The sequence below is a fragment of the Terrapene carolina genome, unplaced genomic scaffold (genome assembly GCF_002925995.2).
Source record: "Terrapene carolina triunguis isolate 2854851 unplaced genomic scaffold, T_m_triunguis-2.0 Scaffold210, whole genome shotgun sequence".
Taxonomy (NCBI): Eukaryota; Metazoa; Chordata; order Testudines; family Emydidae; genus Terrapene; species Terrapene triunguis.
In genome coordinates, this window is record NW_020664561.1 from 16163608 (window position 1) to 16235696 (window position 72089).

The 72089-nt window shown below is 41.6% G+C and overlaps 2 protein-coding genes across 3 annotated transcripts in view; one reads left to right on the plus strand and one right to left on the minus strand.

Moving 5' to 3' along the window:
• LOC113405063 (transcriptional protein SWT1-like) overlaps positions 1 to 991 on the plus strand; it is an 88107-nt gene extending 87116 nt beyond the window's left edge. The window contains exon 19 of the mRNA XM_026655556.2: positions 850 to 991. Coding sequence (XP_026511341.1) covers positions 850 to 955 — 106 coding nt within the window. The 3' untranslated portion in view covers positions 956 to 991. The remainder of the gene's footprint in view (positions 1 to 849) is intronic.
• A 2178-nt stretch (positions 992 to 3169) lies between these two features.
• LOC112103412 (influenza virus NS1A-binding protein homolog) lies at positions 3170 to 26059 on the minus strand. 2 transcript variants are annotated; one of them, XM_024195143.3, is made up of 15 exons: positions 25620 to 26059; positions 16621 to 16870; positions 14861 to 14987; positions 14354 to 14523; positions 14196 to 14271; positions 13108 to 13281; positions 12226 to 12351; positions 10641 to 10781; positions 7600 to 7729; positions 6863 to 7087; positions 6539 to 6660; positions 5541 to 5667; positions 5326 to 5457; positions 4962 to 5135; positions 3170 to 4566 (listed from the first exon to the last, which is right to left on the minus strand). In XM_024195143.3, exons 3-15 carry the CDS (start codon positions 14969 to 14971, stop codon positions 4313 to 4315), a joined length of 1962 nt encoding a protein of 653 aa, XP_024050911.1. In that variant the 5' UTR covers positions 14972 to 14987; positions 16621 to 16870; positions 25620 to 26059; the 3' UTR covers positions 3170 to 4312. The 2 variants fall into 2 exon arrangements, with proteins under 2 accessions (XP_024050911.1, XP_024050912.1); XM_024195144.3 differs by having other exon boundaries at positions 10674 to 10781; positions 25620 to 26057.
• Positions 26060 to 72089: the final 46030 nt, after the last annotated feature.

Genomic DNA, 72089 nt, shown 5'->3' on the forward strand with positions numbered 1-72089 from the left:
AGCCGCGCATGCTCTGCATGGGGGGGAAGTCCGGACATTTAGAAATTCCCCCCGGACGCTATTTTTAGCTCTAAAATCCGGATATGTCCGGGGGAATCCGGACGAATGGTAACCCTACACTGTATGCTCTTTTGCTGCAGCAGAGCATCAGGGCCATACAATGATCAACTTTCCAATGATCTCAGCTGAGGTTACCTAAGATGTTTACTGTGGGAAAACAGAAAATAGGCTCTAATTCAGCGAGGTACTGGGCCTAACTTCATGCATACAAGTAGTCTCCCTGCAGTCTGAGATTGCTCACATACTTAAGCCCTTAATTTTAAATTCCTTGTGGAAATGGGGCTGTTATGAGGCAATCTTAGGAAAAATTGGGAAAAGACAGACTCTAAAGGAAAAGGTGACTTGTGGAATTTACACAAATTTGTTTTCATTCAAAAACCGCTTCAGTGGAAAAGAGCTTTTAAAATAAAATCTGTAGTTTCAATTGTATACATTTGGCGACTTTATTCCATGTACATGACTGTCTAGGTAAACATTAATTCTATAAATATGCTGATACTGATTTTTGTTCTTGCAGCATGCAGCTGGGGATGGGAATAGTTGGCTTAGTTTGAAACTCACTAATTATCTACATATTGTCTTAATCTTTCAAGTAGTAATAAGGATGATACTTTTGGCAGATGTCAGGTGTCCTCCACTCCCACTGTTCAGAAAGATTGGGTGCACACCCTCTGAAAATACCATGTTACATCTAAAAATTAAAACCTTATAAAATGTCTATTTTTCATATTAAAAAGTTATTGTCTGCTGACAGGTTGGTTTAATATACATCTTTTCTTTTCCTTCTAGAGAGAGGTTAACAGTTGGATGTTGCCAACTGGCACAGCTGGAATACACTATTACACAATGCAATGCATCTGTCCATATGGAGGCCAAAAATAGGGGCTGGTTATGATACTACAATCAACTTCAGGTTTTGATCTACACTGTTCTCCCCCCTTGAGCTTCCCCCTCCTTAAATTGTACTTTTTTTTTTTATTAAAATGGGGAACTTTGTCAGGAGAGCAACCAAAATCTAGTCCAGTATTTCTCAGTGCTGGTTGTTTAACTTACACTTGAATCTACTTCCTGAATTTTTTCCCCCATTCAGCTAGCAACAGGAGTCCACCAGCAGCATTAATTGTTGGCATTTGCGTTAAATCTCGTCTTCCAGAGATGAACACAATCGTAGATGTTGCCACTAGGATACTTAGCATACATCTGTTTGGACCACTTTTAAAGTGCAAAAAATAAATAGCCAGTGTTTTTGTATAGAAGACCACCCTGTAAACACTTCCCTTCTATGACAACCAAAAAGCAAGAAAACAAAGTGTGGTGTAAAATTTAAGAGATTCAAGACTATCTATAAAAGCTATTGTTTTCAAACACCTTTAAGTCCAAGCTAGAGGAAAGAATTTTTTTTTGGTCTGCCTAAAAGATGACAGGTAAAAAATAGTTTAAAAGTTCTGCCCTCCTCCAGTTCAATGATCAGGTTAACCCTTTCCTGTATGTACTGGTCTGATAGGAAATTCTCAGTACCAATCCTTAACTTAAGCAAAGGTGGTGCAGGTGAGATCTTAGTGTTTCTTAAAAGGTATGTGAGTTAAACAGGTACTAACAAGTAAAACTGCCTAAAAATTGCTTCCTGTCTAAATTAACTGGTTTTATTTACACATCAGTGATTAGTAATTCTATTTGTCCTGTCCCTTACAGTAGAAATTTGGGTGGCTTTTACCTAAAGTCATCTAAAAAAACCCAAAACCAAAATACACCTACCTTTTCAACCTACCTTTATCTATAAAGGAACTTCTTTTCTACTGCAGGGCACCGTCAAATGATTTCCCTTGCTGCTGTTGGAATGTAATTATAACTTGTTTCCTGAAACTGAGTTCACAGCTATTTAATTTGTCTACAGCTATTTACAATACTTCTGGCCTTTAACCGTATCTATTTGCTTGTACAGAGACCAGACATACTTGTAAAACTGTATCACTGATTTTTTTTTAATATATTTTTGACTTTGTAAAAGCTTTATTGGAAGTGTAACTAATTGAAGTTTAATTCCTTAATAAATTGCGCTATTTTGAACAGGCCTATCTTTACTATATAGATGCAAATGTGTCAACTCACTTCAAGCAAACTCGGGGGGGAATATTTCTTTTGTTCGTGTTCCTGTATACCATTCTATGTACTGAATTCACAAATGTCTCAGAAGCTGCTACAGTACAGGCTCTCAATTGCAGAAAAATAATGGTTTTTAAAAATACCTTGCTGCCCCATTCTGATTGTTCTAATATGTACCTAGTATGCTTGGGGTAAAAAAAAACCAAACAGGATTGTTCATAACATACTGTCAATGCTGTTGTCCTCAAACACTGACAATTTCATTCTTCAAGGCAGCAGTAAAACTTGGTGACTTGTCAGGAATGCATCACAGTATATGTATGTAAAACACATGCCTTTTTTCCAGATCTACTAAAAGTTACTAAGAGCTATCTGTAATTTTCTGACCAGTTACTAAAACTAATTTTATATGGCTTAATGTCTGTCCTTAGCTAAACATTCAGCTCATGGGCATTATGACTTCTGGGTCCACCTCTCAAATACTCCAGCTTAGTTAATTCCAGAGTTCTGTAGTTGAGATGAAATGTAGCAAGCCCTATCATTGCTGTATAGAGTTGGAAAGGAGTAAGAGACTGACAAAAGCTGGTGGTGCTCACTGTGAGAACAGTAGACCTAAGCCTAGACCAGTTTTAGCTATATAGATCAGAACTTTAACCGAAGTTTTTCTAACTACATTTTACTTAATTTGAAAGTGCTATGCTTTAGAATAGTGCTAAATGAGCCACATTAAATTCAGTATTAACCAATTGTAGAAAACCTGGTCAGTCACTTTGCTGTTAGAAAAATAGTAAATGAAACAATGAACTCATTACTGTGGCTCTTTTGGGTACTGTTGATTACTAATTTGGCTGCTGAGGTCTGAGTATCACTGCTCTAATAAATCCTAAAATTTTGCTTTTAGTGGGCAGATTCACTTCCATTTGTGTTGCAGGATCATTTATCTTTTAAATAAAGACTGTCTTAGTGACCTGTGAACAAAGCCACAACTACAACTTTGATAGTAATCCTGTGGTGCAAGGATTTCCTGTAAGGTACCTTTTAATGTGTTTGCATCAGCAGCAAGCATTAAGTGCTAAGTTTGGCACCAAGAAAGTTAGATGTGCAGCACTACACATTAGACACCAAGTCATCCCAGCCAACATTTTTACATATGAATAGAGAAAATGAATCAAAACATAATACCAAGCACTTATGGAACAAATTAAGTACAAGTCATATTCTAGCACATTTGTCAGCTTGCACTATTAGAAAAATAAATACCATTTTAAGAAATGTTTTCATCACCTATTGGTAATATCCTAAAAACATGAACACTTCAGGTTTTACAAATATTAGCTCAACCTTGGTAACAAAACTGCTGTACAGAAAGCACCTTCGACAGGTGTCAAAATAGTTGGAGCTAAAATGATTTTAAATAAAAAAAATCAGTTATGTTCAGAAACTCCATTCAAATTTAATGATCAGTGTTGCATACTAAAGTACAATAGTGTAGCAGAGGCAAAAAGCTTAGACGCTCATGTACAGTGGTAAATTAAATATCCCACTCCATCTCTATGAACACCAAGACTGTCTCTGCCTCAATAACTACTATCTGCCACTTTCACTTCAACAGGTAATATTCTGCTGAGTATATAAAAAGTTATAAAAAGGCAATCATAAAAGGTTAAGTATTGGCAGGCATGTCAACTTTAATAAAAAAAAAAGCATTATGTGTTAAATAAGGCTTCTTGTTACAGAGTGTTCCAGTTACTGGGGCACGGGAGAGGGAGGGGAGCCTGAAAAACCAACTGCCTATAACCAAAAACCCTATTCTTCCTGCCCCAAACACACATTCTAAGGGGGAAAAAATGTGCAAATTGGCAAAACAAACATTGGGGGGAAGCTCTTGAAATGATATGCCCAATCAGTTCTTAGTTTCTCTTGCAATATTATCAATTTCCAAAATCTAAGTAACAAAATCCAAAAATACACAAAACACCCTTCATCTTTCCAAAAAAAAAAGTATATACAGCACATTAATAGTATGCAATATGCAAAAGCTTTGTGTTGCTGTTGGCAACTTCTATACCCTCCCAACCCTCACACATACCTCTACTAAAACACAATTACATCACTAAGCCTGTTAGTTTGCCTGGGGCACTTAAAGTGGTTAAAATTTGTAAGTTTTTGTATATGGGCTCCATTCATTTGACTCTGGGTTGTAGATTTCAACTGTATTCAGGAATTCATTGCCATCAAATCCTCCAACTGCATAAATGGTGTTTGCCACAGCTGCAATACCAGCATTGCTTCTTGGAGTAGTCATGTTTCCCATCATCTTCCATTCATTTTTAGCAGGGTCATACATCTCCACACAACTGACAGCACGAGAACCATCAAAGCCTCCACCAACAAAGAGTTTTCCTATTTAAAAGGAAATGATAAAAGTTTAACTGCTTACATTCCATAAGCCTCTACTTCATGAACTACGTGTGCACATTTGTGAAGAAATTATTAAACTAACTCAACATGAAGGGAGGTTGAAATCTAGGAAAAGGGATTTGTGTATTCCCAATACCATCAAACTACTTGTGCTCTCTTGGTTACCAAAACTGTTTTCTGTACTTATTTCAGAATTACTTCCATAACAATTTCCAATTAGTGTTCGAATGCTGTTTATCTAGATAATGTATGATATTTCACTAGATAAAACTTCCATTGTCTGAAGTCCTTTATGAAAGTCAAGCCCAGGAAGTATCTGGAATTTTTTTTTTCTCTGCCAATCCTTTGCTTAACTGGCTGAAAGACTAGAAACTTACCATCATGAACAGCCACTCCAGCTCCACGCCTAGCCACATTCATAGGTGCAATTAGAGTCCAGGTGTCATTCTCTGAATTGTAACGTTCTACACTGTTCAGACAATTCCAGGATTCTGCTCCTCCAATTATATACAAATATCCACTTAGCTCACATACTGCAGACTGATGTCTACCTACAAATCAGAAGCCATTTTGAGAAGTTATATTGAGACCCCCCCCCCCAAAAACCAAACCTATCACTCCTTAAGATTTTAGCAATACAGACTTGCTGGTGCATGGCAGCTGCCTTTTTTATTAGAAATAAAATATGCACATAGGCAGCAACATTAAAAATCTGCTTTAAAAACAGCGCAACAAACTTACGAATGTTAAGTGGAGCACAGCTTGTCCAAGATTTTGTTATAGGATCAAACACATCACAATTTTTCAGTCCCTTCCGGCCATAAGGATCTGAGCCACCAACAACGTACAGCTTACCATTCAAAGCACATACTCCTGTTTGTATATAAATAAAAGTGATTTATCATCTAATAAATGTGTAAGGAACTAAACAGCCACAGTCACAAAACAGCCATTACCTGCATTGCAACGACTGGTTCTCAGTTCTGGAACAGGAGTCCAGTCATCTATTTCTGGATCATACATTTCCCCACAACTCAAGTCATCGGAGTGACCATTTGACCCCCCTACAACATACAGCTGTCCCTAAGTGGAAGAAAAAACAACCACTGTTTCACATGTGAATTGAAATTAATTCTGTTCCAGAGCAGTTCACTGGTATTAATTACAATTACTCAACTGCTTGCAAGGGAAAATCCCGATATACAAGAACAATTAAGTTATTAGTTAAATATCATGTAGTTTACTGTGACCCTGTATGTTTCTTTTAAGGACTGACAAATCCGGTTTTTTCAAGACACAATCCCAGAGATGTAACCAAATATCAAACACTGATATATCAGCATTTATTACTGAAACTTAAGTTATATTTTAAGAAAAATGGTCTTTCTATATTGTCAGGGATCTCTGCATCTGTAATTGAAGGATATCTTTATCACTGCTGAACAACCTCCTCAAAGGCTGGAGCCACCAAGGAGGACACTGCAAATGAAGAAAAATGTGAATGCTTGACAGAACTGTTTCCAGAAGTCTCTATGGTCAGCTCTTTTCAGCACAGCATGTTTGAATGGACACAGATTAAGTCCCCTCTATTTAATTATTAGTCAAACTGAGAAAGTGTTAGACAATACTGTGCTTTCTTCACTAATTCCCATACAATCAAATAAAATCCCTCCTGGCAAACCTATAGAATTGGCTGCTTGTGAATACTGAGACACTAACTGTCCCACTTGGCAGATGGGGCATGAAATCATAATAGCCTCTGTGTAACTGCAATATTTCTTTTTGAAACATTATCCTAGAAATTCTGAATACCTTAGAGTGGATTTGTGCATATTTTAGATCTAAATCTGTTTGTCCCATCCTTACTTTCTCTCACACAATCGAAATAATCTACTAAGGCATTTATACATCACAAGAAAGTGCTTTTTTAATCTGCTCTTTACACAGCACATACCATTAGAACTGCCATCTGGAATCTGGCTCTTGGTGTTCTCATAGGTGCAATGAAAGTCCAACGGTCCTTTCGTGGATCATAGCACTCTACTGTGCGCAGACATTCCTCTCTGTTATAGCCACCTAACAGTAAGCCAAAAGAAATCACATGCAAGGAGTTTATTAGGAATCAAAATAAGTCTTAAACATTGTTTACTAGCTTCATTAAAGTTAGCATAGAATCTATGAACCTCGTTCAGATCACTTACTTATGGAAGGTACTGTATATTAGACATGGTTCAATCCAAACAAGTTTTTGCTTTAATTATTTTATTGGTATTTTTACCTGCAGCTATTAGCTTGCCATTAAGTTCTGCTGTTCCCAACCCAGATCGAGCATACTGCATTGGAGACAGGGGCTTTTCTATAAGGTCATCTGGTTGAATCTCAAAACTCCTGCTCTTCAGGAGTCGTGGAGTACTAGTTGGAGAGCTCTGAGGGCTGTTACGTCCATGAAGAAAAATCACACAGAACACACCATCCAAAACAGCAAGACACAGGTAGGTATTACCTGAAAAACAATTTTAAAAAACTTTTCTATATTTAAAATACTAACTAGTGGCTTCCAAGTTTAAGCCTATACTTAACCCTTACAGGTCTGGAGATTCCTTAATACTAATACTGTTGAGATTTACAGACTCCAAACTTCACTCCAGTTATACAGAAACACTATATTGGATGACTCAATTAAGATTCTACATAAAAAACAACCCATAAATCAATCTGAAAACCTTTTAGGAGGAAGTCCCCCCCCATGCACAAAATAACTTCCATGGTTCACTCAAATAATGCACTTGTCCACCTTCCTCACAATTCACCAAAATTTTCCATCCTCGGCCTCAAAATATCTGGGTTTTGATCTCAACTGTGCTACAGGCCTGAGTAACCGTGGGCAATTCACTTTACCTGGTTCTCTATCCCATAGGGGTATTGAAGGAAATTCATTAATGTATGTGAGGTGCTCAGATGCTATGCTTACAAGCAACAGGGAAAACCCTAAACAAAAGAAGCCTAGACACTTACTTGAAGTCTTTTCAGAAGCAACGATTTTCCATTCATGTTTAGGACTCTGTACAGTAGCATTTGGAGAAGAAAGGCTTCCAGAGGAACTGCTACTTATCTGCTTGTGATCGTTCTCACGTGGTTGCTTTTTCTGCAAAATCAAAAGGCAGCTACAGAACCCTAGCCAGAGACCACACCTTGATCTACCTTTACTTCTCTCAACTAATCCACACAATTGAGGAAAATGCTTGATCTTTTCGACCTCTGCAAAGCATCATTTATAGCACACCTAAATTTTAAACAGAATTGCTTACATAATTAAAACACTTAAGTCGATTTACTCCCATCTTAGTACTTATTTCATCTCATACCACTACCTGAGCCTCTATCATAGACTCAGCCTTAGAAATCATACGGCTCTGAACTCCTTTTTAGAAGTCAAGCATGCACTTTCACTGGACAAAGGGTTTTCAAACTTCCTGTATCTTCCAGATTTATTAAAAATTAAAAAACAAAAAAACAAAAAAACCATTCTTTGCCAGACTTAATAAAATGGAAGTATGCATTTTCAAACTCTCTCGGAATTTGGGCTAAGCCCACAATGCCCATTTCTGATTGTTTTTTAATAGATTCCTATTCCTCAGATTAGAGGCCCTTTCACGCAACACAATCAACCTGTGGAACTCATTGCCTGGGGAGGTTGTGATAGCCAAAACTATAATGAGGTTCAAAAAAGAATTAGATAAGCTAATGGAGGACAGGTTCATCAATGGTTATTAGCCAAGATGGTCAGGGACACAATCCCATGCTCTGGATGGCCATAAGCCATTGACTGCTAGATGCTGGGACTGGACGACAGGGATGGATTGCTCAATAACTGGCTTGTTCTGTTCATTCCCTCTGAAGCATCTGGCATTGGCCACTGTTGGAAGACAGGATACTGGACCAGGTGGACCATTGGTCTGACCCAATATGGCCATTCTTGTGTTCTCATCTAAAACAAGTCTTGGTGATTTGGCTTCAAGTTGTCTTTGTGATCCTGTTTAGTTATTTCTCTGATCTTACTTTTCTTATGCTCATACTTTGCATGGAAGGGTTATTTTCCTGAGTCTCATCCCTAGTATAGTTTATTCAGTATTTCACTTTATAAACTATTTATTGTGCAGACTTAACAGATACAAGGGGAAAAAAACTTATTTCAGATCACATCATTGACAATGTTTGGAGTAAAAGCCAGGTCAAGAGCAAAAGTCCAACATTTATCAATTCTATTAATTCAGTATAACAATGTTCTAAAACCCTGCAGCTGAAATTTACAACACCTGTGTGGACCCTTGAACTGTATCGTTTTTCATATTACAGAAAAGGTAGCCAGATTTGTAAAATACTAACTCCCAATCTAAGCTTATCCATCAGTTTTTCCACCAAGAATTTCCCATACTCTGCACTGAACCATATATATCACATAGCAAGGCTCTGTCGTCTGCCAAAATTATTTTACGTCTTAACAGACCAACTACCCAACAAGTTATATGTTTCTGAGGAGACCAATGTGTTTATTTTTGTATCTCAACTAAAACTGGTGTGTCTTCTTTCCCCCCACCCTCACCATGGTGAAACTATTTCAGTTTTAAGTATTAAATCCCACCCAAGCATTTTTATAGCTTTTTGTATACATGGATGTTCCTTAAATTATTTGAGAATTTTTAAAGATTGAATTAAATTCTCCAAGATAGTGTATCTAAAAAAAAAATTATTGATGTATACAATTTAAACATTTTTGCTCTAGTTTCTGCAAATATGAAGAAAAAAAATCTGAGTGAAGTTTACTTTGGTCCTTGGCTTCCAAGTATGAGAACTGCCAATAAATATTTGATCTACTGAGTCGGAACAAAATTAATCCAATGGACTCATTAAATACCACTGAGGCAAACAGGGTTTATTTACTCAACTATTCTCTTTACAGATTTATTTTCATTTTTAAAATCCATGCTCTATGCAACTATAAAGGTATTTTTAAAGTTTACTAAAAAAACCCTCTACCAAAACCAGACTGCTTCTGTCTGCAATTCTCATTGCTATGACTTCAGAAATCAAAGTAAAACTGCATTTAAACTCAATAGCAATTCAAATTTAGACACAGTAACTCTCATTTGGGTCCATCAACCCATCCATTTCTTTTTAAGTTCCTTTCTTGAACTAGATAAAAAGTTTGGAGGGTGAGAAGATAGAAGTGAGAAGATTCATGAACTTGGCATTTATAAAATCAAGGACTGACCGCAATAGCTGAAGACAAATGAACACACTTTCCTGCACAACTTTGCCAATGTATCTCTGCTCTGACTTTTAACCTCTAACTATTCCATACTTCTGCTTCTTGCTCAAACTAATAATTGTGCAAAGTTGTCTATTTTTTCAAGGACGTGAACAAGAAAGAACTAGAATTAAATCACCAAATTCAATTTAACTTGTGACTTATGCCCAAATTTAAAACCAGATAAAAGTTGAATATATATACACATCAGGATCCCCCCCCGCCAACCCATCTGACCCTACAATCAAAAGAATTTATTGCCTCCTTTGCAACTCCATGCTAGATTTTGCAGAGAAATTTCTCTATAATTCCTTTAATGCCTGGCTCTTCTTACATTCAGTCTGCACCCTCTTGTTTTTATGCCAATTACTTTTTCAGTCATGTCATCCACATTTTCTAATCCATCTGAACTGTGTAAACTAGACACTCCCACACCCTTCTCAAACTATTTATATTAAATTTGATTTTTCTAATATTTCTATTATAGACTCCCTTGTACTAGCCACCCTCTTCTGTATCTTTTCAGTTCTTTGATAACCTGGGTTTTGCTTTTAAAAAACTCACATTTAGCACTCAAATTAGTACTGTTAATAACAAGATGAAGCAAGTGAATCGCCAATACCAACACAGAAGCTGTTTCTGCAAAATGTTTTCCCATCTGCATTAATCATTAAGATACCGCTTCTTCCCTTTACTACAGTACACAAGATTTTAGGTGTGCTATAAATTGCTCTAACCAAATTTTTACCTGATGTAACCTCAGACCATGTGCAATTTGTACCTGCACAAACTGAATGTGGTCATCATCACTGCCATACACCTCAGCCTGTCCATCTAGTAGATTTCCATCAAGCAGCTTGTGATCAGCTGAGTAGTACAACGTTTGAACCTGCAAAACAGGAACAGAATACCCATGTGGCTGCTGTCTCCATAGCTACTTAACTACAGGCAGATTTACACAAACTCCTGAAGGTCCTCTCCAGCATAGCTCTTGTCATGTCATCTCATCTCAATCTAGTAATGACAAAATTAAAAGGAAGCAGACGTCACGGTGTAAGTCTTCAAATATCAGCTGAAGGATCCTTGATTTCTCAGCTTGAAAGAAATCTTCATTTTTCAAGGACTTCTATTATTTCCCAGTATAGTAACTAATATATATCACAAGTACAATGTACATTATCTTGCAGAACAAATTATACAATCCACAATCTCATGCAAGCACTCGTTATTCCCTGCAAACAAGTTTTCTGAATTGCAAATACAATGCTTTCTGTGGGCAAAAAAAAAAAAAAAAAAAAAGGGAGGGGGGAGGGGGTGAAGCCAAAGATTGGATTCTAAAAAGGAAAGGAATTGAAAGAGGGGAGCAAAAATGTAAGTTATGGAGGAAATGTTGCCCATGACTTGTACCAAATGCAATGCATTAATCAAGTGCATCTGAGTTGCAACTGGGAAAATCAGAGCATTTTAAAAATAACTATTGAAAGGGGAAACATACATGTGAGAATATATTTGACAGTATAAACATGTACTTTTGCCTATACAAAAGTGTTCTGATTATCTACGTTGCCTGTAATAACAAACTGGGAAGATTTTATGATGAGCAACAGGTTTTGTGAACTCCATTTTCCAAGCAAGTTAAAAATTTAGAATTCCACTATGTAGATATTCCATCAAATGTAGATATTTAAAAAATTGCCCACAGTCTAAGTGTAGTAGTTGTATTCATGAGTAAAGCCATTAAACAACACACAAAACATTAAAAATAAGATATCCTGTAAAGGAGTAAGTAAACACCATTAAATCATCATCATCGTTCTCTGCCCACAGCGGATTTTCTTAGGAGAACTGGGGCAGGACTGCTGCTTCATTACGTGTCAATACACTTGAGGTTTCTTCTTGGTTCTTCAGCCTTGGTATCCTAGTTTTGTTAATAAACCTATGGGGAGATAATCAATGGGGAGGAACAACCATTAGAAGCTTTTACCTACTTCTCGTTAACAAGCAAAAACCTGTGGAAGAAAACATTTAAGAATCTACAGCAAGTTTCAGTGCCACCTCCCCATTTCCAAAGCAAAGTTAAATGCACTTTGAAGTTGTTAAACAGCACACAGTGAGAAAACAAAAACAAAAAAGGAAAGCAAAAGACCAGACTGAACAGTTCATTCAGCTCACCTGGACACCCCCCCCGTTTCTCAGCTTATGGGTACCTATAGTAAAATTTAAATTCTTCAGGGTCATGGTTAAAAATAAAAGAAAAAAAGGGATCATCCTTCATATCACAGAAGTTTAATTTTTTTTAAAAACTATTTAATCTCATTTTCTTAAAGACTAACCTCTTCCATTAGATCTTCCAGACTGTCTCCATTTTCCCAGATGCTGCGCTGCACCCAGTTGATTACCTTTGTGTATAATTTGCCATTGCTAGGCAAGCCAACGTTGTCTTCAAGCATTACTTCAAGCTTGAGTTAAAAATAAGAGTAAGTTAGCATCCAGCTTACACTACTGCATAAAAGTTATACATTTACAGCATGTCAGTATTTTACTGAAGTTAATTATTCCTAAAGAAATTAAAACAGGACAGAATTTTCTAGCTCTGCATACTGAAAATGAATGAGTATACTACTCTACTATTACAGCAATGAAGATCAGCCCCTGGCTGTTTTCCTACACCCTGGCAACAGAAATGATGATTTTGCATCCTTCAATTTTGACTTAATATCTAAAGTCGTCTCAGGATGGAAGACAGCATGTATCATGCACAGCCAAGTTTCATGGTACCAATGAATATAATCTAATGTAGACTTCTAACAGAAAAAAAAGTTATATAAAATGCTAGCATACTGTGTTAAACAATTTGAAAACTACTCTGCAAACTCAGCATGTGTGAAATTTTTCCACCATTGAAAAAGAAACCAGTGATTTTTACTGTTTACCTTACTATGGCTATTAGCCAAGATGTGCACGGATGGTGTCCCTAAACCTGTTTCTCAGAAGCTGGGAATGAGCGACAGGGAATGGATCACTCAATGATCACCTGTTCTGTTCATTCCCTCTGGGGCACCTGGCATTGGCCACTGTCAGAAGACAGGATACTGGGCTAGATGGACTTTTGGTCTGACCCAGTATGGCCATTCTTATGTTCTCTCTCTCGTACCTAAATTACCTAGGTTTATTACGTTACAAGATTAAAGAAACAGCTTTAAATTGCTGCTAACCTTTAACCGTGGAAGCTTGAGAAATTCCTCTTGTTCTGAAATCTGCAACAAATGTTCCTGAATGTAACCATCAATCTTGTTCAACAAACGTGAGTCTCCCATACAACTTGCGAAGTTCCGATAAGAGATGCAGCTCTGAACGTCCATCTTAGAGAGCAAATAATCACCACAAACCTTAAAAAAAAAAAAAAAAAAAAAAAAAGAGTAATATTCCAAATTTACTAATAGCATATTACACTTTTATACATACATTTCTTTTCCAACATATGGCAAACACTCTTACTTTTCTACCAGTTTGAAAGATTTTACTTGCTCTACTGGTACTCTACACTGTGGGTGCAGAAAATCTCTCTGAAACTAGTAGAATCACGTTAAGTGTGATCACTGTATGCACTATTGTAGTGATAACGTTAGAACGGTAATGGCTAGTACCTTAATATGAAAGATACCACAGAAAGGGAGAACAGTATAGTTATGATACAGATTTTCTGGTCAACTCTTTCAGGAAGGCAACATTTCATCTAGTGGTTTTGTTAAATAAAATCTACCTAAGGACTTCTGGCCTCCACATCATATTATCTAAGCACCTATCAAGGTACATATTGTTTATTCTTAAATGAATGTATAGCCTGTCTCCCCTATTGAATGTGTTGTTTACAAACAGACTGACAGCAACCAGGGATTTGAGAGTCAATGTGGATTATTCACATTCCTATATCAGTTACAGTTCTTCAGGTCAAATTATGCCTTCTCTGCGAGCCCAGTGTCTTCAGCGGGCTTGCACGGGTGTAACTGACTGGAATTAAGTCAACAGTTCTAGTGATAAAACACAAGTACAGAATCCGTCTCTATTATCTTGGCTCTACAGTGCTAACAGGTGTGGAAGTGGTAAATACCTTTCTGTCACTAAAAATCAGTACATGTGATTTTGAGTACACAAAGAATAGCTCTCTTGAGTGACAAGTAGTCATTTTTAATCACTTTTCTACAGTGTAGTCTCACTTGAGTGTCCGGTTCACACTAAATATACGTTTTCTCTGCCCCTCAAAGGTTAATAATGGGACTGCTGTAGTAGCTGCAAATTATACCTGCTTGACTCTCTCCATCTTCAGCTTCTTTGCTGCAGAGTATACATCTTTTACTAGCTCTTTATCAGCTTTCAACCTATTAAAGAAATTTAGGTGTTATTCTAAAACAAGTAATATTAATATTTATCTCTTATTGCTTATCAGGAAGTAATACTCACTGAGCAGTGTAGGCATAATTTAATAAGACTTCAACAGCTTGTGGATTGAGATCATCAAATTTAACATGAGAAACTCCATGAGAATCACTATCACTGTTGAAGATTTCAAACAGGTAGGGACTGCAGCAAGCTAGGACTGCTCTATGTGCCAACGTCTCATGTCCACATACCTTTATTTTAAAAACATATACATGAGGACAGTAAAAAATTAAGAATGTACATTACAAAAATGCAAAGTATTATGCAGTCTTGTTCAAAACATAAGAGATCAAAACTCAATGTATATTAGAGAAATTACTTTATTAATATAATTTTTTTCAATTTGCACCAGATGAATTAAACTGCTACATTTTCAGCTATCAATATATGGTTTTTAACTATATTTTTCTGAATTTATATCCTTTGGAAAATCAGATTATAAAATCTTTAAGATTCATCGAATCAATGTATACAGACAACAAAGAACACTGTTTAAATGTTGCACCCAGATGACACATTATAACTTACCTGAAGCCGAACATCACAGAACTGACCACTTTTACGCAAGGCATTTAACTTGGCAACAGATGACTCTATGAAGTTTTCATCTTCAAACATCAAATATCCATTAGGAATCATTTTGCTGTAGGTTTGGCTGTCAAAAAAAAGGTAAGTGTCTTTCAATTTGTAAAGTTTACATACACAGCACTGAAGTGTATAAACTACTATTTCCTTATTACCAGCTCCCCCTTTCCAAATATATAGATACGTTGTGCGATGTCGATAAAATAAAGAGCAGTGACACATTTAAAACTAGACTGGACAAAATGCACTGGCAGTGGGATGGACTAGGTAATAACAGATCTTTTCCATCTCTAATTTCTATGATTTTAAGATTTGCACTGTATGTTCATCTGAACTAATTTCTACTGGTTCTATGGACTCCATGCCATGTATGGTTCACTAGGTCTGCACAATATAACCATTTCAGAGGTCAAAGAAAGCAAATTAATAGTTGAAAAGTGCCAGGATTTCAACCTTCTCTTTAAACGACTCTTAAGACCTAGTTTATACACATTTTTCAACTGTACAAAAATATCTTAAAAAACAGTTTAGCTTTATGTAATAACATTAGCAGAATGAAACACTCTGAACAATTAGCAAACATACATTTAAAGGATCACTACCAAGTTAAAAGTCTTTTCTACCTGCAGTTTTACCTATTTATAAATAATACCTATGGTCTGATCTATGTAGCACCACAGTGCAAACTAGAGGGGAGTGAATTAATTGTAGGTCTAACTGCCCTGTGTAGACTCTTCTGACACAAACTAAAAGGTGCGTAGTGCGTATTAATCTAGTCATACTAACGCACAGCAGGTACCTTTTAGTTTGAGGCAGCAGGGTCTATACAAGCAGTTAATAGTGCTCTACAGTTCAAACTTCTCTAGTTTGCACTGCAGCATCATGTAGAGAAACCCTAAGATTATTATAACAGAGTAAAAAACAATTATTTTTTCAAAGTTTACTTTGTATATTTGACAGCAATTTATATGTAGTCAGTTTCACTGGTTCCCCGGGCTCAGTCAAATCAGTCACTTCTGTTTGTGTGGGCATTCACATAGCTATAGGTAAATGAGAACCATTTTTAGAAATAGGAAAGTGTGATTGCAAGAATGCCAAAAAATGACAGGGAAACTCAGAGGCAGAATAGTACTTGAAGCGACAACTTATTTGATGAGTTTGACAAGATTTCAAATTTAAAGAGGCCTGTAGGATTGACAAGGAAAATGAGGATGTAACTTCAGAAGTGCCAACTGAAGGTGTTAGACACCTGTTTGAAAATCCCACACTATAAAGTTACCCAAACAACTTTTTGGAAAAGAACATGAGATATGCTATTTCTAATTTATTATTTCACAACAATTTGCATTTTTAGTTTAGTTTACAATTAAAGAAATGTAATTAGCATAAGATTTTTTTAATATTTTAAGGTCAGACTGGGAAACTAGAGCAAAGATTAGTATTAAGAAAGATAAGCCATATTAAAAATACCCTGTAAATCACTGATGTAAATCCAATTACCTCAGTAGTTTACTAGAGTAAATTACCACAAATAAACATACTAAATGATAAGTTTCACTTAATTACAAGCTTCTTCCTTTGCATACACTTTCATTTAGTCAAATACTATGTTATGTCTGCCTATTGCAGTAACAGAGCAAAAATTTGCTAACCACAATTATATGTTTGATCTTATACACATTTAATTAATAGCATTATCTCACCTGCTAAATATATTGCTGTAAATTTATAACTGGGAAACCTTAAATAATCCAATGGTAATGGCGTGTTAAATCAGAGCACGTCACTTTCAATATCTTCTTATATGAAGACAATTTGCTGAAGTGCAGGCAGACGGGTCGTGTCCTGTGAGCTGCAATGACGATTCCAAAACTAGCAGGCTTGAAAATGATGTAATCAAGTCCTTAAGAGCTATAGACATGAATTTCTTCTGTGATAATCATGCATCATAATCTGCAACAAACAAACAAAAGTTAGTAATTAAATATAAAACAGCATTATTTCAGTATTTTATGTTTCAGATTTAGCAATTAATATCCCTTTCAAATCCAGGGCTAGAATGTTTAACTGTACAGTTAACTTTTCTCTATAATCTATACTCACAAATTTTGTACTCACACACATTCTTTAATGGTGACCTCAATACATTCTCAGCTGGCAAAAAGTAATGGTCATAGAGCTTAAGGTCAAAAGGGACCACACTAGAGCATCTCATCTGACCTCCTGGATGTCACAGGCCGCCACACCGAGCACCCACACACTAATCCCAACAACCAAAATTAGACCAAAGCATTACAGCCCACAGAGAGTAACAATTATGTGCCACAAGACAGATGAGGTAATATCTTCTATTGGACCAACTTCTGTTGGAGAGAGAGACAAGTTTTCGAGACTCATGTCTCTAATATCCTGGTTACTGCTTACTTTGCTTAAGAGCCTTTGGTGTGGGACCTTGTGAAAGGCATTCTTAGTCCATGATTACTGTATCAATTGGATGGATCACCCTTGTCCACATGCTTGTTGACACCCTCAAAGATTGATAGATGAGGCATTATTTCCCTTTACAAAAGCCATGTTGACTCTTTCCCAACCTATTGCGATCATCTACGTGTCGTCATAATTCTGTTCTTTACTATAGTTTCAATCAATTCAAATCAAGAGCAATATACTGATTTTCCCACAGCACCTGCAATGTTCTGTAGCAGTTACCTAGAAAAACTGGTTTTACCATGGCAATTTTTTCTATTCCTGAAAATACTGTGCTGCAAAGAGCAGCCAATAGTTAGCCAGGAAAGAATGAACATTCAACTATGTTTAACTCCTAAAGCATATATGGGTGTGTGAATGGAGGAAGTAATAAGATATATATGTGTTATAAAGCACCAAAAATGTCTACTAGAGAGATATTTGGGGACCACAAATTAAACAAGGACCTTAATATCAGTATACTGTGTTACGATTTTCAAATGAAATCACAGATTTCATTCAACATATGCTGAGCCTCCTTTTGGCTGTTTATGCCTCCCAAAAAATGGCTTCCTCCAAATGCATGAAAATAAGAGCTGAGCTAGCCAAAATTCCCAAGAAGCCACATAAGCAACTTTAATTGTTCCTATGACCCTAGTGATATAAGTAAACACCTTCATTTCGTTGTATGTTCACAAATGCATCATCTGGCTATGATGTTTTAGTGAAAGAACAGAGATTTATGCACCATGAAAAGACTTCTCTTATCTGGAAATCTTTAAATCCCCACTTTCTCCCCTTGCCAGCACAAATACTATTTGCAATTTCCAAACAAAAACGATGTTGTTTCTCTTTGAAACAAAAAACAAGAAGTCTAACACAATCCCTCAGTGTTCCAGAGATTCAACTCCTTTTGAACAACTCTTTATTCAAAAATATGGAGACTTTTTTCAAAAACAATCTAATGACTACACATCTGCATCATCCTTGCTGACCTAAAAGATGAATTACTAACCTCAGAGATTCCCCTCCACACACCTACTCTTGCAAGTCCGTGTTCATTTGGTTCTTATTCTAGTCTATTCCCCTGATCAGATTTTTTTGCTGTATTCTGCTACCTCAAAAGAATTTTACTGTATTCCAATTGTTAAAATTTGCCTGGTATTCTTATGATCTCCAAAAGCCAGTTGAGCAAATGCATCCAAAAGAATCTAGCATGAAACCTAACACACAAAGGAATTGCAAGCAATTTCTATAACAACTTCGATTCTGGACATTCTGTATATGTATGTCTAATAGTATTTTCTGAAGTCTATTTCCAGGTATTTGCTTGTATTAACCACGGGGCATTTCCAATTGTCAGAATTGGTTTAAAATATTATAAGTACTTAGTTATCAACTACTAGTCTATCTGTAAATTTTATATTAATAGCTATATATATTAAGACATGGTGGCTAACCTGAAGTATTTACAATTGAAGCTCTAACCCTACAACTAGATCCATGCATGCATCTGTGCCCACGTGGATACCAAGCTGAAAGACAGTGGTGTAATATCAATATTTTTACTATAAGAACTACTTGGTATCTATACTATTTGATAATTTCCTGAACATGCACCGGTATACAGGGCTTAATTATCTGCTACATCTATAGGAAGACTGAGGAAGAATCCTTGCCTGAAGTACTGTATATACTCGTTCATAAGCCAATTTTTTTTTTAGTAAAAAAGGGAAGCACCAGAGAAGGGGGTGCGTTTATGAACGGGTATAAAGAGGAAGAGGTGGGACACAGCCCCTCCCCCCAACAGAGGGAGCAAGGAGATGCAGCACAGCCAGCAGAGCCAGAAGGGAAGAGGCGGGACCAGTCTCTCTCTGCTTCTGACCACACTGCTCTCTCCCCCCAGCCTCTGAAGCAGCTGCATCCGGGGCTGGCAGGCTGCAGCCGCGCCACCAGGTCTGGCCCGCCAGAGCAGGCTGCGTCCAGTCTGCCCGAGCAGCTCCAGCCAGGCCAGAGACATCCTCCCCTGGCCCTCCCCAGATAAGGTGGGAAGGGATGGGATGGAATGGAGAGAGTGTGGGGGTCCCGGGCTAGGGGTGGGGTCATGTGGTGGGTCATCCCCTGAGCCCCAGCTTCTTCCCCCCCTCCCCCCCCCAAAAAAAATTTCTCCACCAGTTGCTATCCTGACCCATCAGGGCAAGCAGCTGGTGCGCCGGGACACTTTGTTTACTTAGTTTTACCTCCGTGCCTGCGGACGCTCAAGGTAAACAAACCATCTCGGCCTGCCAGCGGCTTATCCTGATGGCCCGGGAGCCAAAGTTTGCTGACCCCTGAATTATAGGGTCAGCTTATGAGCGGGTCATAAAAAATTTCCATTTTTACTTATCCATCTTGAGGGGATGGGGAGGGTGGGCTTATAAATGAACCGGCTTATGATCGAGTATATACATTAGTTTGGTTAATGCAAGATAAATTGTGTATTCAGACCTACATACAAATAAATCAATTTGCCTGTATTTAGCAGAACCACTTTTATGCAAAACATACAAAATTATCACTGCTTATTTAAACTATTATCTCCCAACATTAATTAAATCTTTACTTTTGTTTAAACAGAAAGATACAAAGGGCTTGCCAGAACAATACATTACATATTCCCCATTAGTTCCTCACTCAACTCTCATATTTAATAGGAGAAAATATTACTGAAAAATAAAAATTTTGCGAGAAAGGACAAAAAGGCAACCATAAATGAATGATCAGATATGAAAAAGCTCTGAAAATATTGCATTTTTTTCTATACAGGCTGTAAAGAAGCTTCAAAGTAACAAGTGAGATGAAACCAAATAATCAAAAACCCCTTTACCTGGAAAGATGCGTTTATGTGTCCAAAACATGTTCCATTACAAACTAAACAAAATGCCACTTTCTGACAATGACAAAAATGCTGAAGAATCAACTACAAAATATCCCTTTAAACTATATAGTTAAATAAAAAACTGAACTCTTTATTTAGAATCCTTTAACAATGAAACTGAAATTTAACAGATACAAGAGAAAATGTCTAAATTTGCAAGGCAACATTCTCACATACATTGCATCATTTAGAAAGGTAGATTTTTGAATTTCCACAACCAAAAAAGTTCATTTTAATTTAATTTTTAAAATCAGACAACTTAAAAAAACACTCGACTGCTTTAAAAAAATTATACTGAGATTATTTTGATACTTTTCTTAAAACAGTTTAAACAATTACATTTGTTGGGCATAGAAAGGAATTTGGAGAACTAGATGTCTTAATAGATTAGTAATCTACTTTAGTAATAAAATATAGTGTTATGCTTCTAGGTCTGTGGTTCAAATCTTGCCCAATTCCATAGTAACTGGTGGCTTACATGAAATAAATTTGAGTCTTAATGCAGTTTCTACTGAAAAAGAGTTCACTACATATAAATCACCATCATAAATGACATTAGTTGTAGAGGTGCCACAGACTGAATGGGTGAAGAGACATTACTTAGTTTGTCCTGTAGAAAAGCAATGAGATACACCAATAGGGTAATATGAATAAACCTAGACTGCTTTTGCCTGTCTGGGTTTTTTTTAAATTTTATTTCTGAAATAAACTCTTCCAATCTTCACTATTGTCAATCAGATCTTTCCCTAAACACCACATTCCCTTAATATTGTGGAGAAAGCAAAATAACATTGTTTTTTGTGCCAGGCCCACATACTTATGTTTGTAGGATTAAGACTTTAAATCTTAAAATTTGATAAAATCCTGTATCAAAACATTTGATTTTATGATCAAATAAAAAGGAACTTAATTAGCCCAGTAAACCTTTTTAGTTGCAGCAGGCTTTCTTGCTTTTCATGTTCTACTTTGCAAGAAATTTAGGTCACACTTATGTCTACTTGTAGTCCATTTATTATTTAGAAACTAGAATATACAACCTGAAGTCTTCATGAATAGATTTCCTTCTTGAGATATCCTGAACTCTCACGCTTTTTTTTTTTTTTTTTAATAATGATCAATAAATGCCACCTCTGTATGTCTGGATTTGTATTTAAGGTAAAGATATTTTAAAAATGGGACTAAATATATTTAAGATATATCAGCACACTCTATACCAGAGAGTATAGTCCTATGTATGCAGAGCAACTTACTAAAGAGAGAGATCTTGGAATGGTCATTAAGGACTACAATGTCTTCAACAAAATGTAATAACGAGGTGACATAACCACATTATCTTTAGTTGTTGTACCAAATGAACAATGGGTCAGTGATTTGTTTTTTAAAACGATTTTCCCTACCCCATGACTAAAAAAAAAAGGCTTCACTATGAACATAGCGGTTTGTAGGGAGAGAAATTTTAACAAGATAAAAATCATCACATACACTTCATTCTGTAAAGGAAATACGCTACCTAGCATTTCCTACTGAGACTGTACAAGGTTCCCTCCAGTATTTATGAATGCAAGCTTGAAGAGCTTGCCAGACATACAAGCATTAAAAAACAAAACAGAACACCTTATGTTGCTGCTTCACCCCAACCTCCATAATCCTTGCAATTTAGAGTAAGAGTTGAACATGTTTACTATAACATATTAGTTAGCTGAAAATATGTCTCAAACTTCTATTTAATATGTTTTTAATTTTCTTTCACCTTTTCTTTCCTAAAATTATTCCAGTTTTTCTTCTTTCCCAGATTAGGTCATGTCCTCCTTCTTGATGCACTTGCTTTCAGCATGCTTCCTCTTTTCTCCCTCCACATTTACTCCTGGGGGAATTCTGCGCCGTTGCGCATGTGCAGAATTTATGTCCCCCACAGGTTTCTTTGCTTCCCCGCAGAAAAATGACTTTCTAATGGGGAAGCAAAGGGAAGCTACAAGAGCGGTCATACAACCCTCCCCAGCAGTATGTTTCGGGTGCCCAGGGCAGCTGGCAGAAAGGTAAATCACTGTGGGACAGGGGGCGGGACTGGGGAAGACCTGGATGGTGGCTCCTATCTTGCGCCAGGCTCAGCTGCTAGTCCTGGCTGGGCTGGGGAGGACGGGACTTTCTCTTCCCCAGCACGTATCCAGACCCCCTCATAACCAGACCCTCCCGCCGAGCCTCACCCCCCCACACACTCAGAACCCCCTGACAAAACCCACTCCCCCTGCACCTGGAGCACCCCAATGAGCTACCTGCATCCAGATCCCTATCCTACCAATCCCCAACCAGCAGCACCTGGATCCCCACTCCATTGAGTTCCACTCCTCCAGCATCTGTATCCCCCCCCCGCCAAGCTCTATCCTCCCCACACACCCTCCGCTGAGCCCCAACTACATTCACCTGGACCCCCCTGCATTAGAGTCTCATTACCGTTGCACCCAATCCTGCAACAAGCCCCTGTGCATCCAGATCCTCCCCACACCCGGATTGCCCCACACAGAACCCTTTCAACTCACACCAGGATCCCCCCACACTAAGCCCCTCCACACTTGGATCCTACCTTGCTGCGCCTGCCTGCTAATACCCGGTGCACCTGGCACGAAGGGGCAGGGTCCTGGAGTGTTTCTGGGGCAGGCCTGGTCAATGCACTGTGTCAGGGTTGGGTGCAGCCTCATCACTGAGTCTGTGTCCCTGGGAAGGATTTGGGAGGGGAGGGGGGAAAAGAAGAGCTGCACAGTGATCTCCCACCTCCGTGCAGCCAGTGACCTGTGCTCTCCAATGCCATGCTGGAGCCTCCACATTTATTTGACAAATAAAATTTGCAGAATTTTAAAATACGGTGTGCAGAATTTTTAGTTTTTTGGCACAGAATGCCCTTAGGAGTACGCATTAGATACCATGTCATCTACACCTCTTCTATATTTTCTGCCTCTCCTACTTCTCTCACAAAAAAATTCTCAGAATCCTGGCTTTTTAAAATGTATTTATTCCAATAATCACTCTCCCTTGACTTAACATACACCTGCTCCCTCATTCATACTCACTCCCTTTTTTCATATATAAAATTTCCCAGAACACTAATAAGCTGAGGACTGGCCAGATAAAAAGCCAAGCCACACACCCCTCCTCAAACTGTTGGGGAAAGAAGCAGTCAAATTTGTCTTGCTTGCAGCAGCTCACCAATGCAATAATCTTCTATGGCGGATGCATATTGTGCTTTAATATCTAAACTTATGACAGCTAATATAATCAACACAATACTGTGTGTCTGGTGGCTTCATCTTTTGTAGCTCCCAGCTAGCAGGTGTCTGACATCTGAAGCCCACCCCCACTGGTGGCTGCTGGAAAGAACTGTTTTCTCACACCACACTATCTCCCCCATCAACAAGCCTCCTGGCTACTGCAATTATGGAGGTGATGATATGTCTCCACAAATCTACCATTGCACAGCCTCCATTCTGGGTCCTCCATCCTAGTGAATAACTCCAGTGCTTGCCTCTGCTACCACTCAGCTTTTCCACACTGCATCAAATTACAATTGACCTATTTCTTTTAAGTTTGTATTGATGCTATGTGAAATTGACAAAACTGATCAGTTTTCACTTTACTGCACCTTGGGAAAATTATGAGAGGCAACTGAGACACTGGAACTTTGCAGACAATAGGTGAATATGCCTGTTTTTTTCTAAAGTTTCATTCTATTCCTACTAATGAGGTAGCTCTGCTGATGGTAGCAACTGCAGAAAGCAAGAATGCAGACTGGCCACTGTTTTATCTGTGTCATCTACCACTTCTCAGAGCACATAGGGAGGACATGGAGGTTAAGATACAGCAATGTATCCTCTACACCAGCTTGGCAACCCCTTATAGGAAGTAAAAAAATATTCAAACCCCTCTCCCATTTTTACTATAAACAAGTCAAAATATCAAGCCTATATAATTAATTTGGGTGTGTGTGTTTGGGGAGGTTGACAAAATACTTGACCGTGAAGGGCAAGTATGTGCAGGGAGTAGGGGAGCAAGCTTTACACTTTTCAGAGTAGCAGCCGTGTTAGTCTGTATCCGCAAAAAGAACAGGAGTACTTGTGGCACCTTAGAGACTAACAAATGCTCTAATAAAAAAGCTTTACACTGTAATTAGATCTTCAGTGTCTCGTGAGTCTCTCTGGACATGCCACCCTCCAGTAAGTCATTACCCACCAGTTGACACATTGGTTCACATTAGACCTCTAACAATTGCTACCACCAGTAGAACTGAACTCTGGGAAATTTCAGACACATTAAATTAAAACCTAGTTTAGACAAGGTTTCATGAAGACAGCGCTGTTCAGATTTTTAATAGTATCACTGCAATCTTACGTTGTTTTTTCAAATGCAAAACCTAAGATTCTAGAGAACTGATGGTACTCAAAGAAATCTTTCTACTTCTCCCAGCAAGCCCTGCAGAAAGGGGACAAAGGGATGAAAGAGTTGCAAGAAGGCATCACATTTTAAACAGTTGAATTTTAGATGTGTGAGTCTTTAGATCTGAAACCAGAAGATAGCCCACGGCATCTAAATCACCAGCTCCCTCCTCCATCCCACAAAAGAACTGTAGCCCGGTCTCCTTGTTTAACATGCATTATTTATCCAGCTCTGGATTGGCTGAAATGCCCACTCAATCCCATGGGTTTGGCAAAAGGAGCCGGCAACGTGGAGACGGGAACAAAAGAAACGCCGAGGGAGGGAGTAAAGGAAACGGAGACTATCCACGTCCCTCTGTCACACAGCAGAGGGGGTTGCGACACGACGTTCATTGCATCCCCCACAGCTAGTGTGGCGTTAGCCGCATTGTCTTCTTTGTCAGTGAGAACTGGGGAAAGGGTCGGAGGATGGCGAGGAAGGCGTCGCCCAACCTCATAGTCACTATCCTCCTTTCCTCCCCGCTGGTGCCTATCCTACCCCAGAAACTGACCCGCTACCACGCCAGAACTACGTGCCCGTCTCCCGGGGAGCGGCAGTGACTCCACAAGGCGGGAGGGCGGCGGACGAGGCTCGTGCGCTAGGCCCCCACTCTAGGCGGCGGGATCTGCCATTCGGTCGCGCGCGCGCGCGCCACATTACAGGTGAAGAAGGGCGCCAGAGCGCCGCACCCTCCGCCAGCCGGGGCAGGACTGTGCAGCCCGCGCTACGACACGCGGTGCTTCCAACATGGCGCCGCGGGCGGGCGGCTCGGCCGTCAGACACATACAGCCTTACGGGGCTTGAGAAAGATCCCGCCAGCCCAGCCCCATAGCCCCCGGCCCTGAAGCCCGGTACCTGGTGTCTCTCAGCGCAGACGACACCGTTCATATTGAGAGCTTCCAGGCTGTGGACGAAGTCGGTTCGGAGGCGCAGACCCAGCCCAGTGCGGTGGCGGCGGCGGGGATGTCCGCGGCGGCGAGAGAGATCGGGACGGGAGGCGACTCAGACCGGAGTGAGCGCGCGCACAGGCAGGGAAGGCGCTAAACGGCCGTCACCAGCCAGCTCCAGACACTGCGACTGGCCCCGTCCGCGCTCACAGACACACTCCGCCTCCGGAACCCGAGTAAGGGTTGGAATCACTCCGCCGAGAAACGAGTCCCGTCTGACAGCTCAGCGTTAAGTTCTCCCCCTCCCTCGTGTTGCAAAGTAGGGCAGTGGAAGGTGATTGAGCTGAGGCGAAGGGGCGCTGCCGCTCGCTGCTACTGTCGCCGCCCAGAACTGGTTTCCTCCTGCTGTGGGCTGCATGTGACCTACCCTTACTTGTTGCGCTGCCGCCGTTCCTGCTGCAGCGTGACACCGTGCATTAGAACTACAGAGCCACACGTATAAGCGTTAGCAAACATCACAAAGGTAATGGCAATAACCTTCCCGCTCCATTGCAAAAAGAAGCCCCCTGGGTACATTACAGTTGCACTGGGCCTGGAGCCACCACAACTATGCCCCATTGTGTAGCGTGCATAGGTGCTGGAACTTATGCTGAAGTGGTTTCCATCATATACAGGGTTTACAGTTTGTTTCAAAGACTCTGAGCACCCCCACTGTACAAATTATTCCAGCAGCACCCCTGGTAGAGTGCTAGCTAAACGTTGAGGCTTATTAGTAGGGAGATGTCATGATTCCCCCTCCCCCGCCTTTCATGTTGATACACCAGTAGAGTATACACCCTATGTCACCTCTCTGCTGAATATGGGGCCTTTCTTATTGGGGTTCAGCCCTTACATCCTGGAAAGCAAACCAGCAAGTCAGTACTAGAGCTGGGATTAGGGTGACCAGACAGCAAGTGTGAAAAATCGGGACTGGTTGGGGGGTAATAGGAGCCTATATAAGAAAAAGACCCAAAAATCAGGACTGTCCCTATAAAATTGGGACATCTGGTCACCCTAGCTGGGATTGGGGAAAATATCTCACACATCTATGAGCCTGAGGATTATCAGAGCAATTCACCAACTAAATACCTGCATAGTGATCCTCTGAGGGGGAGGATGGTAGCCAGGTGGACAACTGGCACTTATAACAATAGTGTGTTGAAGGGAAAAGAGGTATCTAGAGTGAAAATGATAATAATTATACTAAAACATTAAGTATTTCTATATATTACTATAAAGGTGTATGGCAATTTTTTCCTAATAAAAAAATAAAGCAGTGTCCCAATTCTGAAGAGTTTACTGTCCAAGGCCTAGATCCTGCAATCAGTTCTGTCCAGATGGATGCAAACACAACCCTATTAGCTTCAGTGGGGTTCTGTGGACAGAGACACAAGGGGTTTATCTGCACAGATCTGATTGCAGTATCAGGGCAGATTTTAATAACTTGTATTTACACAGAAAATCCTACAATGCTGTGCAGTCTGTACAATTGGCTCCCTAATTCTGCAACTTATGCTTAGAGGTTGACCAGGAAAAGGAAAAAATATATATATATCAGAAAAATTTCTGAGAATTGGTCTTGAGCTATGTATAAAAATATAATGACAAACATATTTTACAACATCATCTTTTTAGATTCCTCAAATATATAATCCAGACTGTCCGCTTAATGATGCATGACACAGTTATGCTTCTGACACAAAGCGTTCAGGAAGCTGTGCATTATTAGATACTGTTTCACAATGCATATTTAAATTCAGTGGGGCTTCATGTGGGAGTAAGGGTCACCCCACATGGAACATTTTTCAGAATCAGGACATAAAGTTTGATATTTGAACTTAAAAAGACATTGTCAAACATGCAAACTCTAAAAATTAGCTCGCCTTATTAGGGGTCCCATCTGTTATTTTATTTTGATTGCAGCAGTGCTCAAAATATGGTAGGTACTATCCAAACACAGAGGAAGACAATCCCATCCCAGAACATGTATCTAAAAAGACTGAAGGGAGGGATAAAGAGATACAACATAAAGCAAAGATGTCAGGATGATGATAGGCATGTCTTCTTAGGCCCTTAGGATTTTTTTTTAATAAAGAACTGCCCCTCGGCTTTGCCATTATTTGTTCTTGATCAATCCCTGAACCACAAACCCAAATTACTTTAATAGTTTATTATTATTTTTTTCAAAACCAGTAAAATGCTAGCTAAATTTCCCCCTAAATGTTGGTTCCCATGTATCACTCACGTCTTTAAATCAAGATTGGATGTCTTTCTAAAAGATATGCTTCAGTTCAGCCAAAAAATATTGGGCTTGATGCAGGATTTACCTGCACAAATCTATGGCCTGCATTGTGCAGAAGGTCAGACTATAGTCATGATGGTCCCCTCTTTGACCTTAAAATCTATGAACTGATCTAGTAAAAACAGCTTATCACTCTGAATAAGAAACTTCCCCATCCCTCTGCATAAATCCCAATTCTGAGTAGAAATAAGATATTTTTAAAATGGCACTGCTGATTCTGAGGGACTCCTGAGTAGGAGCAGCAGAAGGTCCCTAAAAGTGGGGGGCCATCAGTGCCCGAACCGTGGCCCTTTTCCCCTGTCCCTTCCCCGAGGCCCTGCCTTCACGCCACTTCTTCCTCTGAGGCCCTGCCCCCACACCGTCCCTTCTCCCCAAGCCCTCACACTACCACTTCCCCTGAGGCCCCACTCCTGTGCCACCTCTTCCCCCCCAAGATCCTGCCCCATGCTCACTTCTCTCCATTCCCTCCCCCCCCCATCACTCGCCCTATGGCTGGTGGAGGAGCCATGGCCCCTTGGCTCCCACTGTTCTGGCACTCCTGCTCCTGACGTACCATCTTTTTGTTCCTTGTTTGTACAATGGGGTCCTCGTCCAGGACTGGGGCTCCTAGGTGCAACCACTACTCAAAAAAGAAATAAAATAATATTTGGAGACAGAATCAAGACTCCTTGTTTCTTTTCCTGATTTTGCCACTAACTCACTGAATGCATCCTGGCCTTGTCTAAGCTATTTGTTCCCCTATGCTTTTCACTGTTGCTATAACTGGTACAACTCTACTGGTGATAATAATTGTGGGAAATTTTAGGGACAAAAGGCTAGGGTAGACTCAGGTGCTTGCTTCAGTTGTTCAGTCTGTACAATGGGGTTAATAAATACCTATCTGTCTAAAATGCGTTGAGCTCTCCGGTAGAAAAGCATTATGTGGTTCTATCCTGCAAAGTAACCAGCAACACATGATCAGGCCACACAAGGACAGTGTTTTATTAAATTGGTGATTTACTGTACTGAAAAAGAATTGTCTTGGCTAATCAGAGTGCAGTCGAGTTACTAACCCACAGTTATATGCTTATTTCTCAATTTCCAGCTTGCACACTTCTGTTTCTCCATAATTGTATAGTAACCAAACCCCTGCTCTGTGATTGCTTCCTTCTTCAGAACACTGCATTATTATGTCTACAGCAAACATGGGTGCCTCAATTCCACGCCCTGCTCTTCTTAGCTTTTAAATTGCTAGCCACACCTCCTCAATCCCTCTATTTCACTTCCCTTTCCTCTGTCGGCCACCTACTCTTAGCTTTCCTTTTGACTGAAGACTCTCATTGAACATATTAATCAAATGTTTCCAAGGCAAACAAAAGAATAGGTAAGTGTGATGGGTTCAATCACAGAGACCCCCTTGAAGCTGTCACCTGATGTGCTGGAATTACCTCTGAGCCTATTTTCCACTGCCAGCTTGGGACTCCAGAACCCTGCCTTGTTGAGCCAGACATGCTAGTCTGCTGCAACACAGACCCAGGTCTGGTCCACGCCCCCAAAGCTGCAGACTTTAACCAAAAACTGCTCAGCAAGTCACCTATCTCCAGCACCCAGACACCCAGCTCCCAATGGGATCCAAACCCCAAATAAATCTGTTTTACTCTGTATAAAGCTTATACAGGGTAAACTCATAAATTGTCTGCCCTCTATAACACTGATAGAGAGATATGCACAGCTGTTTGCTCCCCCAGGTATTAATCACTTACTTTGGGTTAATTAATAAACAAAAGTGATTTTATTAAGTATAAAAAGTAGGATTTAAGTGGTTCCAAGTAATAACAGACAGAACAAAGTAAGTTACTAAGCAAAATAAAACAAACATGCAAGTCTAAGCCTAATACATTAAGAAACATTAAGAATACAGGTAAATCTCACCCTCAGAGATGTTCCAGTAAGCTTCTTTCACAGACTAGACTCCTTTCTGGTCTGGGCCCAATCCTTTTCCCTGGCACAGTTCTTGTTAGTTCCAGCACAGGTGGTAACTAGGGGATTTCTCATAACTGGCAGCCCCATTTGTTCTGTTCCACCCCCTTTTATATCTTTGGCACAAGGCGGGAATCCTTTTTCTCTCTCTGGGTTCCCACCCTTCCTTCTAAATGGAAAAGCACCAGGTTTAAGATGGATTCCAGTATCATGTGACATGTTCACATCTCCTGTGAGACTTCATTATCCACTGGCTGGCACACACACACGTATACAGGAAGGCTTACAAGTAAACAGAGCCATTTACCACCAATTGTCCAAGTTAATGGGAGCAATGAAGATTCCAAGCCACCATTAATGGCCCACACTTTGCATAGTTACAATAGGACTTCAGAGTAATACTTCATATTTCTAGCTTCAGATACAAGAATGATACATTCATACAAATAGGATGAACACACTCAGTAGATTATAAGCTTTGTAATGATACCTCACAAGAGACCTTTTGCATAAAGCATATTCCAGCTACATTATATTTATACTCATCAGCATATTTCCATAAACATATGGAGTGCAACGTTACACATCGGCCCACCTACTCTTTGCTTTCCTTTTGACTGAAGACTCTCATTGAACATATTAATCAAATGTCTCCAAGGCAAACAAAAGAATAGGTAAGGTTGGGGAAAAGAGGAGACCAGGTGAAGAGAAGAGCATTGCTATCAGTTAACACACTTCTGAGGATGTTTCTGGATTAAAGAGAACTCTGTATTGTGCAAACCTTATTCCACCATTGTATTAGTTAGCCAAGAAGTTGTCTGTAGGCATCACCAAGTTTGTGGATTGTTTTCTGGGAATCTGTTCACCGCTCATTTTCATTGAAGTCAAAGAGCAGCTATAGCATCTTCCTTACAGCGCAAACTTTAAAGGCTGCTCCAGAGTTGGGCTTTCTGAGTTTTCTAGTATATCCCAGTTGTAAACAGAACGTTTACTTGCTTTGCAAACAATGGTTAACCCCAACGTTCTAGCCAAATCTTACTTTGTCTAGTTATTTACAGTAACTTCTCACTTAAAGTCATCCCGGTTAACGTTGTTTTGTTGTTACGATGCTGATCAATTAGAGAACGTGCTCATTTAAAGTTGCGCGATGCTCCCTTATAACATTTTTTGGCAGCTGCCTGCTTTATCCACCCCTTGCAGGAAGAGTAGCCCGTTGGAGCTAGCTGGTGGGGACTTGGAACCAGGGTGGGCTGGCAGCCCCCCATCAGCTTCCCTAAGTTCCCTGTGCTGCAGCCGCCCAGCAGGCTATCAATTGCTGGCAGTTCACCTGTCCCTCCCCCAACTGCCTTGTGTTGCTCCTGCCCTCTGCCTTAGAGCTGCTCCCGGGAGCCTCCTGCTTGCTGTGTGGGGGGGTGCTAATGTCAAGAGTGTCCCCCTCCCTCCAGCTCCTGCCCCCCATCTCCACAGAGCAGGAGAGACAGGACAGGTCTCAGGATGGAGGGAGCTTGCTGGCAACAGCTGCTGTCTCAACTTGCTGATCTACTTAAAAAGGCAATGTACTTAAAGTGCGGTCAGCGTACTTAAAGGGGCAATGCACATCTCGCTCGCTCTCTCTCTCACACACACGGTGTGTGTCTCTGTCTCTCTCTGCCATGTTGTCTCCCCTCCCTCCATTCGTGCTGCCTTGTAGAGTGTGTTAACCCTTGAGGGCTCAGCCGAGATCTAGTTCATCATTTAGCAGTAAGGCATTCCCTGGGACATATCCCACCCTCTGACTCCACCACCTCAACCAAGCTTCACATCACTGCTGTGTACAGTATTACATTGTTTGTTTACAATTTATACTGTGTATATATGTGTGTGTGTGTGTGTATATATATATATATAAAATATAGTCTTTTGTCTGGCAAAAGAAATTTCCCTGGAATCTAACCCCCCCATTTACATTAATTCTTATGGGGAAATTGGATTCACTTAACATCGTTTTGCTTAAGGTAGCATTTTTCAGGAACATAACTACGTTAAGTGAGGAGTTACTGTATTTAAATTGCCCCTGTAGTTTCAATTGGATAAAGGATTCTTCACTTCATGCCCCCTTCATAGCGTTGTTTTGCACCTTTGAACAACTGCCCTGTTTTACCGAGAAGTGGCTGCATTTTTGTGAGGGTGAAGTGATTCTTATCATTGCAAATCAGTTTGTTTAAATTTGCCAAGCATTTTAGGATCCTTCAGGATGAAAGATATGATAAATGTAAAATAATTGTTACTACTCTGACAAACGACAACAGTGAGTAGGAAATGAGCTCACTCTTCCCAGATGCTACTTTTGTTCTAGAAACAACAGGAAATCTCTACAAAGATGAGTTTTGATTTTCTCACTTCTTAATTGTTTCGTTCTTTTATACAAAACTGAGCACTTGTAGAATTAAAATTACCCATACTGAGGACATTTCTGCTTAACCTCCCCCTTCAATCAAATTCTGCCCAGTTAGTTCCAGCCTGCAGAACCTCTTGCAAGGTAATTTTCCAAGGGAGATCATTCTATCAATCTTCTAAATGAGACACTTGGGAAAAAATGTTACATGATATGATTAACTGAACTATCAAACCAACAGTTTCTAGAATTGGCAGTCCAGAGCAGACAGATTACTGAAGCATGTCAACAAATAGATGACAAAGTGTTGTAACAGCAGCTCTTCAGTGAGGTCTTCTGATACATGAAAAAGATTAAGAAACAATGTACTGAAAGAATTAATGGAGTATAAACCATAGAAATTGAACTGTTTATGTAGGGATGTCCTCAGGGTCAGTCATTATAACACAATTTCTATCACTTTTGTAAGTTTTGGAAACATTTTATTGCTGCAGAAATGTACTGTTTTGTTCTGATGCTTTTATGTAGTACTGGTCTTGTAGCTCAAAGAAAGCATCTCAGCTAAAATCTAAAGCACCAGAATAATCACCAGTGGAGCAGTGTATTTACAGAAGCTATGCTGTTTTGGTTGTAGTTTTATCCAGCATGCTTTCTTGCACTGTGCTACGCCATTGCAGTTGCATTCCCCTCTGGGTACCTATCCCACAGGTCCTAGCACAGCTCTCTGAAGCTATGGCATCTGGGTGATTTCTAAAGGCCTTCCGGAAACCTTCACAGAGATGGGGATTGTAGGAGAATAGTTCAAACTCCCATTATTCCCTGGGCACCAGGACCATTTCCTAGTCCTTGTCTCAAAATGTAGGCCAAGATTAATGTTCAAGCTCTCACTTAAAGGTTTTTGTGGGAAGTTTGTAAAAAGCAGCTATGAGGAACCAGATTTTAGTTTTACATTACTCATATGTTAAAGGGTAATATTAATAATCCTATTTTACAAATAATGTAACTGAGGTATGGAGATTAAATGATTTGCCCAAGATCACACAGGAAGTCCATAGGAGGGTCACTAAAAGAAACCATCTCTTCTGCCTCCCAAACATGTGCCTTAACAAGCCCATCTCCTCATCCTGTACCTACTCAATATACAGAGAATTTCTATCTTGTGCTTTTCTCCGTGCCTAAGATCTCTTCAGAGAGAGAGAGAGAATAAAACTTTGTTCAACTTTTCCCCATTATAGATAAGTAATTTCTTATAGAATATGTATTTTACTTATATTGTACTGATTATGGTGTTGTTCTTAAAAATGAGTGCCTATTTTACAAGTAAATTATTTTCATTTAAATATTACATAGCACGGACCCTGCCATAAGGTTCAGTCAGACACAGCCAGTTCTCCCCCTGCAGTCCAGAAGCCTGCCTTCCAATATGGAGAATGATCTGTGGTCTCTTCAGCCACAGCCTCATCCTTACACAAAGACAGCTACAGTAGAACCTCAGAGTTACAAACACCTTAGGAATGGAGGTTGTTCGTAACTCTGAAATGTCCGTAACTCTGAACAAAACGTTATGGTTGTTCTATCAAAAGTTTACAACTGAACATTGACTTAATGCAGCTTTTAAACTTTACTATGCAGAAAAAAATGATGCTTTCCCTTTATTTTTTCAATAGTTTACGTTTAACACAGTACTGTGCTGTATTTGCCTTTTTTGGGGGGGAGGGAGGGGTCTCTGTTGCTTCCTGATTGCGTACTTCCGGTTCCAAATGAGGTGTGTGGTTGATTGGTTAGTCTGTAACTCGGGTGTTCGTAATTCTGAGGTTCTACTGTATTCCACACAGCCTTCCATTTTCAGTTAAATAAATAAATAAATAAATGTTAAACCTAGTTGTGAAGTTTCTGGATGTTCCACATACCTGTTGCCTGACATCTCTATGTTACTGCAACAATTACAACAAACAAAATAGTTAGAACCAGATACAATCATTTAAAATTAATAAAATGAAGGCCTGGCATGATGTTTAATTAAAGGCCTGGATTATGATAATCTTGAGTTTGATTCACCATTTTGCCTAGTAATTCTTTATATCTTGTCCACTATGTTGTCAACTAGCTTGTCTCCCTCATCAACAGAAGTTGGTCCAGTAAAATATATTACCTCACCCACCTTGTCTCTCTAATATCCTGGGACCAATCCGGCTACAACAACATTGCATACAATCAGTGTAAATAACATCATAATGTGGCCCCATGTCTCCTTGTATTTTGCTATTTAACAAATAGCAAATGCAACAATACTTGGTGTGAGCTACAGTATTTATATGCAAACTCCCTTTTTGACTCTTCCACTGCATGTTTTAATTTCAGAGGAGCAGTTAATGTGTTACTCTGTGTTTCCCTTTGCTGGGGCAAGGATAATAGACTAAGGTCATTGGCTGTGCTGGCAAATGAGAAAGGATTGTTAGACGCTGTTCTCAGGTCCTTTGCTGAGCTGCAGAGAAGAATGGGTTATGATTAGGTGGTTATGAGCTCTCATTTCTATGCAGCATTCTGTTGTGACCTTCATTCTCCCTACTGCCTATACATCTGGAAAGAACTCGTCTCTTGTCACTTTTTCTTTGTGATTTTTTTACCAGTGTGAACAGATGTTCTCACTGCCATGATCCATTGGGTGGGATCAGGGACTCTATTACTTGTTTTTCTAATGTCTGTTTACCCTGGCCTTGGGTTTGTCAGCTTCTGAGATGATTATGTGGCCAATAGTGATAATGTGTGTAGTTACAAGTTTGTCCACTGTTCCCTTGATCCTAGTCTGCTTCTGTGATGTCCTGATTAATCCCTTTCTAGTCCTTAAACAGAGGTTGATTTTACAAATATGGGGTATCACAATAGCCTGATGATGTACCTCATGTCACAATGCATGACACAAATGCTGCTTTCTCTAAGGCCTGGTCTACACTAGGCTTTTATGTCGAATTTAGCGCCGTTATATCGAATTAACCCTGCACCCGTCCACACCAGGAAGCCATTTAGTTCGACATAGAGCTCTCTTTAAATCGATTTCTGTAATCCTCCCCAACGAGAGGAGTAGCGCTAAATTCGAAATGGCCATATCGAATTAGGCTAGGTGTGGATGGAAATCGACGCTAATAGCTCCGGGAGCTATCCCACAGTGCACCACTCTGTTGACGCTCTGGACAGCAGTCCGAGCTCGGATGCTCTGACCAGCCACACCCCAGGAAAATTTGAATTCCTTTTCCTGTCTGGGCAGTTTGAAGCGCAGTTTCTGTTTGGACACCGTGGCGAGCTCAGCAGCAGTGGCAGCAGTGGCAACGATGCAGAGCTCTCCAGCAGAGATGGCAGTGCAATCCAATAGAAAGAGGGCCCCAGCATGGACGGATCGGGAAGTCTTGGATCTCATCGCTGTGTGGGGAGATGAGTCCGTGCTTTCCGAGCTGCGCTCCAAAAGACGGAATGCAAAGACCTATGAGAAGATCTCTAAAGCCATGGCAGAGAGAGGCTACAGCCGGGATGCAACGCAGTGCCGCGTGAAAATCAAGGAGCTGAGACAAGGCTACCAGAAGACCAAAGAGGCAAACGGACGCTCTGGATCCCAGCCCCACACATCCCCTTTCTACGAGGCACTGCATTCCATCCTAGGTGCGGCCGCCACCACTACCCCACCCCTGACCGTGGACTCTGAGGATGGGATATTGTCCGCGGCCGGTTCCTCCGACATGTTAGCGGACGGGGAAGATGAAGAAGGAGATGAGGAGGACGAGGCAGTCGACAGCGCTGGCACCGCTGATTTCCCCGACAGCCAGGAGCTCTTCATCACCCTGACAGAGATCCCCTACCAACCGTCCCCCGCCGTTACCCCAGACACAGATTCAGGGGAAGGATCAAGCAGTAAGTGTTTTAAATATCTAAACATTTATTTACAACATAACTGGCATATTTAAAATATTAACAGTAGCTAAAGTGCTTTAAAACAAGTAAACATTTATTTACAACAAAACAGGAAGATTTAAAATATTAACAGTGGGTAAAGTGCTTCAAAACATGTAAACAGGAAAGTCAAACAAAAGGGGAATCTGTGCAAAGTGTATCATGATTAGTCTGTCTTTGGGCGCCTCAATATGTAGTCCGAACCATTTTCAAAAAATTTCACAATGTCCGCTTTATGATTATAGTGCCCAAAACCCTGCAGTCATTTGTCCCTCCAAGGGCACCTAAGCCAAGAACTGGTCAATGTAACCGGGGATAGAGGCGACATCTTCCGGGGAGAACTCCTCATAGGTCTCCTGCAGGTGTTTTTCCAGCCTCATGAGCAGGTTCCTGGGCAGGGAGAGCTTATTAGGCCCCCCGTGGTAGGACACGTTTCCCTGCCACAACGCCAGCAGGTACTCCGGGATCATGGCCTTGCAGAGCATTGCAGCAAATGGCCCCGGTTTCTGCAGGCTGTCCCGGAGCATCTTCTCCTTCTGGCTCTCCGAGACCTTCAGGAGGGTGATGTCTGGCATGACTCCCTGCTGTGAATTAGGTAGGGGAAAGTTAGTATTGGGACTGCTTGCCCGTCCCTTTACAGAACTGCAACCGCCGGTTTACAGCCACGCGGTTTACAGCCGCGAGGGGGTGGGACAGGGCCAGAGTTCATGCTTGCAGGATTGCTGCCAGCAGAGACTCGCATTGCTTTCTATGTGAAAGGAGGCCAGTGCCACTCTTAAAGTTTTAAGCGGCCACAAGTCTACGGCTTACCATGTTTGCCAGCTAGACAAAGTCCGGTGTCCAGCCCTGCTCCTCAGCTCGCCACAGCAAGACCGCAGGCACTGTAGGCGAGGGCCGAAAATTCGACCTTGTCCTCAGTGCGCGTGTGATAGGTGCTCTGCATGGTCTTGTTCACAGAGAAAGACTATGTTCTCTGTTCACAGATACATTGCTCTGTCTCAGGAATTCACTCCCTTTTTCCAATTCCCACAGCCACATCTGCCCAGAGGCTAGCGCACATTAGGAGGAGGAAGAAGAGGACACGGGAAGACATGTTTGCTGAACTAATGGGATGCTCCCGAGCACAGGCAGCCCAGCAGACACAGTGGAGGGAGAACTTGTCCCAAATGCACCGGGCAAACATTGAACGGGAGGAGAGGTGGCGACAGGAGGACAGGCAGGCTACTCAAACGCTGCTTGGACTAATGAGGGAGCAAACGGACACGCTCCGCCGCCTTGTGGATGTTCTGCAGGACCGGAGGCAGGAGGAGAGAGCCCCGCTGCAGTCTCTCTGTAACTGCCCTGCCCCGCCACCAAGTCCCATACCCCCCTCACCCAAAGTCCAAACATGGAGGGGTGGAAGGGGCCGTGAAAAATTTCACTCCACCCCTGCGGACTGCTCTACCACTAGAAGGCTCTCATTCCCCAAAATTTGAAAAGTCCTTTCCTACCCGCCTCACACAAGACCCCGTCCAAGTTTCACCCCCCCGTTCCATGTGCGGTTGTTAATAAAGAATACGTTTCTGTTCATTTCTGTTTCCATCCTCTTCTTTTGGAGGGGAGTCTGTCTGAAGGGGGGGGAAGGGGCTTGGTCATTGGACAGGACAGTCACCTTTAGCAGGGGGCAGGTGCAGCAGCAGGGCACATATACAGTGCAGTGACTAGTTATCCTGGTCAGTCTGGGAGGTGGTTTTCATGTTCTGTGTGGTGGGGGGGGTGGTGTTGCTCTGTGACTTGGTGGCGGGGGATGGCAGTTACAGATCTTATGCAGCGGTCCTTACCCTGGATCACAGAGCCGCGCAGCAGGGGATCTGTAACCCTCCTCCCCCTGCAAGACAGTCACATAGCCGACACATACACGCAGTCCCGGCCAGGAGGGCTGGCAGGCTCCATTGAAACAACCAGTCCACCACCGCGGAGCCTGTCATTCCTGGAGTTTAGAAGCATCATTTGCATCACAACCCTAAACCCGCCCCCCGCCACAGTCTGCGTCCCAGGTTTAAAACATTCCCGCGAAAACAGTAATAAAGACAACGGTGTCCATTAACAAAACAGAACAGATTTTATTTTTTGGGAAGGGGGTGAAGGGGGTATGTGATTGGAGAGGATAGTCGACGGCAACTGGGTAAAGAAACGGGGGCAAGTTCTGCTTCTGTGTCCACAAACTTAAAAGTCACTGGGTACCCTGCTCAGCCTTGAAACTGGCTTTCAAAGCCTCCCGGATGCACAGCGCGTCCCGCTGGGCTCTTCTAATCGCCCGGCTGTCTGGCTGGGCATAATCAGCAGCCAGGCTATTTGCCTCAACCTCCCACCCCGCCATAAAGGTCTCCCCCTTGCTCTCACACAGATTGTGGAGCACACAGCAAGCTGCAATAACGATGGGGATATTGGTTTCGCTGAGATCACAGCGAGTGAGTAAGCTTCTCCATCTCCCCTTGAGACGGCCAAAAGCACACTCCACCACCATTCTGCACTTGCTCAGCCGGTAGTTGAAGAGTTCTTGTGCAGTGTCCAGGGCGCCAGTATAGGGCTTCATGAGCCAGGGCATTAGCGGGTAGGCTGGGTCCCCGAGGATCACTGTAGGCATCTCCACATCCCCAACAGTTATCTTGTGGTCCGGGAAGTAAATACCTTCCTGCAGCCGTCTAAACAGACCAGAGTTCCTGAACACGCGAGCGTCATGAACCTTGCCCGGCCATCCGACGTAGATGTTTGTAAACCGTCCCCGATGGTCCACCAGTGCTTGCAGCACCATTGAAAAGTAGCCCTTTCTATTGATGTACTGGCTGGCCTGGTGGCCCGGTCCCAGGATAGGGATGTGAGTCCCATCTATAGCCCCACCGCAGTTTGGGAATCCCATCGCAGCGAAGCCATCTATGATGGCCTGCGCGTTTCCCAGGGTCACTACCTTTGACAGCAGTACCTTGACGATTGCCTTGGCTACTTGCATGACAACAACCCCCACGGTAGATTTGCCCACGCCAAAGTGGTTCGCGACTGACCGGTAGCTGTCCGGTGTTGCAAGCTTCCAGAGGGCTATGGCCACTCGCTTCTGGACAGTCAGGGCTGCTCGCATCCGGGTGTCATTGCGCTTCAGGGCAGGGGACAGCAACTCACAAAGTTCGAGGAAAGTCCCCTTCCGCATGCGAAAGTTTCGCAGCCACTGGGATTCATCCCAGACCTGAAGCACTATGCGGTCCCACCAGTCCGTGCTTGTTTCCCGGGCCCAGAATCGCCGTTCAACAAAATCCACATGCCCCATTGCCACCGTGATGTCCTGGGCGCTGGGGCTCGTGGTTTCTGACAGCTCTGTGCTACTCTCCGACTTCAGGCCCTCACGGCGGTGCCGTAGCCTCCTCGCCTGATTTCTCTGCATCTGCCTCTGGGAAAGGTGTATGATAAGGTGCGAGGCGTTGAGAACGGCCACAACTGCAGCGATGGTCGCAGCGGGATCCATGATCGCAGTGCTGTGGCGTCCGCGCTGTCACTGATCAAAAAGTGCGCGAACTGATTTCCCGCCGGCGCTTTCAGGGAGGGAGGCAGGGCGGTAGTGACTGACGGATGACGACAGTTACCCAAAAGCACCCTCGCCACATTTTTTTACCCAGAAGGCATTGGGGGCTCGACCCAGAATTCCAATGGGCAGCGGGGACTGCGGGAACTGTGGGATAGCTGCCCACAGTGCACTGCTTCCAATGTCGACGCTTTCCCTGGTAGTGTGGACTGACAAAGTCGAATTACTGTCCTTAGTGTAGACACACACGTTCGACTTTCTAATATCGATTGCACATATTCGATTTAACTAAAATCGAACTACTCTCGTAGTGTGGACATACCCTAAGGCTTTGTCAGGCACTTAACAGGAGTGGAAAAATTCATCTTACTAAATTTAGAACCACTCAACAATTGTTCAGGTTCCATTTGTCTGGAGCAAAATATGCATTCTGGACTGCTGCATTTAAAAAAAACGTTATTCTCTGGGTGGTCTCAGAAGCAAGAGCAAGAACCAGTTTCAAGAAGGCAACTTTACTGGTTATATGGCACAGGCTTAAATTTAATTAGAAATACATTGGGCTATCCTCAGTTGGTGTAAATTGACATAAATCAATTTGTGACATCACCAGCTGACTATTTGGCCTAAGGTTTTTAAACTAAATTACCATTAAAAACCCCACAATGGGTATATTAATGGAGAAAACATATTATGAAACTAGAAGAAGTTTAGGGAAACCCAATTCAAAAACATAATTTTCATCTAACTCAAAATACTACCAGGTTCCCCCATCGCTGCTATGTGTACTGACCCTTTTTGAGAGAGCTGCTTGGTTCCACAGCTTTTCTTTGTTACATTTTAGAGCTGTTACTTTGGACATTTAGTTGCAGAAAATTTTCTGTGGAACACTTTGTTGTTGTTGTCTTGGGCTCCAAGATCCTTAGTTGGGGAAATAGATTCAATGTTTGTAATGGCTCAGCCATTCCCAGTCTCTATTCAAGCCTAAGTTGATTGTATCTAGTTTGCATATCAATTCAAGCTCAGCAGTTTCTCGTTGGAGTCTGTTTTTGAAGATTTTCTGTTGCAAAATTGCCACCCGCAGGTCTGTCATTGAGTGACCAGACAGGTTAAAGTGTTCTCCTACTGGTTTTTGAATGTTATGATTCCTGATGTCAGATTTGTGTCCATTAATTCTTTTGCGCAGAGACTGTCCGGTTTGGCCAATGTACATGGCAGAGGGGCATGCGGGTGGCAATTTTGCAACAGAAAAGCTTCAAAAACAGACTCCAACGAGAAACTGCTGAGCTTGAATTGATATGCAAACTAGATACAATCAACTTAGGCTTGAATAGAGACTGGGAATGGCTGAGCCATTACAAACATTGAATCTATCTCCCCATGTAAGTATTCTCACACTTCTTATCAAACTCTGTCTGTCTGTACTGGGCTATCTTGATTATCACTTCAAAAGTTTTTTTTTCTTACTTAATTGGCCTCTCAGAGTTGGTAAGACGACTCCCACCTTTTCATGCTCTCTGTATGTGTATATATATCTCCTCAATATGTGTTCCATTCTATGCATCCGAAGAAGTGGGCTGTAGCCCACGAAAGCTTATGCTCAAATAAATTTGTTAGTCTCTAAGGTGCCACAAGTACTCCTGTTCTTTTTACATAATATAAAAGAACATTAAAAGGATCCAGTCTCATACTTCGTAATCCATTTGCTCTTTTATTTTGTTTTAACAATTGCTTTTCTTTCCTCTTCTTTCCATGCAGTAACACATATTTTTTACTTAACTAGGGAGAATCTTTTCTTCCTGTTGTTCTGATTTTAACAGTTCCGTATTTAACACTTCAAAAGTAAGTATTCTATCAAATCACAATCCATTTTTTTCAAGAGGGGAGGAAGTCTGAGGAAATTCCTTTCAGCTTCAGCACACCATTGCTCTTCCTCCACTATCACCGCCTTCAACTGCAGGTGTCTTTAGATTGGACAGACAAGCCCCACATACAGACACTCATCAGTGGAGCAAGGGAGCTTTCTATGGTCTTCCAGCATCTCTGATGGGCTTCCCACTGGCTGAATTGGGGAATTCCTTTAGCTGCCATCCTTATCACTGTGGGCAGCAAAACCTTCTTCAATATTATGGTCCCATGTAGGGCCTGGTCCAATTCCCATTAAATATATAGGGGTCTCTCTCTTGACTTTAATTGAGTTGGATCAGGCCCATAGGTAGCTGATGAAGGATTCCATCTCCTAACCTCCACCTGATGTCATGGGAGGCCTTCCTTGGTACAGCCCTCATATGCATTGAGTATCAACCAGGAGAGTTCAATGGCTTGACCTCAAAATAAATGTTGTTAGTGGTGGAGCACCATAAGAGCTCCCACCAGGAGGCAGAGCCGTAACAAGGAATTTTTGCGCCCGAGGCAAGGGCCGGCTCCAGGCTCTTCGGTGGCGGGTCCCTGAGTCCCTCTTGGAGGGAAGGACCTGCCGCCGAATTGCCGCCGGCACTTCATTGATTATTCGGCGGCGGGTCCCTCAGTCCCTATTGCCGCCAAAGAATGAATGAAGTGGCGGCGGCAATTCGGCGGCAGGTCCTTCCCTCCGAGAGGGACTCGGGGACCCGCCGCTAACTGCCGCCGAAGAAGCAGCGGCGGTAGAGGGTTTTTTTTTGTTTTGTTTTTGTTTTTTTCCCTCCGCCCCGCTTGGGCGATAGAGCTGCGCCCCTCCGCTTTGCGCGCCCAAGGCAAGTTCCTCACTCGCCTCGCCCTTGTTACGGCACCGCCAGGAGGTATATCTTGCAGTGGGAGCCCACTTTAAAAATATTGAAAAATTCTAAATCCTTCAAACCAAATTTTCACTGGTCAGTTGCTATGGGTGCATCCATTTTGTACATGAAGATGCCACTTCTTTTTTTTTTTTTTTACAAGTTATTTTTCTTCTGAGTTTACCTATCACATTAGACCCATATACAATACAGTTTTTAAAGCATGCACAAAATGGGTTATTGCATGCACAAAGAGGCATTTTCCATTGTTCACTATGAATGTGCAAATACATGTTTTGCATGCACAAAAGCAGACGCCCCTGCAAGTTTACTGGGTGATATTAAGAAGTCCCACTCAAAATTTGGTGCTACATATTTTTCAGTTTGTTTTGTTTGGAAATAATCAGTTTCTTGCTTTGGGCTGTGGAGTCTCACAGACTTCCCAGGAGCCAGAGTGTGAGTCAGATTCCAAAGTTCTCTAATTTACGTCTTTCTTATGGAACTTGGAATTCTGTTGTTGTTGTTTTTCTGCCCAGAACAGGGTAGGAAGCTACTACTCCCCTGATGTCCATTTAGGGAATATTATTTCCAGTCTTGATTTACTAATGTGACTTAACTGAGCAGGTGAATGGGAATTCTGACACAGGAGGAAGGTTTCAGACTGAAAATGTTCCCATAGTCAACTGAAATATTCCATGCCTGCACACTTTCTGCTAACATTAATATACATTTCTGGATGGTGATGCTTGAAACTCTATTCCAAGGGCTGACTGAAAGCAAGATGATCTGTCTCCTATGCTCTTAACCTTTCCCAGTTTGACAAGGAGAACTGGTTCCTTTGGCAGAATCATCATATGCAAAGTTTCACAATAAAAGGGCATAAAACACCCTGCTCTTAATCTCTTTTCCTTTATGACCCTTAGGCTTCTTGCCAGCTTCTCAGGATGAGCTTTGGACCCTTATTTGGGCTTCATCTTGTCCTCAGTGCCATTGTAGTATTGCATTCACAGAATGTAGTCTAGTAAGGCATTTGATACGGTCTAGTAAGGCATTTGATACTGTCTTAGTAAGGCATTTGATACGGTCTCGCATGATATTCTTATCGATAAACTAGGCAAATACAACTTAGATAGGGTTACTATAAGGTGGGTGCATAACTGGCTGGATAACCGTACTCAGAGAGTAGTTATTAATGGTTCCCAATCCTGCTGGAAAGGTATAACAAGTGGGGTTCCGCAGGGGTTTGTTTTGGGACCAGCTCTGTTCAATATCTTCATCAACGACTTAGATATTGGCATAGAAAGTATGCTTATTAAGTTTGCAGATGATACCAAACTGGGAGGGATTGCAGCTGCTTTGGAGAATAGGGTCATAATTCAAAAGGATCTGGACAAATTGGAGAAATGGTCTGAGGTAAACAGGATGAAGTTTAACAAAGACAAATGCAAAGTGCTCCACTTAGGAAGGAACAATCAGTTTCACACATACAGAATGGGAAGAGACTGTCTAGGAAGGAGTATGGCAGAAAGGGGTCTAGGGGTTATAGTGGACCACAAGCTAAATATGAGTCAACAGTGTGATGCTGTTGCAAAAAAAGCAAACATGATTCTGGGATGCATTAACAAGTGTGTTGTGAGCAAGACACAAGAAGTCATTCTTCCGCTCTACTCTGCGCTGGTTAGGCCTCAACTGGAGTATTGTGTCCAGTTCTGGGCACCGCATTTCAAGAAAGATTTGGAGAAATTGGAGAGGGTCCAGAGAAGAGCAGCAAGAATGATTAAAGGTCTTGAGAACATGACCTATGATGGAAGGCTGAAAGAATTGGGTTTATTTAGTTTGGAAAAGAGAAGACTGCGAGGGGACATGATAGCAGTTTTCAGGTATCTAAAAGGGTGTCATAAGGAGGAGGGAGAAAACTTGTTCACCTTAGCCTCTAAGGGTAGAACAAGAAGCAATGGGCTTAAACTGCAGCAAGGGAGGTTTAGGTTGGACATTAGGAAAAAGTTCCTAACTGTCAGGGTGGTTAAACACTGGAATAAATTGCCTGGGGAGGTTGTGGAATCTCCATCTCTGGACATATTTAAGAGTAGGTTAGATAAATGTCTGTCAGGGATGGTCTAGACAGTATTTGGTCCTGCCATGAGGGCAGGGGACTGGACTCGATGACCTCTCGAGGTCCCTTCCAGTCCTAGAATCCATGAATCTATGAATGTGCTTGTAGGCTGTACTCTCATTGAATGTAAAAGTTTTTTTCCTGTGACCACAATGCAACTTTCATGCATAGCCACGCAAGTGTGTATAAACCTCATGGATCCACTTGATACATACTATAGCCTCAAATATTAAGAGCTGTGTGGCAGCACTGGAAATCTCTAGAGGAGGTTGCATCAAACTGCCTTCAACCAGAAGGAGGGCTGCCTGAGTGCAGGGTCAATAAGGACAATGGTGGGGGAAACTAGAAATCCCATAGGATATCTGTTCACCAAAAAAAAAAAGGTTGGGAGGTCCTATAATGACACTGGTACAGGAAAGACAGCTTCTTGCCTAAAAGATGTTACTTGCAGCATTATGCTGGTTTTTACATCTCTAATCCAATCTTTGGTTGGTGGCCATGCTCTAATGGCACTAGCATGCAATTTTGGTAGCAGGCACAGTGCTACCCTAACAGGTAGAGCATGCATGCAAAGAGCCAAGAGATCAATTAAGGGCCAAAACAGCAAAGTGATTTTATGGCTAGTGTTTCTGTTAGTACAGCTAAAAGGAATGTACCACCTCTCTGCTCCGGCTAAGAGTTGGATTAACCTTAAAAAAAAAATTAAAACCCTTCAAGGTTTTAGGTGCTGGGTCGATTAGGATTAGTGATTTGTTTGGCTGGCGGGAATAAGAGAAATGTGGAGCATCCTGCACCATTTTGAGCTCAGCAAAAGGTTCCAAACAATAGCTAAATGATTGTTTTAGCAGATCAAAATGGCATGGAGCCCTGTTTTGGAGCCCTGTTTTGCAAGGAAGAGGCTTTGTAAAATTCTGGATGAATCAAGAGCCCTTTGATTTGTTGCAAATTAATGCTAAAATCTAGAGCAACAGAAAGTAAAAAAAAAAATTATCTAAAACCAGGATTGTGCATATATAGTATCTCACTTGGAGAAGACAGGCATTATTTCTTATGTCAATTCAACTGTGATTACATGTTACACCCACAATGGTTCTAACTTTAACTTCCAATTTGTATCTTTTAAAGAAAATCTACATAGAAATAGAAAAATGAAAGCTGAAATCATTTACAAAACCACGTTCACTCTAAGATCAGCAGGAGAGATGGGGAAGACAGGACTGAGGATCTGAGCACTTGAGGTATTTAGGCACCTAATTTCCATTCACATCACTGGGAGTTAAGTACCTAAATACTGTACCTTTGAGAATCTAGGACAAAGTGCTTAAAAATTAGAAAAGCAGTATGGTAATAATTATAAAAGATGACCATTTAATCCTATAGACAATATAGTTATAGTTAATAAATTTATTTCTGGTTTATAATACAATCCAGGTTATGTGATTTCTAACTGGGGGCGGGGAGAGAAATTGTGCATACCCTCTTCCACATTGAGGGAAGAGGCGAATTTCATATAATTTTGGGTTTGTACTCCAGGGTGGGGTGGGGGGGTGGACATCTGGGTGCTTTGGCAATCCCCTTAAGCTGAGCCTTCCCAGAGCGGATCTCTGTGCAGCTGGGTGTGGCCTTGCCTGTGTGCTTGGCTGGAAAAGGCTGGGGAGCCTAACCCAGCAAGGCCAGGTAAAGGGGACCCAGGCTGGCAGAATAGTCTGACTCAGTGGCATCCCAGTACACCAGGTGACACTCCGAAGGCGTCCCAAATAGTCACTTTGGTATAAAGCTAGGAAGCCGAGACCAGCGGGGGCTGCAGTGTGGAAGTGTGTAGTTACTCTCAAGCCTTAGACCTGTTCTACATTAGGAAATTAGGTTGGTAGAGCTATGTGGCTCGGGGAGGGTGTGTGTGTGTGTGTGTGTGTGTGTGTGAAAAATCCACACCCCTGAGCAATGCACTTAAATTGACCTAACCCTCAGCGCAGATGGTGCTGGGTTGACCAGATAATTCTCCCATCAACCTAGCTACTGCCTCTCAGAGAGGTGGATTACAAACACTGATGGGAGAACCCCTCGTCGGTGTAGGTAGTGCCTTCACTGAAATGTTACAACTGTACTGCTGCAGCATTTTAAGTTTAGATGAGTCCTTAGAGAGGGAAAGGAGGAAACCAGGGGGAGAATAGAAACCCTGGATCCTGGCCCTGAGGGAAGGGTGTACCCAGAGGAGAGTGGAGAAAGAGTCTGATAGAGGCAACGTAGGAGCAGCCCAGAGAAACAATAACCAGATTTAGGACAGTGCAGAACTTGGCTGCTGGTTGTAGGATCCCTGGAATGGAACTTGGACTAGGGGATGGGCCTGGGTTCCCCTACTAGCCACTAGGGAAGTAGATAAACCTGGCAGTGGAGCAGAAGACTGCCTTGGACAGTTAGACAGTAGGACTTTGGTACCCTGGAAGGGGAGGACTATAGTGACCTAACTGGAAGGCCAAGCCATGAAGAGAGAGCACCCTGAGTTGCAGAGAGAGAGAGAGGCAGCAGGGTGTGCAAATAGGTGGCAGAAGGGGGCATTAGACCTGGAAAGAGCAGCCAAGAGGAGGCCCCCCTAGCCATGAGTGGACCCATTACACTACATTAGACTACATCAGACGTGGGCAAACTACAGCCCGCGGGCCACGTCTGGCCCGCGGGACCGTCCTGCCCGGCCCCATAGCTCCCGGCCAGGGAGCCTAGTACCCGGCTCCTCCCCCACTGTGCCCCCTCCCCCGCAGCCACGCCGCCGCATGGGCCGCACTCTGGCTCGCCGCTCCCGCTGGGCAGCATGGCTGGCTCTGGCAGGGTGTCGCGGCTGCGAGCTCCTGCTGTTGGTAAGGGGGCGGGGAGCGGGGGGGTTGAGTAAGGGAGCGGGAGGTCCTGGAGGGCAGTCAGGGAAGAGGGGGTGGTTGGATGGGGCAGAGGTTCTGGGGGGGCGTTCAGGGGATGGGGAACAGGGAGGGTTGGGAGTGGGAGTCCCAGGGGGCCTGTCAGGGGGCGGGGATGTGGATAGGGGTCGGGAGGGCAGTCAGGGGACAGGGAGCGGGGGGATTGGATAAGGGGGTGGGATCCCGGGGGGGCAGTTAGGGGCGGGGGGTCCTGGGATGGGGTGGTCAGGAGATGAGGAGCAGAGGGCGGTTGGATAGGGGGTGGGAGTCCCGGGGGGGCTGTCAGGGGGTGGGGATGTGGATAGGGGTCGGGGCAGTCAGGGGACAGGGAGCAGGAGAGGTGGATGGGGGCGGGGGTCCCGGGAGGGGGCGGTCAGGAGACAAGGAGCAGAGGGGGTTGGATGGGTTGGGGGTTCTGAGGGGGACAGTCAGGGGGCAGGAAGTGGGAGGGGGCGGGGGCCAGGCTGTTTGGGGAGGCACAGCCTTCCCTACCTGGCCCTCCATACAGTTGCGCAACCCCGATGTGGCCCTCGGGCCAAAAAGTTTGCCCACCCCTGGACTACATGATTCTCTGAGCACAATTAGACTACATGATTGATTCCCTGTTTGCCAACATTTTTATTACACTAGACCCCTATCATAACTACCACCAGTGAACCCTATACATGTGTGAGGGCTTGTCTACACAGGGACATCCAGGAAATAAAATCCAAATTAACTGAAGATGTGAATTTGAAGTGGAGTGGTTAAACCTCATTACATATCTGTGTGGGTTCTGTTAATCAGAATTAAAGTGGTTTTACTTTGGATTAGTTTAATTCAATTTGGAATTCACTGTAGTTAATTAGGGACATTCAGGAAAATTAATCCAATGTATATAAGCCTTTAGCTACAGAGAGAATTTTGCCAAGAAACCCTCGTGCAGACATAGCCTACATTTCTGAAGTTTATAGCAAGGGACAGGCAAAAAGGTGTGGATGAAGTAAGAACAGAATTAACCTTTTTTTCAAGGGTTCAAAATTGTTTAGCTAACTTATTCTTCATTTTTGCACAGTTCCTGGCTTCTGAAGTGCCAAATGTATCTAGGTATGTATATGGCTCTCATCACTCTGGTATCTCAACACCTCACAGTCATTAATGCATTTTATCCTTGCAACACACTGTGAGGTAAGGAAGTATCATCCCTATTTTACAGAAGCACAGGGAAGAGTTAGCGTAAAGTCACACAGAAAGTTTGTGGCTGAGCTAAGAATTGCTTCCAGATCTCCTGATTCCCAGTCTAGTACCTTATTCATTAGATGATCCTTTCTATCTTCTGAAGGAAAAGCTATTCACATCGTATTTCCAGCCTTACAGGAAACTAGAGATTTCATATGAAAGCCTCTTAGCAAGCTTTTTTCAGATATGCACAGGGATGAGTTAGATGAAAGTGTCCAGAGGTGGTAGGGTAGCAACCTTTCCCCTGACTGTAGATGGTAAAAACATCCCACTTCTACTGTTATAGCACAGTGAAAAATAAAATTCATGCCCCTTTGTAGAAATAAATCTAAAACATGTAGGATATATTATTTCTTGATCAGTGGCAACTAATAAATCTTAAAAGCTCCTATTTCTGTATGACACACCATACACAGATTTATTATAACAATGTACTTGCTGTGAATCCTACTATAAAACATCACAATGTTTAAGAAAAATAACTTTGATACTTCCATTGACTTCAGTGGTGGCAGGATTTCTCACAAAGCGTCTTTTAAAAGGGTATCGTTATTTGAAGTTTTGGAAAGTAATTTTCATTAGTATAGCTCTCCCCTCCCCCTCCCCCAGAGTAGTGATGGGTGCTATAATCAGTCTGGGGTTTGGCGGGTTGTGTGCTAGTGGTGTTGAAGAAGAAGAAAAATCGGTTTTGAACCAAAGATCCAGCCTACATTAGAGGGCACTGTGTATTATCCCTATTTTGTTTGTTTTACAAAGGAGTAGCCCAATTGTACAAAGGTTAAGTGACTTGCACAAGATCACACAGGAAGTCAGTGGAAGAGCTGGCAATACTGGTAGAACCGAAGTCTCCTGATTCCCAGAGCTTGCATTTTAGCCACAAAACCATTCTTTCTACAATAAAATAGAGACTCTGACAGCCCTTGGTCATTAAAGACCACTTGAGACTTTTGCATGTGTACTGCTGTTAACCCTGGTGTACTGTCCAAATCTCAGAGGGCCAGGTCATGCCCAGAGAGCTGTGAGTGGGTGGGATCTCTGTCCCATGGGACCCCTCTGCCCTGCACGAAAGGAGGTTAGCAGTCTGTGCAGTACTATTTTTCTTTTCCTTTCATGGGGCCCTATAGAGGGTGCTTCTTGGGACTGGGATCCACCCAAGGTAAGTAGGCAGGGAACCACACTGTGCCCTCTGCCTCCCGCAGATTCCCCTTAGTTCATTCCATGCTCATGGGAATGTTCTTGCTTGGTCATTTATAGGCTGTTTTCTAAAATGCCTCTATGGTAATTCTCACAGACTGCTTTTATGTCAGTTGACAAGGCAATAAACTGTCAGCTTCTTTGATAGTGAAGATAGTAACCCACAGTTGTTAATGTCTGAACATTTCTGGTAATCCTGTGTAATGTCCTTTCTACTTATGAATGATGACAAGTAAGATCTGAAAGCCAGATTTGGGGAGCGGGGGGGAAGGAGGGGAGAGGAGGAAGTAGCTTGACCAGTTGGAAACCCAGCTGCAGAAGCCTGTATTCTTAGCTCTCTGCCTGCCCTGTTTGCTGCCTCCTGTAGTCTATGCGCTGCAGGGTCAAGAGACTCCAGTGGTAGCCAGGTATACTCCAGATTCCAGGGCCCGGAGCAACTTCAGTTACCCAGAAGTCCTCTGGTGATGGCAGGTGGTACTGAACTTTGTAGTTCATCATGCACAGAACACACTGTCCACAACGTAGGTGATTTCTGTGGTAGTATTGGTGGATCTAAGACACATTAGCTTTTAATGACCAGCATCTCTGCTTGTCATTAAAGATTCTGTGACACTCTTTTCCAAAAGTCTCCTGCCTAAATTCTAGTTCAGGTATTTACATTCTGGCCACTCAATTCCCCCTGCAATTTCAGAAAAGCACCTGTTTCACAATCCGAAGCACCATAGGTATAAACTGGTCTTTGTTTCCTGGAAAAGACTATCATTAATATATTGGTTTTTCTAGCTCTTTAAAAGAGCAGAAATTACTGGTGCTCCTGAGAAGCATTATACCAAGAACTTTGGAGACTGAAGTCCACAAGATAGGTAACTGCAGTGCAAGTTTTGTCATACTGCCTCATCAGTGGGCCTCAGCTCTGACTGAGGAACCACTATTAGGAGTGTGAGAGGTGCATTCTCTCTCTAATGCCATTTAGTCCTTTACCTCTCAAATGAAGATACCAACAATTTGCCATGGTGTAGGTCTGTGATATGGAAACTGCTCTACTGGGGGGACCTACTCATTTCACATAGTCATTTCTTCATGATTGCTATTAGTGAACTGTTAGGACTAACTTAGAACCTAACTAGACATGGAAGGCACCATATCCAATTACTAAGTGACCAGCGCCACCCCATCCGCATCTCACTTTATTGTTCTCTTTTGAAATGACAAAGCAAGTTATTTGGAGACAGGCTGAATTATTATATTTTTAAAACTTAGATGGCATAGCTTGCATTGCTTTCCTGAAGAATTAACATCTTGGTCCAAATCCATCCCTGAAGTAACTGCATTGACTTTGATGGAGTTTTATCAGGAATAAATATAGCCCATTGTCATCACAAAGATTACAGCTTTTTCCAGCCTCATGAGTCAAGCACACAAGTTCTCTCTCTTTAAAATATATATTTTAAAAGAGCCAGTGGAAAGTTAAAGTATTTTTCCTGTTAAACACTAATGAGAGAAAAACAGAAATAGAAGGTTTGCCCAGGAAACTGCAATTGGCTCAGTTGAGTTTTCCAGACTGAGAAGGATGTGTCAAATTGTTTTAAATTCCAAAACCTACACTTTGATTGCTGAACAAAGAAAAAATATTAGGGTTGGCCAAATGGAGGCATTAAAAGTGACTCATTGTCAAGCCTGCATGGTGAGCTGTAGTTTGTTCTTGATAGCACTAATTAGGAATTCTACCATTTTGGAGGTAAGTTAAAGACTGCTAGGTTAAATTATTGGTGGTGTAACATCATTGACTTCAGTAGTTACACCAGGGCTGCATTTGACCTGCTGGCCTTGTCTAGACTTGTTTTTCCCATTACAATATTCCTCTGGTGCACCTCCTATGGGTGCTAGTGATGGTGGAAGGATTAATTCTGACTGGCAGGTGATGTTATTGTAACAAACATGCTGAGTGGAGTTAGGCAACAAAGTTGTTAAAATACTGGTGGCTGGTTTACTTCATGTTCTCTCCATTACTAACACAAGTGGAAGTGAACTAATGGTACCAACGGTGTAGAAATCTCAGGAAAAGAAGTCTAGGCTAGACGCTCTGAAGCAGAGGGGAAGGTGGGCAGGTAGTGTGAATACACAGGAGTGACTCTTGAAGAATGACAGTTACTGATAAGTAACCTCTTTCTTCTTCAAGGGCCTCTGTGCATTTCCACTTAGGGGAGATTAGCAAGCAGTGCACCACCAGTTCTTTGCCATGGTCACTGAGGTCTTAATACGTGTTGCTGGTTTGTTTTCAGATTCTTTTGATTTAGCCAGTGCTGGTGGTACCAGATAAAGAATTCACTCCCAGTATAAGGTAGAAGAGATTCCAGTCTCTGGGCTATAATAGAATGCAGCACTGAGGCCTAAACAGTAGAATGCATCTTGAATCCTGTGTCAGAGTACAGTACCTTGGTATGGAGGCTGGTCTCAGTACCCTCAATGGACCTGTTGGAGCATCAGAGTGTAGGAATTGAGAAGCCAGCTGAGCCTGGAACCTCATGTGTCTCCTTTCTATTGTGGGGAACAAAGGCATGGCAAACTATACACTGGGCTGCTGAATGAGTCTTACCCAGACATAGAAGGCATTGTCCATGGATCTTGGACTGCCCCGCATGGCATACTTCTTGAAACCCTTTTGGGGCTCAGGGTCTGACATGGTCCTAGTGAAGAACCAAAGGATCCTGAAAGAAAAGAAGGTTTACCATTCTAAACTATTTGCAGGAAAATACTAAGCTAGTAGAAAGAAAAAAATCTAGCTTGAGGGTGGAAGAGGTAACTTCTGTTCAATCTCTGCAATGGTGATGAAGGAACTGAGGCAGTTAGGGGTGTGCTCTCTTATAAAGAACAGAGCAATGATACCACCCTGGTGTGAAATCTCATACACAGCTCATCAAACTGTGGTTTTCAAGACGGTTCCACAACTTGATACCAGGGGCACCTTATCCCACAAGTGGGAATGCACAAAGGCCCCCTAAGACGAACTGCATGTTAACTTCAATGGAATTCACAGTTGCTGTGAAACTGAAAACAGAATTTGAACTAAGGAGCCTGTTAGAGAAAGTGATGGAAGTGGTGCAGTTAGTGAAGGAATAGCATCAGTATTATCTTTGCTCTACTCTGGTCTGAAACTACTGGGCTCAGAGTCTAGCCCACATTGTGGCACCTATGCACCAGTGCAAATTAGCCACAAAGCAGATTTACCTAAATTCTGTAGAGATTCCCCCCCCTTTAATCTTTCAATTATAGTAATCTGTGTTGTTAGTTATAACAATAACAGTGAAAGACATTCAAACAGAGGTATGATATTAAATGTTATGGTGTCCTTTTGTATTTGTGTAGTTAAATGTTCAGAAATTACACTTAAACATGTCAGAATCCCTGATGGCTAATAATATTGACTGAATTATGTGCTACATAAATTCCTATGGCTAGCTATGTACTTTTATGGTGCCCCATCACCATTTTGTCTGAGTGTCTCCAAGTATTTATGGATTTATGGATTAAAGTGGTACATTTTACATATGAGGAGGCTGAGACTCAGAATGATTGTGATTTGCCTATGGTCACACAGGAAGTCTGTGGCAGAGTTGGGAAATTAATCCGTTTCCTTAGTTACAGTCCAGAGCCTCAACTCCAAGGTTATTCTTCCTTTTGAGAGCCAAGAACTTCTGACTTCTTCTCATAGAGCTAACTCTGTGGCTGCAGGAAAGTCACTATACTGCGTTGCATGACTTCCCACATGCAAATTGGGCATACATGTACTAATCTACCTCAAAAGGGCATTGTGAGGATTAAGTAGTAAAGGTTTATAAAGCACTTTGAAGATTAAAAACTTTATAAGTGCTAGGTATTGTATGGGAAAGGTGTTTCCATTGGTTCAGTTTAGATTTGCATAATCACAGGACCTGGATAACTAAAATTAGCACACATATTTGTACTCATTGTCTGAAAGGCTTTCATTCTGCTTTATGATTTGTGGAAACAGTATGGATACTTTTGACTGTCATGTTCAAATTCAAGTGCAAAACAGCATGCAACTAATTTTGAATCTTTTAATGACTCAAACCTCCAAATCCTATTACAGATTCATGCATTCACACACTTACATAAACTTCAATGAGTGAGCAATATACAGTAAAGAGTTGTGACAGACACATGAAGACACAAAGGCTGAGGCACCCGCATACATGAAAAGTCTCCCTATAAAATTTAATTCAAAGCTTTTCTCTTCTACATTTGAAGTCTGACAGAAAGCTAGGGAGAATGCTAGAAGAAACTGATGCAATTTTTTTATGATGGTTTGTTCTAAAGGAAGGATCAGTGGATCTGATTCATACAGTCTCAAATTGTGTAATTATTCATTTCAGTTAGCATGACAGACTCTGGGCTTTCAGCCAAACTTATGGGCCGAGTCTACCTATGTGCGCACACATGGATGGGAGTTCGCACATACAGAATCTCTCTCTCTTTCTCTCTCTCTATATAGATAGATTAGATAGCCACTCCTCTCTCTCTCTCTTTATAGTTTGTTTGGCTCATGGGTCCAATCCTGCAAATAATCACACGTGTAAGTCTTTGCAGGATCAGACCCCATGCCTGTCTTTTAAAAGCAATGCTGCTTAGCAACCTGTTTTGTTTTGTTTTGTTTTTTGCCTGTAAAACTGGAAGCCTTGCAAATCGTAAACAAATATTTTGGTCTGTTAGGAGGTCTGAATTAAATTAAGTGAGGTCTCCTACCCCAATAGTATACACCCTTTTTTTCAACATGGTAAAAATTTCCATCCAGGGTTTGTGGGAGGAGAGGATGCAGAAATACAGGACACAACATTTAAATGGGAATCTCTCTCTCTCTCTCTTTAAATAAAGGAAGTAAACACTGACTCACAGGAAGATTTAAACCACCATGGAAAAAGACATCCTGAAAGGATAAAAATAAATTCATTTGAAATTTTTAAGCTGATGTATACTGTTTTAAAGTGAAAATATTTTCATTTTATTCCAGGAAAAATGGTTACAGTACATATCCTTGCATTCCACACTGCGTTTCAAGGGGGAAAAATAGGATAGGGTAGGTAATGTGACATTCTAACTTTCAAAGATTTTTAATCATGTTCTGCTAGACATTTTCATGCAATCAAACTTTCCAGACTGTCTGCATAAGCTTGACAAAGTGAGGCGGTGTGTCTAGTGATTTCAGCAAGGGCCTGAGACTCAGTACTCCTGGGTTCTATTATTGATTTGCCTATGGGCAAGTCCTTTAGAGCCAAATTTCCGAAGGTATTTTGGCACCTAATGATGTAGTAAGTACCTAGTGGGATTTTCAAAAGTGGCTAAGCAGGTTAGGTGCCTAAGTCCCATGGAATGTAGGCACTTCTAAAAAGCCCACTAGGTATTTATCAGCATCTTTAGGTGCCCAAATACTTTTGAAAATCAGGCCGTTTAAAGTCTGTATGCCTCAGTTTTCTCTTCTCTAAAATGGGAATAATAACCATACTGTTTGTTGCCCCTTTTCTCAAATGGAGAAAGCTTCCAGCGCCTTGCAGGTCAGTTCCAATTGGAAGAGAAATAAGTGATGCCATGTCACGTAATTTCTTAGTGTTATTTATTTACAAAATGTACACAAATTCTGATTACTTGAACAGAGGGGGTCAAACTGCACATGGATAACCCCCTCTTACAGAAACTTTGGCTAAGTCCCTGCCTTTTCCCTAATGGTAAGTCTAAACTACAATTACAAGGAGTGTTTGTGGCTCGACTAGATGTTCCTGGAGCAGTAAAGCCACAGCAGCGGGTTGTTCAGCAGGGGGAGGGGGTTGTACAAGTCCACCCTGAACCCTGGGAAATTACTCAGAGGGCTAGCCTGTGCTGAACCAGTCTGAGCTCATTTTAAATTTAGCTAGCTTAGTTCCTGGGAGTAGTGAAGCTGCAGCAGCACACGATCCAATACACGCAGGCGACCCCTGCACCTGCCACCCTGTGGAGAGCCTTTGGAGGGTTTGTTCACATACATCAGAATGCAAGATTGACCCGACCTAGCAGCATTATCATATAGACTTTGTCTTTAGCCAGGCAACCTGGTGACTCCAGGACATAGCAAAGCAGACCCGTCCCGGGCCGCAGATGGAATGGGAGTTGGTCCATCCCCTCCCATTGGCAGGAATACCACACCAGCCTCTTACCGTTTTGTTTGTAAAATGTCTCTCTAATATTGTGTGGGACAGGGTGGGTGAGGTAATATCTTTTATTGGACCAACTTCTATTGGTGAAAGAGACAAGCTTTTGAGCTTACACAGAGCTGCTTCTTCTACAATATTAGCTACCAGACAAATATAGGCTAATTTGGCTAAAAAAATTAAATTCCTCCCTTCTCACACATTGATGCCGCACTTTGGGGCAAGCAGTGCTCATTGGTTAGATCATGGGAGAGCAGAGTTCCTCCAGAAAGAGAAACTTGGCACAGGGACTTGGCTGACCTGGGAGTTAGAGTGGTTAATGTTTTTGGTGGAAAGGGACCTCAGACAAATTTGAGAAGACTTTTTAGAAATCTTTGATTAATTTCTAGTGGGTGGAGACAAAGATGTCACTTTCCTTTTCCCTCTCTGCCCCCCTTCCTTCCTTTCTTTCCTTCCCTTTCTATTCCTTTAGTTTTTTGTTATTTTTTCTCCCTTTATTTCTGGGGAAAATGTAAATAAAAATATAAATTTAAAAACTGCAGGATTGGGACTATAAGATACTAAGCAAAAGGCAGCTGCATTGGTTCTTGCAACACTGGTAACAGAAAAAATAGAGGATGCTGTTTGTTAAATGGATGAGCAAAAGGTGTCAGGGAAAGATTTTATGTTTGAGCCTCTAAAATGGATAAAACATATTAACAATTACTTTAAAATACGCAGCCAGTATTCCATTAAAACAAAAGATGGTTGAAAACATTTAGAAAGTGTAAAGTTAAAGCGATCTTTTAATTTGTGTTAAGATTAAAGTGACACTTTGTATGTTTAATATTCTTTTGGTATGGGATTTTAAACCTCACACACTTAACATTTTGACACTGGAGGCTGCCTTTGTATAAGCTGATGTTGCCATGATCACTAATCCTAGAAGAGCTTGTGGTAGGGAAATAATATTATCTGAACTGGAAAGGAAAAGGGGTATTTTATGTATAGATGACATTTGCATTGGTTAGAGCCATGATAATTATATTTTTTTAACACAAGCAAACGTTATAATGTTTAGTGACTTTTTTCTGGAAAAGAGTTTATATTTTGTGTAAGAAATCTATCTTTCTCTTATGTAGTCTTAGTCACAAAATGATGTATTCAGCTTCAGTAATGTTACTTTGCAGCATTAGTGCCGATTATTTTTTAAAGGAATCAAGTCATTATTAGGATTACATATTTGGTGGAGTCTGATTAGAGATTGACTCCACCAAATTCATGGAGCTCTTCAGTACAACTGTATCTAACAGAAGAATGAAGCAATAAATACGGAACATATTCAAAAAACATTTTATAAGGTTGAATACTGCTAATGATTATTAGCTAAAATACCAAGCATCAGATCACGTCCCCTTAAAAATCCCACAGAAAGAGACATTCAGAAATCTGCATTTATTGGGCACTTTTGTCAGTGAGGCTGAGACTAAGCAGCAGTGTCTACAGCAGGGCTCTGTGAAGGCAGGGGAATGGATGGGGTCTCCTTATAAACACCCCTCCCTTCATGCCCTTGAGGACTTTCCAGGACAAGATAATACTGCCTCTGGGCACAGGCATGATTGGCAAGAGAAAATTTTTGGAGAATTAAAGGAGTTTGTCACAGTGGAACCTGTACTGAACTACTGTAACTGATCCATGTCATGTGACTGGGACCAGGTAATAAGTCAGTCTTTATCAGTATTCCCGTGTGTCATAACTCTGTTGCAATGAATAGTTCAGTGTATTGTTTGTGATTAAAGACACCTCTGTAGGTTGAATATAATTAAGATATTAAAAGTCTATGAGCCAATTACAATCTGAAAGCAATCAGGCATGCCTCTTTTGTTCCAAACATAGAGAGATGTAAGATCTTGTGCCACTACTTTCTGATAATACACAGATGGTGAGAAACAAGAAAATCTTATAAAGCTTTTTTTGTAAATCAGATTGGCAGGACTACTATCTGCAGAGTGGATTACTGACAAGAACTGAGAACAGATGGCTGTGACAGCCAAACTCAGTGTGGTAGGAAAAAAATTGAAGGGAGACAGTCTCCTTCATAAGAGTACATTATTCAGGACAAAGGCTAAAAATCACATAGGCTTTTGTGCTATTATTCCTTCTAGCACCATCTTATCCTAGACCAAGGGTGCCCAACCTATGTCCCATGGGCCATACACGGCCCACCAGAGCATTTCATAAGGCCTGCGGCCTGCTTCAACACAATATACTAATGGCCGATTCATTAGTGTTTTGTCATCATGTTTACATCATTTTAGTTTACACATGTATGTAAATAAACAATACTGTACATAGAAACAATCTATCTAAATACATACAAAACAAACTGAACTTAAAATATAAATCAATGCAGGTGACTAAATCTGTTTGGCCCACACAAGGTTGTGCTTATGTAACACTGACAGACCCTGATCATCGACGGGTAGGATCAAACCCGGGATCTCTGGAGCTTAGTGCATGAGCCTCTACTGCATGAGCTAAAATCAGCTGGCTTTTAGCTAAGGCTGTAGAGCAGACTCATTTATCTCTCTCTCCAAGTGGTCTCGGCGCCACTAGATGGGACAGAACACCACACCCTGGAGGTATGTGGGTTACACTTAGATTTATGTGCCTCTCCTATGTAATAAAGTTGGGCACCAGTGTCCTAGACAGTAGTACAGGCTTTGTTATTTAAGTTCTGGGCCAAATCCTGCTTATTTTACATGACTATCCCAGTGAAGTCAAGGGGACTACTCCTGGGCTAGATTCTGATAACCCTTAATCTGAATGATTACACTACTATGCAAGTAATTCCAGTGAAATCAATAGGCCTACGTAGGTGCTTTGCTAGATTGGGTCAGAATGCTCAGTACATTGTAGGATTGAGCCTATGGTGCCTTTCACTTGACATGCCATAAAAAGAGCTTATGAGCCCTGCATCCCTTCTGAGAGCTAGATAAATATTATCAGTCTCATTTTATGGATGTTGAAGTGGAGGCACACATGTTAAGTGCCTTGGCAAACAAGTCATTTCCAGAGCTGGGAAGAGAGAACCTAGTGAATTTTTACACCCAATCCCCTGCTCTATTCACTAGACCACACCCCCAACATAAAATGATATTATGTTTATTATGTATCTGCAAAATAAAAAATAATAAAAATAAACAATAAAATAAAAAACTCATTAAAAACCAAGAATGTACAATTAGTTTCTTTGAATTGCAAAACGAACCCTGATCTTAGGTACAGCATATGCCAGAAGAGTAAATATTCAAAACATTGCCCATTTGTAAGCCTATGTTTCTTGATGTCCAAAACAGTTGAACAATTGGCAAGAACAATACTGTGTTGTCAGTTTCTCAATTGTATCGGCAAGATACTGTTTATGCAGAGTCAGTTACATATTTAAGTGGGTCAAGGTGGGGTTGTTTTTGTTTTTTTGGCCATTTACCAGACTTCCATTGTGGAGCTACAGAAAGTGGAATTTGTTTAATTTTATACCAAATATATGGCCAAAATTAACTTTACACTTTCCAGACAACATACATTTAGGAGTGAGGTGCTGGAACGAAGCTCCCCTTGTTAAATTCTGCCTCCAAATGCATAAGTATGCAATGAGAGTGAGGGGACTCTGAGCCTTCTCTCATACATAATGTAAGAACAGTCACAACACAGCTTAGAGTTTGTGAAATGCTTGAAGATGAAAGGCACTGTAAAAATGTCATTATTCCTGTATTATAATGGGCTCTGCATGTACATTCCTCAAGAGGATAACATACTCCCTCCATACAAATGTTTTTCATTTCTTTACAGTCCATCAGTGAGGGTAGCAATTTAATTGTTTCTTCTCTGGTGAGTTAGTTTTGTTTGACATTAACATCTTTTCTCTAGGTGTGTGGGTGGAGAAAAGGGATTTAGTTCAGTAATATCTGAGAACTAAATTTTTTTTTTAATGTGAAAATAGGTGGCACAGACAGAGAGATGCATTAAAGTAGGACATAACATTTTAATTCTTATGAGTAGTGTCCTCTGGAAAGGAATAACTCACTTGTTTGGTTATTTAAAACAACAGGCAATTAAATTGCCGACACTGGGATTTAATCAACTCTGTTGATTACCAGTTACCAGTTTTTTGTCTGAAAGACTTTCATAGGAATAGATTTAGAAACAGTGCATACAATCACTTTTATAAACTGCAGTGATCACCTTCCTGTCACAGAATTTTCAGTCAACAAAGTTTATGAAATGGGAGGGCCTGAGCCCTGGAGTGGAAGATCGGAAATCTCATATTCTAATCCTAACTCTGACACTGTCTCCCTTTGTGGCCTTTTGCAAATCATTTAGGGCCACATTCCCCAGTCAACTGACAGCATTAAGTGGCTAGGGCTAGCTGGTGGAGAGTTCCTGTTGCAGAGAGGCACACCAGGGCTTTGTGCCAGATGCACCTCATCCCAGCATAAGGGGAAGAAATGTAGCATAGGTGGAGGAAAACACCCCCCCACACACACACACAAATTACAGCAGACTCTGTGCTGCTCTAGCATTTGCTGGGACCAGGCTTCCAAGGATCAGGGAGCCACAACTAGCTCCTTGCTGCTGCCACTCTCCACTACATGCAACGTATACTAAGATGTAGCAGATCATTAGGGCCTTAGCACTATTTCTCAATTGTCTCATGTACAAAATGGGGTAATGATATTTTTAATAGGGGTGCTGTGGAGCATAATTGTATAGTGCTTTGAAAATGAGGAACACTTTATACTGTAAGGGCTCAAACCAAAGCCCGTGATGTCAGTGGAATGACTCTGACTTCATTGGGGTATATAGATCAGGCCTTAAATACTTAGTTTTTCTGGGATTGAGAATTCTGTGAAAATTATTATCTGCTTCACTGCTGCTCAATATGCTAGATATGTTGAGCAAATTGCATCTGTGTTGGCCCAGGTATCAAGTGTGTCATGATATTTTGTATTGGGATTTAAAGAAAAAGTTAGAACAAATATGTTTACTCAGTGTAACTCAAGTCACAAGGTAATGTTTCTTTCTTTTCTTTCTCTTTTACTTAATAGTCCTGAGGAATTGCTCTGCAGTGCAGTGGGTGGCCAATACACTTTTTCCACTTGCAGAGGCCGGTCAAATTTAGTCACCAATAAAACGTACAGGAAGCCTTATAACCCAACTGTGGATTTGGCAACTTCATTTTCTTTCCTGTTAGCTAACGCTCAGATGTTCCTATTTTTAAACATGATTTCCCCAAAACTCCAGATTTCTGAATAAATCGACTGCTCTTTCATGTATGCATATGAGAGTACTTTAAGCTTTAACAGACTCCACTTCAGGAGTTCACTGATCATGATTATTAGTCAAATTTTAAGCCATAGCCTACAGTAAAGTCATAATTGAGTAAGTGAACATGGTTACAGTGTAGTTGTCCCATTTGCAGTGGGGACCATCGCCTAACTGTGTCTCCATTACTGGGTTAATACCCTTGACAAGGAAGTGACATAGGAATTTGAGACAAGTATGCCAGTTTTGGTGGTGGTTTTGGGGATGGGGAACTGGAGTGAGATAATACTCATTTCATGTGCACCAAATGTAACAACTTCACTCTGGCCTGCACTGTAAGTAGCCTAGCAGCCTGGATGATTTCACAGCTCATTACTGATGGCCTGAAGTATCCAGTCATATAATGGCAGACAGAATGGTCCAAGATTCTCAGCTGATGCACTGGACTCCTCCACGGAGGCTTCAGAGAACCAGTGGGAGTGGGAAGCAGGCACTGCTCTCTTCTCCAGTGCACTGTGTCCTGCCCACAAAAATAAGGGCTTATAGATCTCTGTGGAAGTTGCTAGGGTTTCTCAGGGAACTCTGTATTTCTAGGTGCCATAGTGTTTATAGACCTTCAAGGCTATAGCACTTCCATTAAACAGGCCATCTTCATATGTTAGTGGTTGATGATAATGCATTGGACAAGGTTAAAATATGCTCTCACTCATATGCATAGTAGCTTAAAGAGTTCCACCAGGAACTTCCTAATGCAAAGAATGTATCAGGTTCACAGGTAAGGAAGGTGCTGAGAAAACAAAGTTAAAGGAATGGCACAACTGAAATAAAAGATTTTAAAAATGCAAATAAGAAGGAAGAACATGAGAAATACTAAACTAAACTCAGGAAGTTGTTTACAAATGCAATAAAATCCCTGTTATCCAAGACAAGCACACAAAGCAAAAGAGCTAACATATTATCTGAATTAGGTAATGTCCATCATGTATATGTATCACTTAAATAAAAATCTCAGGCCTGATTCTGAGAACACTTACGTTGTTGTAAAACTTATGCAACTCCACTGACTTCAGTAGAGTTACTTCTGATTTATACTTGATTGTCTTCTAATATTTGAACCACTGTTTATCTAAAGAAATTCCATGTCCTCTATTCCCCCAGTCCTCAACCAGGGATCTGGGGCCCCCTCGGGTGTGTGTGTTCGAGCAGGTTTCAGGGCATCTGCCAACCAGAGCTGGTGTTAGACTTGCTGGAGCCCAGGTCAGAAAGCTGAAGCCCTGGCACACAGGGCTGAAGCCCGCGGCCCCGAACCCTGCCATCCAGGGCTAAAGCCAAAGCCTGAGTAACTAAACTTCATGGGGTCCCCTGTGGGTGGGGCTCTGGGCAGTTGCCCTGCTTGTTACCCCCTAACGCCAGCCCTGGCTTTTATATGCAGAAAAACAGTTGTGGCATAGGTGGGCCATGGAGTTTTTATAGCATGTTAGGTGGAGTGAGGGGCTCGGAAAGTAAAAGGTTGAGAACCATCTTCCATTCAATAAACAGAGTCCTACTCTTTTATGGTATGATCCAGTACCAAGTGAAGTCAGTGAAATAGATCTCACTTGTTTCAATAGGAATAGGATCAGGCCTTTACTGTATAAACAAAACTAAACTGCAAATCAAAATATATTCCTTGCAAAAGTCCCAGAGTGCTTTATGCTTTGAGGTTGTTTAAAAGCTGCAGCCAACATAAAACTTTTAATTTTTTTCTTTGAAAACTAAAACACTGCAGTGACCAGGCCTCAGCTAGACTATGGTTATTGGGAAGCGAGGCAAAGGCAAACCAATAAAATGAAGATAACCTTAAATTTTAAACTTTATAAAGGAAAAAAACCAGAAATTTGGCAGGAATAAAAAATAATAGAATAATATAAAGAAACATCAAATACTGGCTTAGAAAAATAATAAACTGAAAATTACCATCACAATAAAAGACATCTTTTCAAAAACATATTGTGTCACACTAAGACGGAATCAACTCTTCTTTTCTCAGGCTGCAAAGGCCAGCTTCACCCTTCCTGTCCCACCTTCACCTTTCTCCAACTTGCGATGCTCCTTTGCTTTGATGCTGTGGTGATGGCAACCCTTTCCAGCAGGTCCACCTGCGAATGACAGCTCCTCACCCGGAGGGCCACACCTATTCCCAGGCACCCAAACTGCATTCCCTCTGTCAGTGTCCCAACAGTCACTCCCACTGGTCTTATGCTTTGTGGCTGGGCTCCTTGCACACTGCCCTTCACAGTCCAGCTTCCTCAACAAATTCCCTTTTTACCCCAGGCAGTCTCTTTTCACCTCCTCCTTCTCTATCTACTTTTCAATTGCCCCCTATAGGCACATTCTGAGCCCCCTCCCGAGCTCGAGCTGCCCTTTTGTTGGCTGTCTTTCTCCTCAGGACAGCATTCTATCCTGGTGCCCCACAGCTGCAGCAGGTGCTAGTGTCAGGGCCAGGGTCACTACACTTTTCATATTTTCATAGATTTTAAGTTGGAAATGGATTTCACACTGAAGGAGCCTGTTTCTGAGGTATTTCTGGAACGTCTAAAAAAGTTGAATGTACTACATGGAGGATAGTTAAAAGCAAGTTACAAATATTGGCTGGACTATAATAACTCAAGAGTTTACAAACAGCTCTTTAAGATCAATAGGAAGTGTTATCTGTAAATAGCAAGTGAATATTTTCTAAATGTACTTGCATTAGATAATTCAAATTCTAACACGCATATCTACTCGGTATCCTGGATGGCTTCAGAATCAGTGAAGCAAAAATAATTAATTGGAGATGCTCAAAACCAAGAAATCCCTGGAGCAAGTTAAGGTTTATCCAAGTTTTAAAGGAGGACTTGGTAGATTCTGCATCACTGTAGGGGGTGATGACAATTATTCAGGACACTAAGGGTATGTCTACACTACGAAATTAGGTCGATTTTATAGAAGTTGATCTTTAGAAATCGATTTTATACAATCGATTGTGTATGTCCCCACTAAGCGCATTAAGTCAGCGGAGTGCGTCCTCAGTACTGTGGCTAGCATCGACTCTCGGAGCGGTGCACTGTGGGCAGCTATCCCACAGTTCCCGCAGTCTCCACTGCCCATTGGAATTCTGGGTTAAGCTCCCAATGCCTGATGGGGCAAAAACATTGTCGCGGGTGGTTTTGGGTACATGTCATCAGTCTCCCCTCCCTCCCACTTCCCTCCATGAAAGCAACTGCAGACAATCATTTCGAGCCTTTTTTCCTGGGTTACCCATGCAGACACCATACCATGGCAAGCATGAAGCCCACTCAGCTCACCGCTGCTGTTGTGAGCATTGTAAACACCTCATGCATTATACTGCAGTATGTGCAGAACCTGGCTAAGAGACCGCAGCACAAGGATGATCGTGAGGAGGACATGGACACAGATGTTCCTGAGAGCACGGGATGTGGCAATTTGGACATCATGGCGGCAGTGGGGCTGGTTGATACAGTGAAATGCCGATTCTGGGCCCGGCAACAAGCAGAGACTGGTGGGACCGCATAGTGTTGCAGGTAGGGATGATTCCAAATGGCTGTGAAACTTTCGCATGCGTAAGGCCATTTTCCTGGAACTCTGTGAGTTGCTTTCCCCCATCCTGAAGCGCAGGAATACCGAGATGAGAGCTGCCCTGACAGTTGAGAAGTGAGTGGCGATAGCCCTGTGGAAGCTTGCAACGCCTGACTGCTACCAGTCAGTCGGGAATCAATTTGGAGTGGGCAAATCTACTGTGGGGACTGCTGTGATTCAATAGCCAATGCAATCACTGACGTTCTGCTATCAAGGGTAGTGACTCTGTGAAATGTGCAGGTCATAGTGGATGGCTTTGCTGCAATGGGGTTCCCTAACTGTGGTGGGGCGATAGACGGAACGCATATCCCTATCTTGGCACTGGACCACCTTGTCAACCAGTATGTAAACCGCAAGGGGTACTTCTCAATGGTGCTGCAAGCACTGGTGGATCACAAGGGACGTTTCACTGACATCAGCGTGGGATGGCCGGGAAAGGTGCATGACGCTTGCATCTTTAGGAACTCTGGGCTGTTTGAACAGCTGCAAGAAGGGACTTACTTCCCAGACCAGAAAATTAATGTGGGGGATGTTGAAATGCCAATAGTTATCCTTGGAGACCCAGCCTACCCCTTGCTCCCATGGCAAAGGCTTTCAGAGTACCTCCAGGAGAGCTTCATAGAGATGTCCCTGGAGGATTCCCACTCCATCCCCAAACACATTAACAGACTTTTCCAGTAGCTGTACTGGCCGTGAATGCATCCCAAGTCTTCAGGGCAAATCAAACATTAAACACTACTGCTTTTAAACTGTGTACTGTAGGTACAGAGGTGCCTTCTCTGCTTTCAAGGTCGGGGATCCCGCCTTGGGAGGGTATTGGCTCCAGGGTGATGAAAAGGTCCTGGCTGCCGGGGAGAATGGATTCACTGCTTGCCTGCTGCGCATTCTCCTCCTCCTCCTCTTCCTCATCCACAAAATCCTCCTCCCTGTTGCGTGAGACTCCCTCCTTGTAGGTGTCCACGGACAGTGGTGGGGTACTGGTAGGGTCCCCCCCTAGAATGGCATGCAGCTGATCATAGAAGCGGCATGTATAGGGCTCTGACCCAGAGCGACCGTTTGCCTCCTTTGTCTTTTGGTAGGCTTGCCTGAGCTCCTTAACTTTCACGCGGCACTGGTGTATGTCCCTGTTGTAGCCTCTGTCCATCATGCCCTGTGCGATTTTGGCATATATATTAGCATTTCTTCTTTTTGATCGGAGTTCTGCCTGCACAGATTCTTCTCCCCATACAGCAATCAGATCCAGTGACTCCCATTTGGTCCATGCTAGAGCTCGTTTGCGATTCTGGGGGGACTGCATGGTCACCTGTGCTGCTGAGCTCGCCACGTTGACCAAACAGGAAATGAAATTCAAAATTTCCTGGGGTATTTCCTGTGTACCTGGCTAGTGCTTCGGAGTTGAAAGTGCTGTCCAGAGTGGTCACATTGGAGCACTCTGGGATAGCTTCCGGAGGCCAATAACGTCAAATAGCGTCTGCACTACCCCAAATTCGACCCAGCGAGGTCGATTTTGGCACTACTCCCCTCGTCGGGGAGGAGTACAGAAGTCGATTTTAAGACCCCTTTAGATCGACGGAATTGGGTTGGTTGTGTAGAAAAAATAACAAGGCAAGATGTGCAGTATATATTTGATGCAAAAAAGAATTAATTTATGCAACATAAAGTTTCAGATTTTAAACAAAGAGGCCAGATAACACTATGTTCTATATCCTTGCACTTAGGAATTTTCATTCCTGGGGCATTTTGTTACAAGATCACACATACTAACTGGCCAATGAGTCAAATTTTTGGCAGATATGGGCTTACTATGTATGGTAGTATACCTTAAGAGAAACATTTTAATTTGGAAAGGAGCAATGAGTCATTATGTAGAAACATAACTTTCTCAAATGTTTTAGAAATGATGTAGATGATACAGCAGAGCAAAAGGATCCAGAAAAAGTTTAAAAGAGAGAAATATTGGTAAATAGTATATAGTCACAGGATACACAAGTCCTGAAGTAAAGCTTAGAGATTTATTTTCAGACATTGATTCTGTGATAGTGTTTTATGAAGATGGGTTCATTCCATTTATACTAAATGACTGTAGATGTAATCTTTTTATCTGGTGGATTTTGGTGTATTGGGAAGACTTGTACCCCCTGATAAATATACTTTATTTGCATTTCTGTAGGTATATATTTGTTCAGTCTGTGTTACTATATTTTACATGGTTATTTCCAATTAAGTGTTTTGTGTCCCCTCTCATCCATAAACCTATAATTCTTGCCATCTCACCAGGGCCACTTTTTGGAGGTACTTCTGTATTCTGATATTAAAAATGCCAAGCCATGTTATCCTGGTTTAACAAAGTCTGAGTTATCACAGTTACAACATGAAATCAAGATAATTTGACAATTCAGAAATCTGATTAGCCAACAATGATTCTATTTTGTATAGTCATGATCAAAACTAAATAGAAAATTTTATTACCAGAAAAATAAAATAAGCCAAATCGGAAAAGGTTTTTCCAGAGTTTTGTCTGTGCAGTTGCAACCAGTATTACAAAACAATTTTGCATGACTATTTGGGTTTATAGGGAAACAAGATGTAATTGGGATAACCCAAACTTGGTTAAACTAGGATAATATGGTATGGAATTTACATCATCACGGGACACAGAAGGGTGCATTAAAAAACAAGATAGACTATGCAGACTGGCTTTATGGATGAAGGGCCATGCTATTTCTAAAGAAAGAGGAAAGAAAAAAAAATAGCAGATTTGGAGGCCATCACATAAAATACAGCAAATCAGTTTGAACAGTGTTGATGCAGACAAAAGCCCTAAGGAAATGTAAAAGCAAAGTTTATGGAAGACTTCTATTACTTTGACCTGCAAAGCAGTGCTTAATTATCAAGAATGGGATTTCTGCCTTGAAGTCAGATACCAGTATAAGTATTTTTAACCTGAAATATCTGTGGGCATGCATTTGCAAAAAGCAATACTATGGATTTATTCAACAATAAAATCAAATAGCGGCGACTGTTTGATTCAAGGGATAGATTCTTTTGCCCATTATTTTCTCCACAGGTCACCAGTTCATATCTGACTCAGGTTTGCAATTGCTAGAAACTGTTACAATCTGAAGGCTGTTTGGTGGCCTGAATGAAGTGAACCGGTGGTCTAAGTCCTGCTCCTGATGGGCAGATGGCCATAGCAATAGTATAACTGGCACCCTTGTTAACAGTCTCAGCAAAGAGGTCAAGGACCGAATGGGTTTGAAGACTGAATTCTTCCCCCTTAATTGAGGCCCCTTCTCATCAATGTTGAGGCAAACTGACAGGTTCGTGTAGAGAAGCTTACTTGGTTGCTGCCTGTGCTATCTCTCTTTTGTGGATAAAAAGAGAATACTTCAGTTTACAGGGCTATTAATCTGATACCATTAAGAAACACAAACCTTTAAAAAATAAAAACACAAGAGAAACTGGAAAAGGGTTAAAGAAGAATTAAGATGTGGAAAATATATTGTAGGAGGCATTTTAGGAACTTGAAAAGACACAAATTATATTTATCAATATAAATCATGACACCCACTACTGTGGCTTGGCAGAAGCATACGCAAACATGCCATCGAAAATAAACAAAGTAAAAAAGAATAAAACAGTAAGAAAATCTGGCTGAATAATGAAGGGATTAGATTAATGTAGATATATGGTCTAACAAGAACACTTTGTGGCTCCAAAAAGAGATTTAAAAACGGACTCCCTCCCCTACCCCCCTTTCTTATATGCAGAGAGTGAAGTTGCAAGTGGTAATGAAGAATGCAGACCACATTGCAAGGCCTGTTGTTCATTTTTATTCCACTGACATGTTTTCAGGGAAGGGAACATCTTGCACTTCCCTGGTTGGCTCTAGTTCAGCATCTGTGACATGTTTTAAGGTGCCCTTCTTAAAACAACCAGAGATCATAGTGGTTTGAAAGTTAAATTACTAAAATGAATGTCTGTAATATTTTAGAGTCGGAAAACTACTACTGGAAAATACAGGCTATGTTCCGTTCCATGGAAAGATTACTGTTCTGTAATCTGGGCATTCTTTTAACAGTTGATTTTATAGGTGGTACTGACTGTATTAAAGTAAGTAGCAAAATACACTAGCAGCAGAAGTAAAATGTAGGAGTTGAACAGCAAAATATTATATGAAGTAAGAGTCATTTTACATACTTAGTACACAAATGCTAAAGGAAAGTTCAAGTGTGGCCGCATCAGCCCTGACATTCATTAACTTCAAGATCCAATTTAGCACAGCCATCCGTGGGCCAAATTCTGTGTTGTTTTACTTCCTTTGCAACTCTGTTGATTTCAGTGTATGGGATGAGAGTCAGTACAGCTGTCTACAGATGTGAGATGTAATCATTTCAGGCTTTAGAGTGATATTGAGGAAACAGAAGAAAAAATAAATAGCAAATGCAGAAAGAAAGAATAGCCATAAAAATTGTTAAGGTTAGAGACACAATGGACCTCAATTCTTGGGTCTGCTTTGATTGCTTTGACTAAAGCTACCTTTGCTCATGCTCCAGTCCTATGCTGAGCATAGCTCAGCCAGCCAAGGGTATCTTGGCCAATATATACTACTTAGCAATATAACCTGAGATGAGAGATACTTTTCTGATAGTTTTAAAAGCAAGATTCCCACATTCAGAGTATGTACTTCTTAATTTAACCTCCTCAGGGGAAAATAGAATTACTCAACAAAATAATTTTAAGATCTATGATGTTGTATTACTAGACAAATGTAAATCTGACAGGGTGTACTGTGTAATGGCATTTATAGAGTTATCTATCCCTCTAAATACAGTATGTAGTACTTGTTACCACAGCTTAGAACTTTTCCATTGAAGGTGTGGTATAATGCCATCAGAATGATATCCTTTCCCTCCCTGAGCTTACTGAGAACTTACTCAAATGCATGAAGATTTGATTTGAGGATTTGAGAAGTGTGTGTGTGTGTGTGAGAGAGAAAGTTAGCAAGTTACAACAGTGAACAAACATGTGAAACATATGTCTATAAAAGAAAGAGGTAAAGTATGAGGCAAAAACATAAGGAAGCCGACAGGGGACTGCATGGTTCAGCTGACTGATAATAGGATATGTAAATCCCACACGACAAGGAGTTAACAGGAGCCCTAGAGCTCAATTAGTTCAATGTGCATAATTAACTTTGTGCACCTTGAGAGCTGTCAGACTCAATTCCTTATCAGACTCAGCTGGAGAGGAGTTGGGGCTTCATAAAGGAAGGAGAAGAGACCCAGCAGAAAAGGGGTCTAGAGTTCCTACTGTCTGGGAAAATAATAATAGGGACACCAGAGGAGTAGAACTATCCCTGTGTGGGCACTGAGGTAGGGTCTAGGCCCCAAGCAGGTAGCCTTGTGGGTGAGTGTTCTGGAAGAGGAACTGGGTGGAACCCAGAGGGACTATAAATTCAAGCCTGGAATAGACAGAAGTGACAAGTTGTTTTTTGTTTGGGGTTTTTTTGGGGAGGAGGGAGGTTCTGCAGGGGCAAACCATGGAAGAACCTGGGAACCTGCTCCTCTGAAGTAAGAGTGAGATTGAAGAGGTGCCCAGGAGGCATGGAAGATGTGGTAGTGATCAGTATTGTGTTTGACACATTAATATCTCAGAAGGGAAGGGGTGAGACTACGGTGACCTGGCTGGAGGTCTGAGTCACTAGAAGAGCCAGATCATAACAGCACCTGAACAGCTGCCAGAAGGAGGTAACTGGGGTGAAGGTCTTTCAATGCTGTGTCCAAGTATGAGATGATACATCAACTGGGGAGTCACTCTTCTACAAGAATACAGTCATTCAGCAATAGATCACTGATTTAAATACACGCCACGTTGTAGTGACCCAGAATTGTTACTGCTTGTGAGGCTAGTGATTGATTTGGCCTAAGCATTTTTGAATAGAAATTCTATAAATTAAATATAATTAATATTAGCTTTGCTATCGTACTATAGACATTAATTTCAATTGTCCAATTCACTGATTGAACTAAAATGAATTAACATGATTAAATCAGTCTCTAGATAGTAATATCAATTTAAGAAACTGATATTTAAGTTGGAACACATGAAAAAATCTTATGTATTTCTAATTTTATCTTGTTTTCATAACCAGATTGTTTTTAACTAAGTGGAGTAGTTGCTATATTTCTAATAAAAATCATTAGATACAGTGTGGAGAGATCATCTTAGTGCTATTGGTTTCCTAGTGAGGGGAAAGGCTTATTGATTTGTAGTATGGTGACTAGTCATATAGAGTGACAATACTGTTGTAGCATTCTGGGAGAAGAGGAGGCTATGAAATGTAGGCTATTTCAGCCCATTCATCCATTAAGGCGACATAACATTCTGCTTTGTCAACTGTTCTACTGGACATCCAAGAAGACTCAAAGAATGCCCAGGAAAAGCATTTTGATGCTATGACCTCTTTGAAGTGCAATGTGTGTTGCAACCCAAGGCTCCTCAGGAAAAAGGAGACTCTGAAGCAGGAAGTGAAATTAAAAAAAAAATCACATTTCTTTTGAAACCAGTGGCTCTTGTTTTTCTTGGAAAAGTAAAGGATGTTCTTTTGTGCTATAGTCATGTAGGAGATACATTCTGAAGTCTAGCATGGTTAGAATCACTGGTGTAGTCTCAAACTTTTGTACTGGTGACCACTTTCACATAGCAAGCCTCTGAGTGTGATCCCCCCCTTATAAATTAAAAACACTTTTTTATATATTTAACACCATTATAAATGCTGGATGCAAAGTGGGGTTTGGGGTGGAGGCTGACAGCTCGTGACCCCCCATGTAATAACCTCGTGACCTCCTGAGGGGTCCTCACCCCCAGTTTGAGAACCCCTGGATTACACAGTATGTTGCTAGGCTGTTTGTGCCATTTCCTATTTGAGCCTCTTTTGGGTAACTAGACTCAGAACAGTTATGC

What these genes read in the sequence shown, in the direction of transcription:
- LOC112103412 (XM_024195143.3), bottom strand. Translation starts at nt 14,971, where the DNA reads ATGATTCCTAATGGATATTTGATGTTTGAAGATGAAAACTTCATAGAG. An exon ending in AATTATGCCTACACTGCTCA is followed by an intron (nt 14,272 to 14,353) that starts GTGAGTATTACT and finishes TTTCTTTAATAG; the next exon opens with GTTGAAAGCTGATAAAGAGC. An exon ending in AACCAGTCGTTGCAATGCAG is followed by an intron (nt 5,458 to 5,540) that starts GTAATGGCTGTT and finishes ATATACAAACAG; the next exon opens with GAGTATGTGCTTTGAATGGT.